The sequence below is a fragment of the Hakea prostrata genome, chromosome 6, assembly GCF_041222555.1.
Source record: "Hakea prostrata isolate BN-2017 chromosome 6, UWA_Hpros_2, whole genome shotgun sequence".
In the NCBI taxonomy this organism is placed as follows: domain Eukaryota; kingdom Viridiplantae; phylum Streptophyta; class Magnoliopsida; order Proteales; family Proteaceae; genus Hakea; species Hakea prostrata.
Genome location: NC_142605.1, coordinates 18889465 through 18961553, shown reverse-complemented (window position 1 = coordinate 18961553; position 72089 = coordinate 18889465). Strand labels below are relative to the sequence as shown.

At 35.7% G+C, this 72089-nt stretch overlaps 2 protein-coding genes and 1 non-coding gene across 3 annotated transcripts; 2 read left to right on the top strand and 1 right to left on the bottom strand.

The window, feature by feature from the left end:
• The first annotated feature begins 22108 nt into the window (after nucleotides 1-22108).
• On the top strand, nucleotides 22109-25382 carry LOC149012450 (transcription factor HHO3-like). Its single transcript, XM_089160113.1, has 5 exons — nucleotides 22109-22480; nucleotides 22672-22931; nucleotides 23024-23330; nucleotides 23431-23507; nucleotides 24275-25382. Exons 1-5 carry the CDS (start codon nucleotides 22348-22350, stop codon nucleotides 24635-24637), a joined length of 1140 nt encoding a protein of 379 aa, XP_089016239.1. The 5' UTR covers nucleotides 22109-22347; the 3' UTR covers nucleotides 24638-25382.
• On the top strand, nucleotides 24791-36333 carry LOC149012448 (uncharacterized). Its single transcript, XM_089157607.1, has 3 exons — nucleotides 24791-24860; nucleotides 30463-30524; nucleotides 33991-36333. Exons 1-3 carry the CDS (start codon nucleotides 24791-24793, stop codon nucleotides 36331-36333), a joined length of 2475 nt encoding a protein of 824 aa, XP_089013733.1.
• Nucleotides 34476-34577, bottom strand: LOC149012449 (small nucleolar RNA R71). Its single transcript, XR_016174190.1, has one exon. It is a non-coding gene; the product is annotated as a small nucleolar RNA R71 (small nucleolar RNA).
• Nucleotides 36334-72089: the final 35756 nt, after the last annotated feature.

The following is a 72089-nucleotide window of genomic DNA, read 5'->3' as shown; positions in this document are numbered from 1 at the left end:
GAGAAGAAGATGGATTCGATTAGAAGCAGGCCTGGTTACATCGTCTTTATGCTGGTGGTTGCTGCCTCCATGATGGTGGTGAGCAGTCATACTCCAAAAACAATTGTCGTAGGAGGTTCCCAAGGCTGGCATTTTGGGTTCAACTATAGTGACTGGGCACGTCAAAATGATCCCTTCTTCCTAAATGACACTCTTGGTTTGTGTTTTAACTCATATATTAATTGGGTTTTGTTCATGATAATTACTCTAAGAATCATCTTTGATTATTGTTTAATTTTATACAGGTGTTCAAATACGATCTACCAAACGGCACCGAGTGCACAATGTCTTCCTCTTTGAAAGATTGGGGGAGTTATCGGACATGCAACGTGACCGGAGCAACCATGGTTGGGAACTGTGACGGCCGGAGCTGGGGAGGGCTTAAAGTTTGTGATCCGGGAAAAGAAGCATCACCATTTTGCTTGTGGTGTTGGAAATGGATTCCATTGTGATGTCGGTAAAATGAAGTTTACCTTCTTCCCCTTTATATAATAGAATTCAGGGTTGGTCCAAGCTTGCTCATTTGTCTATGGAGATTGAAGCTTCAGGCTTGGCCAGAGAAGATGCTCTCTTTGTTCTATTCCTTTTCTGTCCGTAATTATCTCTTAGTGTGTTTTCTCTTTCCTGTTTTTCGGGTGAATTTTAATGTATTTCTCTTGTTACTATTTTTTTTCTTCGCGTAGAAGGTAGTTTGTATTAAATAAAAAAGAGAAAAATAAAAAAATTACAACTAGTTGTTGGCCTTATAATTTGTGTCCCCCCTCGTAATCTGGTGTACTCTTTTTGTTTTTGGGTAATTGGGTCTTCTATTCGTTGCGGGCGACATTGAAAGATGAACATAATTCCATCAATCCCTGACTGAAAATCGGTCATTCTTTCGGGCCCGAAACCAAAAGGGCCTTCCTTGCTAAGAGGTCTGCTACCATATTGGAACTCTTAGGAATGTAAGCAGGAATACATTGTTCAAATTTACCAAAAAGAAACTTGATATCGAAAATCAATAGATTCAAGTTCGATGGTGGTCGCTACAATATAATCCGGTTTATTCTAGCATATTTTAATACCTCATTGAACAAATTACCGTCTCAAGTCATGAATATTATTATATTTTTATTAAAATCTATTCAATATTATGTTTAAAAATTAGGTGAAGAGAATTCGGCATATCTTCTTCTTCTTCTTCTTCTTTTCTTTCTTTCTTTTTATTTTTTATAACAAAGATACAATTATGAATTATATTAGACTCCCAAGTTGAGGGCTAAGGCCAACAAAGAAGAGTTACAATGTAAGCTGGTGGGAACATCGACCAAGACATACGTAACTTAGAGACTCTAGAGCCCCTGGCAGGAAAATTTGCTTGGGCATTAAGAGACCTTCTAATATAGCAAAATCTAACAAAAGAAAGAGATTCTACAAAATGTCATGGACAATGCCGTAGCTTGGCCAATCAAGAGATTGCATCTAGTTATTTAAAGCCTTCACGGCAGGAAAACGGTCTTAGTAGCAGACCCCCAATGTAATATGAAGATCCAAAATATAAAAAAGAGCATCCTTGATCGCCTAAAGTTCTATGACAAGGGCTGAAAGACCAATACAGAACCTTCTCCCGGCGTGCTTTGATGAGGTGTTCCAAACAACATCTACAAACACACTAAAACTAATGTAATTGGGCAGTTATTCCTCCTGAGTGCACTAAAATGTTCTAAAGAAGCCTACACATTGGATCCTTCTTGGGCCAAGAAAACATCGCTAAGTGACCTATCACAGAATTCCAAAGAGTCAAATAAAGAAAACATTTTACCATTGAACATAATATTTTTACGATTAAGCCAAATAACCCAACATAAAACACTGCACAACGTGTTCACATAACCCCTCTGATTCATAGAAAATAATTTGGTTTCCAAAAAATCCAACCAAATGTGCAGGGAGTTCCAAGCAAATACAAATGAATCAATCCTTAAAAGTAATGTTCTCCAGATTTTTTTAGCAAAGTCATCGAAAAACAAAGTTTGGTTAACAATTTCAACCAAAGATATACCTTGCGATAGGTATAGAAAACACACAGGGGATTGACTACCATCTCTTTCAAACAGTGCTTTTAGAGTTGAAATACCCTCATAAGTAGCTCTCCACAGGAAATATTTGATCTTGGATAATGTATTAATGTTCCACAGCCTACCCCAATTGATGTTTGAGCTAAACAGGGGATACTTGATAGCCAATTAAGGAAAATTTTGACTAAATAATATGCAGATTTAACTTGAAATTAACCAGTAGTTGATTCCATCCAAACCCATAGTCCTCAACCTCCAAATTTGTTATCGAGATTGAAAGAATGGTTGTTTTCTCATCAGGGGTGAATAAGGAATCTAACAAGTAAGATTTCCAACATTTGCATCTCCAGTCAATTAGATCACCTACAAGAAGTGGCCCCATTGCAATAGGAGGTTTTAAAGGATATGGAGACAAAGGAGGTGGTATTCAAGGGTCCCCATAAATTCTAGTTGTAAGGCCACTACCTATACCCTTTAAAATTCTATTACTAAGGACATCTCTCTCGACAAGAATGCCCTTCCAACCCCACAAGGCCCTCTTTGGAACCTAGGCATCTAAGAAATGGGTATCTTTAAAGCATTTCCAAGTTAGGGTTTTAGCCCAAAGGGTTTTTGGTTGAATTAGCAACTTTCATCCTTGTTTCGCCAACACGGCTTTGTTAAAAGAATGGAAATCCCTGAACCCGATACCCCTTGCTTCTTTGAGCAATATAATTTATCCCACTTTATCCAATTGATTCCAGAATTCCCATTTGTTTTCTGTTTTTCCAACCTCCTAATCAATCTGGTTAAGTTGTTGCTCATTTCTTTTGGAAGGAGAAAGTTAGACATTGTGTATGTGGGTAGAGTAGATGCAAATGCCTTTATAAGAATTTCTTTCCCTGCTTAAGAAAGTACTTTTTCTTTTCAACCCTCAAGTTTTAATTGAAGTCTGTCATACACGTATGAGAATACTTGACTCATTGATTTTCCAATACTTGATGGAAAACCAAGATAGATCCCAAGTGATGAAACTTCTTTAATTTATTTCCAGGGTTTGAGAAATTTGTCTCCTGATTTGGTTTGGGAACTTTCTTACTAAACGTGATGGAGAATTTAGAGATGATTGATCTGCAAAAAAATGATGATTGATCTCTAAGGATGATCACCTACTTTGATGCAAGAAAGATGAGGTATACGAAAGGCTGAAGACAATCTCCAAGAGGACTTTGTGACAAAGAATGGAGATATAAGGGATCAACAGACACCCTTGCTTTAGCCCTCTAAAAGGTGTCATCTTGCTTGTTAGCTGCATGTTGATCTTAATGTGATATTCGACTGTGGAGAGCCAATGCAATATCCAATAGATCCATTTTCCGTCGAATTCAAGCATACCCAAAGTATCTCCAATGAAGCACCTTTCCATTTTATCATATGCTTTGCACAAGTCAAGTTTTATTGCCATACAACTTTCAAATTGGATTGTTTCAAGAAGTAGAGGCATTAGGGAGTAGGTATATTGTCCGAAATAGATCTCCCAAGAAGAAACGACACCACGGCCCAGGAACGGGAGGACCACAACCAAGGACAAGAGAGGCCATGCCCCCACAACACGAACACAACAGAACAAAAAACAAGGAAAGAAACAAAACAGAAAGAAAGACAAAAAAGGGCGGAAGGCAAACAAAAGCAAACAAAGGGGGGAAGGGACAACCACCCAAGCGGAGGGGAAAGCAAAACAGCAAGAAAAAGGGAAACCAAGAAAGAGACAAGACCAAGGCCACAAAACACGGGGAAGGGGACAGCTAGGGTCTCATACAAAGAGCTCCCACGGAGAGAACCCGGCGCCGCGGGGGAACGGGGAAAAACCTCCGGCCAAGAAACGACGCCACCGGAGGGGGGGAAAAGCCGCCCAGGAGGGCCAGAACTGGGGAAGTAACAAACAGCACAAAGGAAGAGGAAGAACGAGGAGACAAAAGAAAATACACAGAACAAAAAAGAAGTGAAGGAACAAGAGCGGAAGAGCCAACAGAAGCTGGTCTCTAAGGTAGACAGCTTAAGTCAAGCCCGCCGCACCCCACAACGGGAAGCCGGGGAAGAGGAAGCACAAAACAGGAAGGGGAAGGACCGCCTCACACACCAGGCAGGCGCAGCGAAGAGCCAAGAAGCAAGGGCAGGAGAAGCCACCGGGACGGTATCCACACGAGGGAACCGAGACAAACCAGGCATCCACAGAAGGAGGCCAGGAGGACGGGGCGGGAGCCAAGCACCAAGCAACCACCAAAAAGGCCCGGGACCGAGAGGAGCCCCACGGATGACAGGCGAGCGCCAAACCATCACACCACGGGGGGCAAGCGAGGGACGACAAGGAGAACGAGCCACACCACAGACACAGAGCATCCAAAACCGAGAGAGGGAAGGAAGGAGAAACCAACACCCCCGGCAGGAAGGGGGAACCCCAACCCAAGAAGAAGAAAAAGAAAAGCAAAGAACAAAAGACCAAACAGAAGAAAGAACAAAAACAAAGCAAACAAAAGAAGAGAACACAACAAGAAAAGAAAAAAACCAACACAAGACAAAAGAGAAAGAAAGGGACAGAAAAAGAAGCAAAAAGACAGAGGAAAACCACACCGGAAAGGAGAGAAGAGAAACCAAGAAAGCCAAAGAAGGAAGGCCCAAAAAACACAAAAAAGAAAAAGAAGGGAAGAGAAAGAAAAAAAAAAAAGAGGAGAAAAAGAGACAAAAAGACGAGAAAGGGAGGGAGGCCAAAGAGGGGGACAAAACGAGCAACAACAAAGAGAGGAAAAAACAAGGAAAACCAACCAAGCAAAAAAGCCCCAAGAGACAAGAAGGAAAAAAGGAGAGGGAAGAGAGAGAGAAAGCAGAAAGAGAGGAAAAAGAAAGAGAAAAGGAAGAAAAGAAAAAAAAAGAGGAAAAAGGAGAGAAAGGAAAAGGAAAAAGAGGAGAGAAAAAAGAAAGAAGAAGAAAGAGAGAGAGAGAAGGGGGAAGAAAAAAAAAAAGAAAAGAAAGGAAAAAGAGAGAGGGAAGAAAACAGAGAAGAAAAAGAAAAAAAAAAGAGAGAAAAAAAAGAGGAGGGAAAAAAAAAAAAAAAAAAAAAAAAAAAAAAAAGAGAAAAAAAAAAAAAAAAAAAAGAAAAAAAAGGGCAAAAAGAAGAGAAGAGAGGAAAAAAAAAGAAGGAAGAAGGGGAGGGGGGGGGGGGGAGGGGTACGAAAACACTTTGAGTCTCTTTGGTGATTGATTTGAGCAAAGGTTTTAACTTTATAAAAATTTTGCAATAATTTTGTAGGGAGACGTGGGAAATCACGAGTCCATCTATATGCTATGTTCAATCCTTGATTCTTTTCGCTACTTACTTTCGAATGCTATAACAATTAAAGCTTTCAAAACAAACCCTCATCCCGAAGGGTGATGTGGAAAATAATTTTGGTAATTTTGCTTGACTTCTTGGCTGATTTGTTTGATTTCTCCCTTCCAAATGCTCTAAGTGGCATGGGTTAATAAATATAAGAAAATAAATAAAAGTTGTCTTGAAAGAGTTGTATCAAATTAATTAGTTGTAAGATGTGTTAGCTTTGTTTTGCGTGAAATACTCGAGTCCATCCACTATACAGGTGGAAGTCAGGTTAATAGGTTAAAGCATTAGCTGAATGCCTGAATATAGTTTCAGGTTAATGGGTTAAAGCATTAGTTGAATATGGTTTCTCTCTATTTACATCTCATGGATGGTATGAGATTGACCCTAGTGATACAAATGTCATTGTTAGACAAGTTTCAATGTCTAACACTCTTAACCTTTTTAGTCCCGTTGTTTTATATTCTATATAAGATAATGAAAACCCATCTAAATTCTCACACCACCTTTGATACACAAAAAGACTCCCTAAACTTTTCTGTAGAGTTTGAATTGAGAAGAAGATGGATTCGATTAGAAGCGGGGCTGGTTACATCGTCTTTATGCTGGTGGTTGCTGCCTCCATGATGGTGGTGACAGCTCATACTCCAAAAACAATTGTCGTAGGAGGTTCCCAAGGCTGGCATTTTGGGTTCAACTATAGTGACTTGGGCACGTCAAAATGATCCCTTCTTCCTAAATGACACTCTTGGTTTGTGTTTTAACTCATATATTAATTGGGTTTTGTTCATGATAATTACTCTAAGAATCATCTTTGATTATTGTTTAATTTTATACAGTGTTCAAATACGATCTACCAAACGGCACCAGAGTGCACAGTGTCTTCCTGCTGAAAGATTGGGGGAGTTATCAGACATGCAACGTGACCGGAGCAACCATGGTTGGGAACGTGACGGCCGGAGCTGGGGAGGGCTTAAAGTTTGTGATCCAGGAAAAGAAGCATCACCATTTTGCTTGTGGTGTTGGAAATGGATTCCATTGTGATGTCGGTAAAATGAAGTTTACCTTCTTCCCCTTTATATAATAGAATTCAGGGTTGGTCCAAGCTTGCTCATTTGTCTATGGAGATTGAAGCTTCGGGTGCGTGGGGTGGGTCGTGCTGTTCTATTCCTTTTCTGTCCGTAATTATCTCTTAGTGTGTTTTCTCTTTCCTATTTTTCGGGTGAATTTTAATGTATTTCTCTTGTTACTATTTTTCTTTCTTCGCGTAGAAGGTAGTTTGTATTAAATAAAAAAGAGAAAAATAAAAAAATTACAATTAGTTGTTGGCCTTATAATTTGTGTCCCCCCTTGTAATCTGGTGTACTCTTTTTGTTTTTGGGTAATTGGGTCTTCTATTCGTTGCGGGCAACATTGAAAGATGAACATAATTCCATCAATCCCGACTAAAAATCGGTCATTCTTTCGGGCCCGAAACCAAAAGGGCCTTCCTTGCTAAGAGGTCTGCTACCATATTGGAACTCTTAGGAATGTAAGCAGGAATACATTGTTCAAATTTACCAAAAAGAAACTTGATATCGAAAATCAATAGATTCAAGTTCGATGGTGGTCGCTACAATATAATCCGGTTTATTCTAGCATATTTTAATACCTCATTGAACAAATTACCGTCTCAAGTCATGAATATTATTATATTTTTATTAAAATCTATTCAATATTATGTTTAAAAATTAGGTGAAGAGAATTCGGCATATCTTCTTCTTCTTCTTCTTTTCTTTCTTTCTTTTTATTTTTTATAACAAAGATACAATTATGAATTATATTAGACTCCCAAGTTGAGGGCTAAGGCTAACAAAGAAGACTTACAATGCAAGCTGGTGGGAACATCGACCAAGACATACGTAACTGAGAGACTCTAGATTCCCTGGCAGGAAAATTTGCTTGGGCATTAAGAGACCTTCTAATATAGCAAAATCTAACAAAAGAAAGAGATTCTACAAAATGTCATGGACAATGCCGTAGCTTGGCCAATCAAGAGATTGCATCTAGTTATTTAAGGCCTTCACGGCAGGAAAACAGTCTTAGTAGCAGACCCCCAATGTAATATGAAGATCCAAAATATAAAAAAGAGCATCCTTGATCGCCTAAAGTTCTATGACAAGGGCTGAAAGACCAATACAGAACCTTCTCCCGGCGTGCTTTGATGAGGTGTTCCAAACAACATCTACAAACACACTAAAACTAATGTAATTGGGCAGTTATTCCTCCTGAGCGCACTAAAATGTTCTAAAGAAGCCTACACATTGGATCCTTCTTGAGCCAAGAAAACATCGCTAAGTGACCTATCACAGAATTCCAAAGAGTCAAATAAAGAAAACATTTTGCCATTGAACATAATATTTTTACGATTAAGCCAAATAACCCAACATAAAACACTACACAACGTGTTCACATAACCCCTCTGATTCATAGAAAATAGTTTGGTTTCCAAAAAATCCAACCAAATGTGCAGGGAGTTCCAAGCAAATACAAATGAATCAATCCTTAAAAGTAATGTTCTTTAGATTTGTTTAGCAAAGTCATCGAAAAACAAAGTTTGGTTAACAATTTCAACCAAAGATATACCTTGCGATAGGTATAGAAAACACACAGGGGATTGACTACTATCTCTTTCAAACAGTGCTTTTAGAGTTGAAATACCCTCATAAGTAGCTCTCCACAGGAAATATTTGATCTTGGATAATGTATTATTGTTCCACAGCCTACCCCAATTGATGTTTGAGCTAAACAGGGGACACTTGATAGCCAATTAGGGAAAATTTTGACTAAATAATATGCAGATTTAACTTGAAATTAACCAGTAGTTGATTCCATCCAAACCCATAGTCCTCAACCTCCAAATTTGTTATCGAGATTGAAAGAATGGTTGTTTTCTCATCAGGGGTGAATAAGGAATCTAACAAGTAAGATTTCCAACATTTGCATCTCCAGTCAATTAGATCACCTACAAGAAGTGGCCCCATTGCAATAGGAGGTTTTAAAGGATATGGAGACAAAGGAGGTGGTATTCAAGGGTCCCCATAAATTCTAGTTGTAAGGCCACTACCTATACCCTTTAAAATTCTATTACTAAGGACATCTCTCTCAACAAGAATGCCCTTCCAACCCCACAAGGCCCTCTTTGGAACCTAGGCATCTAAGAAATGGGTATCTTTAAAGCATTTCCAATTTAGGGTTTTAGCCCAAAGGGTTTTTGGTTGAATTAGCAACTTTCATCCTTGTTTCGCCAACACGGCTTTGTTAAAAGAATGGAAATCCCTGAACCCGATACCCCTTGCTTCTTTGAGCAATATAATTTATCCCACTTTATCCAATTGATTCCAGAATTCCCATTGTTTTTCCACTAAACCTCCTAATCAATCTGGTTAAGTTGTTGCTCATTTCTTTTGGAAGGAGAAAGTTAGACATTGTGTATGTGGGTAGAGTAGATGCAAATGCCTTTATAAGAATTTCTTTCCCTGCTTAAGAAAGTAATTTTTCTTTTCAACCCTCAAGTTTTAATTGAAGTCTGTCATACACGTATGAGAATACTTGACTCATTGATTTTCCAATACTTGATGGAAAACCAAGATAGATCCCAAGTGATGAAACTTCTTTAATTTATTTCCAGGGTTTGAGAAATTTGTCTCCTGATTTGGTTTGGGAACTTTCTTACTAAAACGTGATGGAGAATTTAGAGATGATTGATCTGCAAAAAATGATGATTGATCTCTAGGGATGATCACCTACTTTGATGCCAGAAAGATGAGGTATCCCAATGGCTGAAGACAATCTCCAAGAGGACTTTGCAACAAAGAATGGAGATATAAGGGATCAACAGGCACCCTTGCCTTAGCCCTCTAAAAGGTTTCATCATGCTTGTTAGTTGCATGTTGATCTTAATGTGATATTCGATTGTGGAGAGGCATTGCAATATCCATTGGACTCATTTCCGTCGAATTCTAGCATACCCAAAGTATCTCCAATGAAGCACCATTCCATTTTATCATATGCTTTGCACAAGTCAAGTGTTATTGCCATACAACATTCAAATTGGATTATTTCATGAAGTAGAGGCATTAGAGGACTAGGTATATTGTTCGAAATAGATCTCCCAAGGACGAAAACACTATATATCTAGCTAATCAACTTACTGTCACTTTGATCACCAATCACATTTGAGAGGTAAGTACCCTTCCTAAATGTGCGGTGGAGGGATGTGAGGGGAGCATAATCTTCTACCTCTTCAAGTAAAGGATCCATACTTGGCATCGGAGGGGGTTAGAATTCAGATGTAAGGTAACCAAGTCGACTAAGACACTTACACGATCAAGGCTACACATGTTGTCAAGGCATTTTGATGCGAAAAAATTCACCTAAGTTGCACGTTGACAACTATGAAGAAATTCACCTACGTTGCACGTTGACGACTATAACAACAGGAAACAATGGTAAAATCATAGTAGGAACATCCTCCAAGGCTGCGTTTGTTTGCTGGAATAAAAGTGGGGTGGGGAAAATCTTCAAAAAAACAAACTTTTCAATTAAATCCTAAAAATGTAGTTTGTTTGGTTGCTTGGGGTGAGAAAGTTGGAGAGGTGGCAATCCAACTTTTCCACTCCAACCATTTTCAAAGCCCCACAAAATGTGTGGGACTTTATGGAAAAGTGAAAAGTGGGACCCACAATTAACATTTTTTCACATAATCCCTGTTATTTATGAAATTATTATGCTCTTTACTTCTAACAGTGTCAATTTACTGTTATGGTTGGATGTTTAATGTTTCTTTTGCCCTTGTAGAATTAAGAACCTAAGTAACAAAATTTTCCTCATTTAGAGAAAAAAAAACACCGCATGAAGTACCAATTTTATCTCATGTATTTTGTCATTTTGGATTCCACAAAGTCAAATCCTTTCTTTCTTCTTTTGGTTGAGAAGTTAGATGACGATATGTAAATTTCCTTGCCTTCGATCTGTTTTTTGTTGTTGGGAAGCCAAGGGGAGGAGGAAGGCCACTTGCCTTCAATCTCTCTTTCAATATCTAAATACCTTAGTTGTTATAATGAAGATTATGGCTTGGAATGTTCGAGGCATTAATGGGAATTTCACACAGCACTGTCAAGCAAAAATCTTTAAGAAACACAGGCCTAATCTTGTTCTCATGTGCAAAACCAAATGCAGGGATCATAAATTGTTTGTTCTTGGTAGAAGTAAGCTTTTTAATGGTTTTTCTATTGTTCAAAGTGAGGACAGCCGAGGTTCTAAAGGATTGAGGGGAGGGTAGTGGTTTTAGCATCATGTGGACTTCAAGCTCAGCTTATTTTTTTCCTACTCGTCAGTCATTATACTTCGCTATGAGTTGAGTGATGGCCCTTTGGTTGTGATATTCATTTATGCTCCACCCCAATACCATGATCGGAAAAAATTTTGGTCCATCCTTGCATCCTTGCTACAGTCTCTACAGGACCCCTTCATAATGATGGGGGATTTTAATGAGCTGCTGGAAGCTAAAGATAAGTTGGGGGAACTTTTAAACCATCGGGTGCGCTAGCTGCTTTGAGGGGACTCATACAGGATGAGAACCTTCAGGAGATTCACACGCCTAGGTGTCCGTACACATGGACCAATAGACAGAATCCGCCTAATTTGGTAAGAGAGAAGTTAGATTGGATCTTTTTCTCTCCGGAATGGACAGGTAGGTTCCCTAATCCAATGGTGTCTAAGTTACCAATGACTGGATCAGACTACAATCCGATGGAATTACAACTTATTGGAGGTAAGAACTTCTTGAAAATGATAACATAAAACGTAAATAACAAAAACTAAAAGACAATGCCAAATTGGATCTCAATTATGGGTTTTATCTAGGGAGAGGAAAGAGTTGGGTTCAGGTAGTTGAGAGAAAAATGAAGAACGACCTTCCCCCCCCCCCCCCCACCCCCAACAACCTTCTTCTCAAATGAGGTAAGAGAAGAAGACGAGTTTTTATTCTTTATTTTGGTAAGAAAAAAAATAGTTTGGCACTTTAAGTTTAGGGTTAATTTTTCTTAATTATTAAAAGTAATGATGTATTTTAATATAAAGTGTAAATCAGTAAAGTCTTTGGGTTATTTTAGGGTTTTTGAATAGATCAAAGATATTACATCATCACTTAACTAACAGATCTTAACAGCAAGGCAGCAATAGTAATTATGTAAAGTCTAAGGTTGGATTTTTAAATTTAAAAAGTATAAGAAATAATATAGTAATTATACTATAGTACAAGAGGGCAATGGTAATTTTTTTTATTTATTCCTACCATAGCAATTACTAAAGGTAATAGTTTATGTTTGTTTTATATTATATATTTTATTGTATTTAGGGATGCTCGGATATAATATAATATTTTATTATTTTTTTAACAAAATAAATAACACGTTTAATTAAAAATATTATATATTATTCAACCCAAGTTATTGGAATTCAACCTAGCTAGCATGAGGGAATTGACAAAATTTAAAGGAGGAAAAACAACATCCCCTTGCCCACATTGTGAAATGGTAAAATTGATCTGTTTTGTTGTTAAATGCACAAATTAATGCTTTAAGATTTACCTCAGTGATGCATTTTTTTTAATAAAAAATTATTATCTAAATCGAATAAGGTTTCTCTAATATTAATAAAGGCATTGAAATCATTTGGAGATCTATTTATGGAATGACCCTGTACCAGTTAGAGTTGACAATATAAGTCAGCAGTGCAAGGCATCAATATAGATGGGATTATTTTTTTATTTAATTTTATAAGAAAACTTTCTATCACTAGGTAACGATGCATTTAATTAGACAAATTTCTTTTTCTGCATTGGGATATTATCAGATGGTTTACTGCTAATGACAATGTTGAAGGTGGTCTTTTAGTCGAATCTTAAGTTCTTAATCTTCACCAAGAAGGCAAGAACCATGCTGAAGATATAAGTCCAAATTGTTTTCCATAATCTATATTTTGTTTCATTCGGAAATGTCAAATCTAAATCATGTACATTTTCCGTAATCAAGTACTTATTCTTGATATAACGTTTTGTTGACTTTAAACCAAAAAGAAAGGATAAAAAAAATATAGTTAATTAAACATTATTATTGTGTCTGTCTAAAAGATTGGATTTTGACCCGAAAGGAATAGGAGTAAATTATTTCAAACACCCATAAACAACCTTTGTCTTGCTATCAAGCTTACAAGTCTTTCTAATTATAACTGTTGGATGTGCAAATTGATGTTTTAAGATTGACCTTAATGATGCAATTTATTAATAGAAAATATTTTAAAAAATATCATTGTATAAACAAAGTAAAAAAAAAAAAATTATCGTATTTCTTTGAGCAAATGATGTGGAAAAGCAAATCAATGAGGTGTGACAAAATGATTTTCCAATGAATAAATTATATATAGTAATGTAGACCCTCAGAATCTACAATCAATTATATTACATCTATCACTCTTGAAAAGAAATCATCGTTTAGCTTTAAGACTTGACAGTAACAAAGAATATGTAATTAATTTCTTTTTAGAGCTAGTATATGTATTTGATTACAAATCTAAGAGGTATATATATGTAATTTTTTATCATTTGAAATAAAGTTGTCTCAGCAAGTAATGTAGAGTAGTACATCAATGAGGTGTGCAAAGTGACTTAGCCAGAGAGAATCACATGACCCTACACCAGTTGCAGTGATCTACTTGTATAAACCTGCCCAAATTAAGTGATAATAAAAACATCTGCACGGCATCAAGATAGATGATTTTCCTTTTTTATTTCATAAGAAAAGACAATAACTATACGTACGTACTACTCCTATATCTACATGTGAATCCACTCTTCATATATACAATGTTCTTAATTAATAATACTCTCTTTGTTATTGATGTTCCAGTGATAAATGGGATTGTGTTCACCTTAAGGGAAAAGCATATACTCTAAGGATATCTGATCAGTCAAACTGAGTTTAATTTTGTAAAATGCATGTTGACAATTAGTTTGAAAAATAGCATTTGGAATATCCGAATGAGTAGAAGAATGGCACTGAAAAATTGAGAAATTCATCCAATGCTTACATGTTGTGGTTGACCTAATCAATTAAATTGCAATAATTGCCATGAGGTAGTCTATTTGATTCCATATTTATTCCATAATCTTTGTAGCTTGAAAGTGATAGATTCTTGGTATAAGCTTGAAATTGATAGTTTAGGCTTAAACATGTTTATTTTAATTAAAAACCACTTTATTTAAGAATTTTTTTTAATAAAATTATTTTGTTTTATTTGTTGGCCTGCATTGGTGAAGTGTGTACGATATGACTTAAAAGCTAGACTAGAACTGTTGTCCAATTCTCACTTCTCAATTCCCATGCATGAAGTCTCTGATTCCAGCTTCCTGCTTTTACACCATTTCCAAACCAAATTTCTTGGTTTCTCTTATTTCTTGTATTCCAAGACTTCACTTATTCCATGGAATTTTTTTATTAATCAAATAAAATTTATGGGTTTCTGTTGACCAAGCAAAAAAAAATCCTTGCTTGGTATTTAAAAAATAAGTACTTTTTAAGCGTAGGGTTCATTCTAAAAAAGAAACACAGGGCGTCATGAAGGATGAGAATGTAAGAAAACCGATGAATTGGTTAGCAGGTGGCCGTGAATGTTTATATCTGATGGAGTGATTATGACAATTAGGAGAGTATATATTTTATTGAGTTGACGAGATATGGATTGCAATGGTTGACAAAGCAGAGATGATAAACGACAATTGTATCTAGTGCACAAGGCTTCTACCATGTTCGATCAATAGCTAATGTCAAATGGGTATGACTTTCAATGGTTGACAATGCCAATGCCAATTATATAGAGATGATATATGGCATAGTGCATTAGTATCTTATTCCTCTAAGGTTGAGAATATATAATCATAATGTATTTAGTTTATATTTGTTCTTCTAGCTATAAAGATTATATAATTTAAGATTACATAAGTTGTGATCACTTGATTATAGTAAAGCAACCTTGTAGTTACATCATATGATGCTATAATGATAGAAATGTGGAGAGACATGAGAGGTAATGAGGCTCCATGCATGTTATTTCAAGAGAGTCTGTTTCATGATACTTGAATCAATGAGTAAGTGGACAATAATAGAAAAGATTTCTATTATTCAATTTTCTTTTCAGATGGATCAGAGAGCTTATTTCTATGTATTAAAGATAAAATTATGATAAACACTAAAAAAATTGTGTACAATAGCTTAAATGCATGGTAAAACATAAGTGATGTGTCTCTCATACTGGGAGAAATTGTCGTTTCCAGTGCAGCAAATCCCCTTAGTGCACCCACTTGATGACTTATCACACAGTGCATTTTGCAGATTGAATCATTATATTAGCATTTGAATCACTTTCCTTATAAAATTAAAGCTTCACCAAATTTCTCTTTCGTTCGATCTGTTCTTTTATGATGATAATGGTGATGATGTTAAGTAGTAGGTGGTGCACAGGCAATGGTAAATTAAACTTTTACGACTGTGACATGATCAGAGAGAGAGATGATGATGGTAAGAGATTTAATTGAACTGATGTTAAATGCAGATGGATTGCAAATGGTGATGATCGAATGTTCAGTCAAGGTGATCATGTTAATTGGCATGAAATACAAATGTTGACAATGCCAATGAAAGATGATAAAAGATATATCAATAAGCTGATATTAAATGGGCATGACTTTTAAGTGGTTCACAATGCATTCTAAAGAGATGATAAAGGGCACATCTAGTGCATGAGTTTATTTCCTTTGAATAAATAAAAAATACAACATATGAGAGGACCAGTTGATGAGTTTTCATTTTTTTGGTGCAAACCAGTTGATGAGTTGTAGAGTTATAATAGAACTTTTTCTTGTATTATATTAGTTTTACCAACGCTAATATATAATGATAACTTATTTATAACATTTAATACGGAGATCTAGAGAGACATGAGAGGTAATGGGGCTCAATGCATGTTTTGTGTCAAGTTCAACACATCTCTTAGCGTACATATTTGACTTATCACAGTTGTACTCTGCAAAAGGACGACCGATCAAACCCAGAATTTCTCTGAACTTATTATTTCTATATAAAATACTACTACTATTGTGGCAAAAGCACATTGACCATATTTCTTTAAGAGATATTAAAAAGAGTATAAATTCATATCTTAGAAGTAATAATAATAATAATAATAAACTTTAATCAATGTTACAAGTCTTATGAGGATGCCAGCATACAAACTTGAAACAAAACTGACAGAAAATCAGTTTTTTTCTTTCAAAAGAATTCAAATAATAATTATTTAGAGAAGCATAAAACTAAAAATGCTCATGCAACTGTTGTAATAGGATATCATGGTCACATTTTACTTCTTGGCTTCGTGAATTTTGTAACATTAAACCTCTGACTTATAATCGACCCTTTATTAAATAAATTCTCCTTTTATAAAAAATTAATAATAATAATAAATAAATAAATATAATAATCCAACCTAGCAAAATCACGCTAAAACAACGTTTCCTTTTTATTTTTATTTATTAATTCGAATTTAATTATATTAAAAAGGCTGCATTTAATTGTGTCCATACGTAACCAACCATACGTGGCATTGGTAGACACGCACATTAAGAAGATTCTTTGATGATTCTGCCCTTTCCATTGTAGATCAAAATTGCTGAGAGAAGTTGATAGAAATCGTGGTTTTCGAATTGGGAATTTTTTGGGTAGAATTTAATATATGAAATTGATACAGTAGTTTCCTACCCGGTCGGGTCAGACCCGGCCGGGGCTACGCATATCATACAGTCGGGACAAGAACCAACCAGCGTGTTCATAGCGTAACGTACGCTGGACCAATATGGCAACCATTATCGATTGAGAATGTCAACTCAGTCACTGATTGAGCAGGACCAATGACATAGAGGCATAATCCCAGGAGAAACAACAGCCTCCGCCAAGCAAACTTACCAAATACATAAATGGTAACACTTATAGTATAAGAAGAAGGATATACCCCTCCGGTAAGCATCAAATACATTCTGAGCATAGTCTTTTGTAATCCTTGCACGGGACCTTAATCTGTTCACTGTAGGGAATTGCATGGAAATGAATTACAAAGCATTCACATCCATGAATCATTGCATGACAGCAAATAAAAAATCCCCAAGTAAAGCTTGGGATAAAAATTTAACAAAATGCATATTAGATATGGAATTTTGGTTGAAAAGTCGATGACAAAATGAAATTGGTTGAGCTCTTTTACGGAATAAATAATAATAAATAAAAAAAAGACAAACAAATAAAGAGAAGAAGATGATGGGGAGACTGTCGAGAGAGACGCAACATACTTAGGAGTCTCTTCCCCTCACAATAACACAGTGAATTACAACCTATCAGAGGGAAAAACTTCCTAAAATTGATAACGTCAAATTAGAAAATAAAACTAAATAAATAAAAGTGATATTTAGCAGTCTTTCCCCTCACGATAGTAACCCTAGAAATTACAACCTATGGGAAATAGGAATTTCCTAAAATTGATAGCATCAAATTGGAAAGTAGATAACTAAAACTGAAAGACAAGGCTAAGTTGGATCTCGATTTTGGGTTATATCTAGGGAGAAGAAAGAGTTGGATTTAGGGAGTTGAGAGGAAGATGAAGAAAAACCTCTCCCCCCCCCCCCCCCCTCCTTCCTTCTTCCAAGATGAGGTAAGAAAGAAGACGAGTTTTTATTTTTTTATTTGGTAAGAGAAGAAGAAAGTTTAGCACTTTAAATTTAGGGTTAATTTGTCTTAATTATTAAAAATAATAATGTGTTTTAACATAAAGTGTAAGTCAATAATATAAAATCTTTGGGTTATTTTGGGGTTTTTGAATAAATCAAAGATATCGCGTCATCATTTAACGAACAAAACTTAATGCAAGGCAACATTAGTAATTATAGGAAAAGTCTAATGTTGTATTTATAATTTTGAAAAATAGAAAGGATAAGATAGTAATTATACTACAGTATAGGAAAGCAATAATAACTTTTTTGATTTTTTTATTTCTACCATGCAATACTGAAAGTAATAGTTAATGTTTGTTTTATATTCTATTTTTTATTGCATTTAGGGATGCTCAGGTATATATAATCTTTTATTAATTTTTAATAAAAATAAATAAATAACACGTTTAATTAAAATTATTATATATTATTCAACCCAAATTATTGGAATTCAACCTAGGTAGCATGAGGGAATTGACAATTTTTAGAGGAAAAACAACATCCCTTCGTCCATGTGAAATGGTAAATTGATCTGTTTTGTTGCTAAATGCACAAATTAATGCTTTAAGATTACTCTAGTGATGCATTTTTCTTAGTAAAAAATTATTATCTAAATCAAATAAATTTTCTCTAATACTTATTTAAGTAAGAGGTTTTTAACTGTTGGAACAATTTCCAACATAAGAAGGCATTGAGATCATTTTTTTTTTTTTTGGTAGAGCATTGAGATCATTTGGACGTCTATATTTTTACATAATGGAATGACCCAAATAAAGCTTGGGATAAAAATTTAACAAAATGCATACTAAAATATGGAATTTTACATCATGCAAGGCTATCACTTAGATGGTGGACTTGGCAGATTTGCAGCGAAGATTGACTTAAGGAAAGCTTATGATTCAGTCCAATGGAGCTTCCTTTTCACTATGTTGATGCAGCTCAATTTCCATCCCACCTTTATTCATTGGGTGGTGCAATGTGTTATTAATCCTTCATTTGTCATTGCCATTGAGGGAATCCAGTCCCCTCGCTTTTATGCTAATCAGGGTCTCAGACAGGGTTGTCCGATGTCTCCGATCTTCTTCAACCTAGTGCTACAATATTTTACTTACTCCCTTGTTGTAGCCGCTTCTGCAAGGTCCTTTGAGTATCATCCCTTATGTCATGGTCCGTCATCACTTCAGTTTGCTTTGCAGATGATATTTTCGTTTTTGGGCAAGCTTCTAGAAGTAATTCGGTGTTGTTGCATAATATATTTACCAATTTCTCAAATAATTCTGGCCTCACCATTAACCAAGGCAAGTCTTTGATATTTTTTGTTGGGGTGCCAGTGGAAGATAGATCCTTCTTTTGTGATGTCTTGGGCTTCAATATTGGGACCCTATCAATTACTTACTTGTGAGTGCCTTTGACTTCTAAGAGGCCGTCTCCATCTGATTATGCTGGATTGATCACCAAGGTGGAGGGGAGGTTAAATTCTTGACGAAATTTAACTCTATCTTTTGCAGGAAGACTTACCCTCATCCGTTCAGTCATTTTGGGGATCATTAGATATTGGTTGTCTATTTTCCAATTGCGGCGGAGTGTTACTAATTATCTCAACAAGGCTATGGCTAGGTTTCTTTGGCGGGGCTCAGCAGATCATGGTTCTTTCAAAGTCTCTTGGAGATCCATTTGTAGGCCAAAGGATGAGGGTGGCCTTGGTTTATGGAGTATGGAGGATTGGAATAGGGTCTGCATGATGCGGCAACTGTGGAGACTGGTGAGTGATAAATCTTCAGCTTGGTCCAAGTTTGTTCATCATAGATGGCTGCGCAAAAACTCCATTTGGTCTCTCCCTGTCCCTTCTAAATGCTCAGGTTCTTTCAAAGCTATCTTGAGTCTTCGTGACTATGCTAATAGATGTATTACCAATTTGATTCATGATGGGAGAAACACTTTGCTTTGGCATGATCCTTGGTTACCAGGTGCTCCCCTTAAAATCAATGATAAGGACCTAATTACTGCTCTTGGACGGGATTCTAAAGCCACTGTGTCATCGATTCGTAGTAACTGTGAGGGTTGGCTTGCAAGGACTGAGGATAGCCTCATTCTTAGTAGATGGGGTGAGATTGAGAAGACCCGTATTCATCGAAGTGTACCTTGTGACACTGCTATATGGAGGCTTCATCCTTCTGGTAAATGTACTTTGAAATAAGCTCTTCTTCAAGTTAGAGAGCCCGCTTTGAAGATCAATTGGTCAAAGGTGGTTTGGGGTAAAAAACATCATCCTCGTTTCTCATTTATAACTTGGCTTGCTATTCTCAATCGGCTTCCCACAAAGAAGCGTTTGGCCTCTTCGGGAGTTTTGATGGATGTTACCTGCCCCTTATTCAATTCAGGTGAGGAAGTCATTGATCAATCATCTCTTATTTAGTTGCTCTTTTTCAGTTGATCTTTGGAAATGCATCCTTCATCTCAATGGGTTTTCTACACATGCTGCTATGCCATGGGGTGAGACGGTGCAATGGGTAGCGGAACACTTTGCTAAGAACTCTCTAATGAGTGTTGTTCGTTGCTCTAGTTTTAATATTTTAGTCTACTCCATTTGGCAAGAACGCAATAATAGAGTGTTTGGGAGGGGGCAGAACACTATCTCTCAGTTGTTCTGCAGAATCACTCGTATGGTACAATATAGGTTCTCAGATGATGCGCTTTTGGTGGAAGATACCTCTTTTCATCGTGACTTTTTTGGGAAGTGGGGTCTTTTTGTTTCTTATGTTCTCTGATTGCCATCGTTTCATCATTGGAATCCTCCAGACAATGGTTGGGTAGTCCTTAATACCGATGGATCGGTTAAAAATAATATGAGTGGTTATGGTGTTCTATGCCGTAACCATGTTTGTGATGGTGTTTTTGCTATAGCGGGTGGTGTTGAGGTGCAGGATATTACTTCTTGTGAGCTCATGAGGATGGATAGTGGCCTTAGGAAGGTTGTATCTCAAGGATATAGTAAAGTGGTGCTTTATTCAGACTCGAAGTATTGCGTGGACATGGTCAAGAAAGTGGTGAATACTCACTGGAACGTCCTTTTTTTACTTGAAGAGATTTGGGATTCCATAGGGAAGCTGCAACAATGTAAGGTGGTTCATCAAGTTAGAGAGACGAATAGAGGTGCTGATTTTTTGGCAAGTCTGATAAATGATAACAAGGAAGTGATTTTTGATCCGGGAGGGTTCCCTGAACGTCTCAAAGCCATTTTGGCTGAGGAGGCTGGTGGGAGAGTTTTTATGAGACTATAATTTGCTTTGTAATATCATTATATTATTCCTTTTATATATATTTATATATTCTCTTTAGTTTCAAAAAAAGAAATATGGAATTTTATCAGGTTTATTTTTAACAAAAAAATGGATCATTCATTTCTTTCTGGATAAATGACACCTGTCCATTAGTCACATTCAAAAGTTTAAAGTAAATTAAAAATAAAAATAAAAATATATCTTCTGAATCTTACCTTAATCTTTAGATGTGATTGATGAATATGTGTCCTTCATCTAGAAGGAAGTGGATGGTCGATGATAAAATTCCACTAGATCATTGAGCTTGAAGTAGGATTTAAAAATCCAAATCAAATCCAATAGTGATTAGCAAAAAGCAAAAACTATGGGCTTGATTTGGGTCTATCTGTTCAAACTGCCAATTCCATTTTTGGGGTGGGTAGAGTTTGTAGGATTAGAATTATAATCACTTGGGATTTCAGATTGGAATTTCAATTTTGATCAGGAAAATAGATGGAGAAGGAAAGTATAGTTTCATATTCATATTAGAAAATTAGCCAACCCCAAATAATTCTGATTCTTTCTATCAAATTTTAAAAAATATATTATAAATCTATAAATCAAACTAAGAATTACTAGTTATTGCTGACTAAGTTATGCATCGATGATCTCAAAAACAGGAGTTTTAGTTTGCTATCATCACACTGCAATGAAAACTCGACACATGGAGGGGTTTTAATCCAAAGACGATATATTATGATCACAATTTATATTGTCACAATTACGTCGCCGCATGAATATTCGCATGACAACAAATAAAAAATGCCTAAATAGAGCATGAGATAAAAATTTAACAAAATGCACATTGGATTCTTGAGCCTGAGATAGGGTTTCAAAAATCCAAATTAAATTCAATAGTGACTTCCAATTAAAACCCATGGGCTTGATTTGGATCTATCTGTTCAAACTGCCAATTCAATTTTGGGGTGGGTAGAGTTTGTAGGATTAGAATCAGAATCAACTGAGATTTCAGATTCCAAATTTCTATTTTAAATCAAGAAAATAGATGGAGAAGGAAAGCATAGTTTTGATTTCAGATTAGGAATTTAGCCAACCCCAAATAATTCTGATTTTTTCCAATCAATTTTAGAAAAATATTACAAATCTATAAGTCAAATTAAAAATAAATAAATAAATTTCCAAAATTTTTGAAATTATGTGTTGAAATTAATTACAAGCTTCTGCCTTTCTAGACTAATTCTCAGAAGCGATACCGTTGGAATGTTAGAGGTCTTATCTTGAAGGAAAAGCAGAGGAAGGTGTCTTCGATCTTATCTCCCTGCTTTTATTGCTCTCTCTTTCTCTCTCTAGAGCTGTGTTTCTCTCTCTCTTACGTCAGCGGCAGAACACACCCTTATTATTCTACCCTATCGATGAAGGAATCAACTCTATCGAATATTCAACCCCACTTCAATGTTTCACGTCATATACGCGACGCACCGCCATCGACTCCCTTGTTAACACCCTTTCTTTCTTTCTTTCCTTCCTTCCTTCGATCCCTTTCCTCTCTTCTCCTCTTTCTCTCTCTCTCTCTTCCCATCTATCTCCCTTTAAAAAATTGATCTCTCTTTCGAAGTTTATTCTCTTCTGATTCCATATACTAAGATCCCACCTGTACAAAGATCCCACCTTTCCCCTTTCTCCTTGTCGTCCTGTTCATCGCTCTTCCTCTTTAAATATTTTGTTCGATCGATCCAAAAAAGCCCTGTTCAGACCTTCAAAAGCATGCTAAAAATGGAAGGTTTCCCAGAGCGAATGCAGAGATGTCGAGAATATGTAGAATCCCTCGAAGAAGAACGTCGTAAGATTCAAGTCTTTCATCGCGAACTTCCCCTCTGCCTGCAACTTGTCACCCAAGGTATTTCATTTCATTTCATTTCATCTCATCTCATCTCATCTGGAAATACTTATTTCCCCTCTGAATTTGTCTAACGAAATTTCAGCCAAATTTTATCCATTTTAATGGAAAAGTCTGAAACTTGTTTTGAATTAATTAATTTAATGGTAGCTTATTCTGTTGTTGGGTTTTTTTCTTTTTTGTGATTTCAGCCATAGATGCTTGCCGGCAGCAACTTGGAACCGCCGTTGCGGCAGAGTATTTTCCAGGAAGATCTGAGTGTTCGGAACAGACATCAAGCGAAGGACCCATGTTAGAGGAATTTATTCCTTTAAAACGAAGCTCCTGTGAAGAAGAAGAATCTCAAAACAAACCCAAATGCGAAGATATAAATGCTAAAGATAAACCCCTTCCGGACTGGTTAAGATCTGTTCAACTCTGGAACACAAACTCAGATCCACAACCTAAACAGGTTTGTATTGAATAACCCTCCTGATATTCTTGTGTTTTGAGGGCTAAAAAAATTGAGTCTTTTTTCTAAAGTAGGGAAGAATTTGTTTGCAGGATCAAACACAAAGCATTTCATTGATTGAACCAAAGAAAACTGCGGGTGCATTTCATGCTTTCCAGAGGGAGAATCATAAAGGGGTCACTACACCATCACCATCAATTTCTACAATTCCATCTTCTGCCCCAACCAGTTGCACAACTACTGCTACTGATAATACAGTAATTAATGGAGGTGATAGTTGTAAGAAAGAAGAAAAAGAAGACAAAGAAGGAGCTTCAAACAGGAAACCCAGAAGATGTTGGTCGCCAGAGCTTCATCGTCGGTTCTTACAAGCTCTTCAACAACTTGGTGGTTCTCATGGTATGAATTAAAATTAATTCTCTATAAAAAAAAAATCAAATTCAATTTTTGCTTTTGTTTCTGAGTATAAAATAATCCTCTGAGTTTGATTCTTTAACAGCTGCAACACCTAAACAAATTAGAGAGTTGATGAAGGTGGATGGGCTCACAAACGACGAAGTCAAAAGTCATTTGCAGGTTCGTAAATTTGTGGAATAATTTCTATCTGTTTTTCCCGTTTGGTTTACAAAATTAGTTGAAATTGGGGGTTAGGTAGATAGAAACGTAGCCGTGGAGAATCCTGGCGAGATGCCATGGGCCGTGGGCGTCGGCGGAGTTTCCTAATTAATAATTTTTTTTAATTGTAGAGATTCCTTTTTTGGATTCTCTTTTTCTCTCTCCCTATCTGCTTCAATTAAACGACAAGAAAGAGTGGGGACCACTTATGTCAAATATCATTTAGTCCTTTTCTATTGGATGCGAATCTTTCCATACAAGTTTTATCTCAAATGACCTGGTGGTATCCTAGGTTGGAGAATCCCAAAGAGGAATCGGATTTCAGTCCCTTTTGTTGGTAATGGCATTTTGATGTTTGTTGAGGGTAAAGTAGGAAATGAATTTTGGGACGCTCTAGAACATGTCATCATTTATCAAAAACCTTAGAACTGTTCCTCAACTAAAATACAGCGATTTCTCTCGGACCTTCTGGACTACTACATGAATTCTTTCAAATCCCATGTAACTTTCAACTGGTCTAAGGTGTAATTTTTTTCATTCTCCAAACTCTTGAGACATGAAGATCCTCTGCATGCGGGTAGGGCGTGCATCTGTGTCCGAATTTTTATACGACTTGTCCGGACGCAGAGGATCTGGATCCCACAAAAGGGACATTTTGTTGACATTATTAAACCCATTTATATGTGGTTTTAATAAATTCATGTAAATGATTTTATTCGTTGTTGCAGAAATATCGTCTCCATACAAGACGACCTCGTTCAGCGGGAATTTCTAATGGCAGCAACAACACCCAGCAGACTCAGTTTGTGGTGGTGGGAGGCATCTGGGTTCCTCCACCGGAATACGGTGCAATGCCGGGGACGACACGAGAGTTGGGTGGAGTTGCTGCCGCAGCAGCTAATGGAGTATACTCTCCAGTAGCTACACCGTTGGCTTCTCTGCCTGCAGCAACAATGAAACAATCACAGCGATCCCGGTCGACGACGACGACGTCGGAAGAGTTGGGTAGCCAAACGGCCGACGAAAAGTGTCATTCAAATTCACCTGCAGCGTCGTCTTCCACCCACACTACTACTGCTTCGCCAACTTGATAGCTCGCTAGCTAGCTGGTTCTTTTTCTTCCTTCATTTTTGCATGTATAGAACGAACCAACCAAGACTGTACGTACAATGTCATGACAAGTTTTGTAATGTTTATCGTCCAACCTTTGTTTTGTATCTTGACAAACAAAACATGAAAGAAAGATGGCATGGCATGGCATGGCATCACTGCAGCAGCAGTGCCTGCCTGTCTCTAGGGTTTCATGTTTAAACTGTAGTTTTACAAATTTTAATGATAAATTCCTGCATCAATACTCCCACGTGTGTATCTTTCTTTCCCAATATAAGTGGGGGTAGATATGTCTTCTCATATTATGTGAAGAGAGATAGACTCGTGGGAGTACTGGCATACTGCATTTCCAATTGCCTTCTTTTTCCAATCTGTTCATATGACTATGTATTAGATCCTCTCTGTGTAGTCTCTCGATCGTCGGATGGGTGACAGGTGGATGAAAATAAACCACATCTTTTGAAATTGAATTGATTTTGTTTGGATCATTTTTTAAATGAATTGATTCCATTTTAGCATTGAAAATTAACTATCCACAAATTAAAAAAAAAATACACAGGTACAATTCCGTATCTTGACAACCACCCAAGAAATATTCTTTATTAAGTTTACAAAGAAAAGTATTTATTATAATTTTTTAATAAATCTTTTGTATGAACCTCAAACACATATGGACCTCTTCGAATATTCCAGATATTCCCACCTACCCAAATGGCCATATATGCCAATAATGCAAACTACTATCCATGTGAGCAGATTCTACCATTTTTTTTTTTAAAAGTGATCTTCAAAGCAAGGAACACAAGGAGAATATTCTGATTCTAAACCCTAAAAACCATCCCCTCTCAATTTAATATAATAGATAAGAAAATGCTTTCCTTCTTAGGTAGTGATTAATTAAAATAATGGATATGTTGCCAATAATTAGATAAATAAATATTTCCCATGATGGCTGATTAGAAATTTTCTCAAACCGCCCATGGTTGATGTTGATGAATCTGATTTATTAAATTGTTGTGAAAGTTTCAAAGGGATCTCATAACTAAAAAAAGCAAAAATAATCAAAGTGATTGAGAATATGATAATAATAATTTGGATTGGATGGTTATAATCATTTGATAAGGGCCTTTGATGGGGAACGGAAAAAAACCCGCGCCACAAAGGGGATTTTCGCGGGGGGGGGGGGCCCCAAACAAACACACTAACAAAAAAAACCCCCCCCCCCCCCAAACAAAAAAAAAAAAAAAAAAAAAAAAAAAAAAAAAAAAAAAAAAAAAAAAAAAAAAAAAAAAAAACAAAAAAAAAAAAAAAATTAAAACAAAAAAAAACAAAAAAAAATAAGATAATGTTTTAAACCTGTTTAAGAATCTTAACATGTAGGGACAGTATTTAATTAATTGTTTCCACTAAGCTGGATTTGGTATTTTAGTGTTTGTTTAATTCCTTCAAGAGTATGAAATAAGGCATAGACATGAAACGTGGATTTTTGGTTGGATTTGAAGAAATAATAATTAATAATACAAGTGACCTTTCGTTGGGTTGAAAGGCCAATGGAAGCTTCTACCTCCACCAATCCACCCCAACCCCACCCCTTGCCAAAGAAGAAAACTAGAAACTTTCCCAACTTTGACATAGGTGGAACCACATATAAATCACTACTCTATTGGCTTTATGAATTAGACATCTTTGAAGGAAAAGAAAAAAGGTGCAATAAGCCGACAAAATCTGAAATAACCTTATATTTCTTAGTGAAGAGATCATGACTTATGTATTCGACTCTCTTTAGAAGAATATGTAATAATCTCAAACTCCGTAATTAATAATATATTAGATGTTATTTATGAGTTACATTTTATATGAGAGAATTTGTAAGGTCAATATATAGTTCTCAGAGACACCGTGATAAGCACGGCTATTAAGAGAAAATGATAATTAAAGACCGATCTGGATCCTTTACTCACATGAAGAGGAGATATTCCAACATAAATAGTTGGATTCTTGACATGTGTCAATCTCAATGCAAGACCTTCTTTTTGGTAATAATGGTGATTGATGACGTTAAGTTCTATTTAACTAATTTATTAAAAATATAAACCTCGGGGGATCGCTCATTTGGTTAAAAAACAAACACCTCAAAGTAAGACGTGAAAGTTTGAAACTCCTCAAAGCCAAGGGCGAAGCTCTGTCTTATATTATGTAGCACCCCATTCCTGATATAAAACATCATCTTCTTTATGTTTGGACATATGATAAAAATCAAACTATGTAGATTGAAAATTTTCTTTTCCAAGTGTGTAAGAAGATCCAAACTCATTAAGAATATCTTTGAAATATCGGGAAAAAAACAATTAATGGAGTTGCACAAACCTTTTTCATCTCAACAATCCAAAATGGCTTCTATCCAAAAATAAAAAAAGTATAAAAGTTAAAAAATAAAATCTAAAATGGCCACTAATAACTTGAATAGTCAAGTAGCAGTGACTTTAGCTCTACCATTGAATGTATGGATCAAATCTTTGAAAGTTTCTCATCATGAAATCTAGAACATGTATTTATTTATTTATGTTTGAAAACTTAGTATATGTATAATATTAGAGGGTGGGAATTATTATATACACTATAAAGAGAGTCAAACCCATGACTTCTTCATTGAGAGGTGCCGATCATCACCGACTGAGTATCTCTTCAATGATCAATCTAGATCATGTATTAATCCAAAAATGTTCTAGACTCTTCAAAAACCAATCACAAGGAATTCAATGCATTGGAAATGAAATCTACTCTTACTCATTGTTGGTCTGATGGTGGATTCTATATGGTTAGTTCGGGAAGCATTTGAACGTCCTTATACAAGAGCATGATCTAAACTCCTCAATTATGAGGAGAGACTTGATGAAAAACCATTAGTATTGGGAAAAAAGGAAATTAATCATAATTGATTCTATCTAACTAGCTTAGATCAAATCACACTTGTTCGAAAGTTATATTGGTCGACTGGTAAGACTCAGACCTTTTAGTGAAGAAGCAATGGATTTGACCCTTGTAGATAGCTTATGTAATACTCTCATCCGCTATATACAAATCGCGTATTTCAAATAAATAAATACTTCTCATTTAGTAGGGTGTGCAAGGCATCAAGATGGATTATAATGTTAAATTTATGTATCTAAACGCAAAGCATGGGTGTGTGCAAGGCATCAAATGTAAGACTTATTCATATTACTGACTCAGACATATGAATGAGATGGATTATGCATGGATAGTATCGTTTCTCCTTATTTGTAAATTTATTTAAAAAGGTGAGGAAAAAGAAGAGAAAAAAAACCCTAAACTTGGAGATACTCAAGATCACAGTTCTAACAAAACAACAGAGGTAATTACCAATTTGATATAATTTTGAGGGTGTCTATGCTTTTGGTTTATTATCTTAGGATGTCCCAAAATTTTTCAAATTCATTATAATTAACCCATTATTCCTTCAACTTCCAAACCCTACCCACTTCTACTAAAATCTGGGCATCGGACCCATTACCCTTTAGAACCTTTGAAGAAGTATCATTTTAGTGTTAATCGGTTGTATCAATGATATTCAATAGATATTAGGGTTTGGAGCACGAGCATATGGATGAGATAGATTATAGTTAAGCGCTTATGTATCTGGACGCACTGGATGACCAAGTAGTGTTCTTCTGATCCCTAATGTATTTTGCAGAAATCACCATCTCTTGACTAATGAAAACCCAACTCCGCTTTAGGTATCAATATAAGATAATCCATATTTAGTTGGTTATCTCGATCATATTTAATAGATATCAGCGCTTGGATCACTTTAATAAGAGGTTTCTCTCTTGGTTTTCTGATATTTTAGTTGTCTAATTAACAGGAGATTTTCTCTCTCCTGCTTTTCTAGTTATAAATAAATAAATAAATAATTACATAATTAGTTACTTTTAAGTCTTCCTTTACAAATAACCACTGATTGTTTAGTTAACAAAACTAGTCAAAACTGAGTTTGGGTTTATATAACTAACCAAACTGAGAAGATAGGGTTGCAGAAAGAGATGACAATTGATTAATATGTCAAGATAGTTAATTTTAGGGGTAAAAATGATCTGATTTTTTTTCTCGGGTACATTTGACTAATTTGTTAATTGAAACATTGAGTGACTATTAAAAATGCTAGATTACAATTTCACTCTTATGCATCTAGATGGAAGTAATGACTACCATATGCTGTTCTTTCTTCTGTAAACACTCAATTTCTTAACCTTGAAAGCCCAACCCTCTTCTGGTTAAAGAAGAGGGCTGGCCCCATTATATCTAGTACCCTATTACGTTCGAGTCTTGATTCTCTATTCAAATAGGTTATGTCACTATTTAAAGTTGTATCATCTTCCTCAATGTATAGTAAATGTATAGTAGAGGAGTATAAGGAGAGCAAAATCCTCTATCCGAGTATAAGGAAAGCAAATAAGTCCTTTACCTTTGTGGGTACACGATCCCAATACTTACATAGAAGCGTTAGATATTAATATCTAACTATACATGTTTAATTGGTCATATCAATCATATCTAATATAAAGGAACAGAAGGAAAAGATAACCCAAAAAAAAAAAGTGAAAGGTAATAGAATTTAACTCCTGATCTTCTTGAATGTTTGCATTCTACTCACAAGACAGCTTACTTGTGCATACTCTGATATCCTACCTTAATCACGATCTGAAATACCTTCTAAAAAGCATACAATCTATTAACAAGACAAACCAATCGAAGTATCCAAATGTTTTTGTTTCACCATTCTTTCCAATCAAGATTTGAAGAGACACTTGACAATTAATTTATTAATTTCGATCTACTTTGGATTTTTAAACAAAGTTGTGAAGACTAGGCTTGCTTACTCCTTTTACTTTATAATATCAATTATCTTTTTATTAAACTTTGACGCGAGATATGGATGGATATCAATGGTTAGGTATAACCTAAGAAAAGAAAAAAGAAAGACTTAGTAAAAGTTCTATTATATACTTACAAAAACTCTAGCATGCGTGATCAAGAGGCCGTATATTTTTGGACATATCAGAAAGTGATAAGGGTATGTAGTACATTATTAGTACATATAGAAAGGTAGGTGATATTGGTCAAGTGGTCCAGTGACATTTAGTAGATTTTGTATACTCAATGAGGAGGCATGCCAATTGCTTCAGCTTTTGTATATGAGTGATTGAGTGAAAAAGGGTGTGGGTTCTACCAAAAAAAGAAAAAGAAAAAGAAAAAGGGTGTGGGAAGGGAACCATTCTACTTCTTTTTATCAAACAAAGGATCTCATTTGTCAAATGGGAGTTTTTCATCTTTTAAAATTAACCTTTTAATCCTTCATGACCAGTTATAGAGTATAAGAGATAGTTTTTCTACACAACCTTTTCTAACTATTATTTTTTTTTATTGAGTGAAAAAAAAAAAATAAAGATGGTAGAGTCAAATTCATAACCTCCTAAAAAACAAATATTTCACTAATAATGAATAGACCAAGAAAGAGGAAGGGAAAGACTGTCTTAAGTGCACAAAATAAAGATATTAAAATATGTATTTGATTCAATTATCTTTAATTTTTCTCTCTTAGCGTCTAAATAAAAATATAAAGACAGTAGAGTTAGACCCTTTATTTACTAGGAACCAATACTTTCTTGACAATTAAGCGTCAAGAAAGAGGAAGAAAAGAAGTCAAACTCATAGCTTCATGATTTTGATTAATAAAAGACTTGCTTCTATTGTTGAAGTTATTTACTTGATTGCTTTCACATTACAGATTCTCTTTATATACAGCAGAGAAAGAGTTTTAACTCTATTGGAGACTACAGTGGTTACAAGGTAGGTGAGATGAAGTAGAACTGATCGAGAGAGGTTTGAATCAGGTGAAACTCAATAGTTGAGATAAGGTGAAACTCAAGAAGACTGGGTAAGGTTGGATTTAGAGACCAAGTGCTTCACGTTTCATTGAGTTGGTTAATACCCTCTCTCAAACTGATGGGACTATCTGTCACATTGAGTTTGGCCTGTAACTTCTTGAACCGTGATGCAATTAAGCCTTTGGTGAATAAGTCTGCAATTTGATCATGAGTGGAGACATACTACACCTGCAAATCCTTGCGAGTCACACGGTCCCGAATAAAATGATAATCCACTTCAATGTGCTTTGTCCGTGCATGAAAAACAGGATTGGCTGCAAGACTGGTAGCACCTATATTATCACACCAAATGAGTGGTGCATTGCAGATGAAGATGCATAAATCTTTAAGAAGTTGGCGAATCCAAGATAATTTAGCAGCAGTGGCAAGGGCACGATACTCAGACTCTGTACTTGAGCTTGAAACGACAGATTGTTTCTTTGCTACCCAAGATATTAGGTTTGGCCCTAAGTAAATACAGTAGCTAGTGACAGATCATTTATCATCAACATCGCCTGCCCAATCGACATAAGCAGTAATGGGGAAGGATGAGCCCTTGGTGATTAGAAGTCCTTGATTGATAGTCCCTTTAAGATAGCGTAGTATCCGTTTAACAGCCTCCCAATGAGGAATGCGTGGAGAGTGCATATGTTGGCATACTTGATTAACCGAGTAAGTAATATCTGGCCGTGTGAGACTCAAATACTGTAGAGCACGAACTATGCTTCTCTAAAAAGTAACATCATCATAGGGATCACCATCATGGGCAGATAACTTGGAACTAGCAGTAGTAGGAGAAGCTATTGGTTTTGCTTCAGTCATTTTTGTTCTTGTTAATATATTTGAAATATATTTTGACTGAGAGATGAAGAGGTAGAGGTACGTGTTGCATGAACTCCCAAAAAATAATGGATGTTGCCAAGATTCTTCATAGCAAATTCAGTCCCTAAGTTGTGGAGGAGAGATGCTATATATGCAGATGAGTTAGCTGTGAGTATTATATCATCAACATAGAGGAGAAGGTACATCCGAAAATTGGTTTGATTGTTGACAAACAAGGATGAGTCTATTGTAGATGCATAAAATCCTAGCCCCAAGAGAAATGTGGTGAACCGTTGGAATCAAGCACATGGTGCTTGTTTGAGACCATAAATCGCCTTGTGTAAGCAGCATACATGATTGGGGTATTGTGAATCAATGAATCATTGTGGTTGCATCATAAATACCTCTTCATCTAAGACACCATGGAGAAAAACATTTGTAACATCCAGTTGATTAATTTTCCAATTGTTGCTCACTGCAATTGATAAGACGGTGCGAACAATGGTTGGTTTGACAACAAGGCTGAAAGTATCATCATAATCAACACTAGCTTATTGATGAAAACCCTTTGCCACTAGGCGTGCCTTGAATCGATCAATGGTGCCATCAGATTTTTGTTTGACACGATATATCCATTTGCACCCTACCACATTATATGTTGGCTTTCGTGGGGGAGGGGACGCCGCCCCTTTTTAAAGAAGGGGGGAATTTTTTTTGTTTTTTTTTTGATTTTTTTTTTTTTTTTTTTTTTTTTTTTAAAAAATTTTTGTTTTTTTTTTTTTTTTTTTTTTTTTTTTTTTTTTTTAATTTTTTTTTTTTTTTTATTTTTTTTTTTTTTTTTTTTTTTTTTTTTTTTTTTTTTTTTTTTTTTTTTTTTTTTGTTTTTTGTTTTTGTTGGGGGGGGATAAGTTGATTTCATACATATTATTTTATATGATTAATTTATTATATTTCCATGTATTTACAATTGTTTTATATCAATTTACCCTAATATGATATGAAAATGAATATGTTGCACCCTTTCCTTTAATTTCTATAATTTTGGTGATTTTATATATTTCCTAACAAATTTTAATCAAGATTTATTACTTTTACGTGTAGGAAATTATCAATCAAATCTGGGTATTATTGCAAGAGTCCTACTTCAAGTCAAAAACATAAAGAGAATGAGTCCTTGCATGCTTCTACGTTTTATTTCCTATTTAGGATTTGATCAAAGAAGGGAAAAGAGGAAGAAGAATCCAATTCAAATAAGAAGGAGAGAAGAATCCCGATTTTGAGTGTCTCTGTCCAGTTTTGATCAAGATCTTCATCGGATGGTCATATGGTGTCCGATCGAGCTGATTTTTGGAGGAGAGCTTCAAGACTTCTTGGTCTTCAAATCCAACGGTGGGATTATGCATTGGAGACCTCTAAGTTAGTCCGATTCATACGTCAAGACACTCCTTGGTTAAGTCAGACAAGAACTCTGAGTTTGATTCAAACTCTGAGTTTAATTAATCTATAAAAGGAGAGCAAACTCCAGGAAGAGGGGGAGGACGTTTTTGGAGCTTTGGAGGAGCGGAGAGATCGAACCAGGAGACGTTGGTTTGCTTTGGAGATCTGAATCTTGGGAATAAGTTTTTCTTGATCTTCTTTCAATGTTCTTGAACTCCTCTGTAATGTTTTTAGTTTCTAGTATGAACTAATTTAGTTTTTCTAGGGATCAGATGTAGCCTATCTTTGAATTCCCACTCTTGACTTCATCAATATAATTTTGAATATTGTTTCCTTTGATTGAGTTTTTACTTCTATTCTTCATGCTTTTGATTAATTGGCCACTAATCAACTGATTTGTTAATCATAATGAACTGAGAGGGGATTTATGTGTTTAGTTCATTGGAGTAAAAGCCATGAATTACATGTAGGATAGAGATATACTTACATGGTTTGTGTAGTTGTTACATGGGAATCCACAGAATTTAATGATTTCTCAGTTGTTGTAACCCACATAGAAATATAGTGGGTTAGCAATTGAGGGAATTTCTATTAGTACTCGAGAGAGACTAATAGATAGGAAAGGGAATCTCGACTATCAATCAGGAAAATATTTCTCAAATTATAAAGAGGGAGAAAAGGGTGGGAATGCTTAGTTATGGTGAAATCTGACCCCTAGGTCTTTAGCAATTAATAATCTCAATTTAACTTTCAATTTGCAATATAGTCTAGAATAATTATCTTCCTTATTATTTGTTCAAATAAAATTGGTATAATTAATTTGGTACTTAATCTATAGTCTTCGAGGGATCGATCTTTTATCATTATATTACTTGTTACGACAACGTACACTTGCGTTGTACTTTTTCACAACAAGTTTTTGGCGCCGTTGCCGGGGACTATTAGATTAATATCAATATCAATTATTGCTAGTTTTAATTTGAATTCTTTTATTTTTCATTTTATTCTTTTCTATTATTTTATTTTATTTTATTTTTTAGTTGTGAATTGGAGTTTTTTCAGGTCCTACTGATTTTGCATGAGAAGGAGAGGAAACGATAATTTACATCCTTTTGATCCTGAAATTGAAGCAACTTGTCGAAGGAACTCAAAAGCAAAGAAAGATAGAACAAATTCATCTTCCACTTCTAGAGCAATGGGATCATGAAAATAATCCACCACCGCTTGAAGTTGAAGCACCAAGGCGCAAGACTTTGGGAGAGTATGTTGCGCCAACTGTGAGAGATAATAGGACAGCTATAAGGCGTCCACCTGTAGCAGCTAACAATTTTGAAATCAAGCCTGCTATCATTACAATGGTGCAAAATAATCAATTTTCTGGATTGCCTAGTGAAGACCCAAATCTTCACATTGATGGGTTCTTGGACATTTGCGACACATTTAAGAGCAATGGCGTTACTGATGATGCCATAAGATTGAGATTGTTCCCTTTCTCATTAAGGGACAACGCTAAGAGTTGGTTGCATTCTCTACAACCAGGATCCATCACTACTTGGGATCAAATGGCTCAAAAATTTTTGGTAAAATTCTTTCCACCATCTAAGACTGCTAGTTTATTAACAGATATTTCTATTTTTTTGCAGTATGATTCGGAAACACTATTTGACGCATGGGAAAGATTCAAGGACTTGCTAAGGAAATGTCCACACCACGGAATAGAGCAATGGAGGCAAATTCAGATTTTTTATGATGGTCTATCTAATTCCACAAGAACATTAGTAGATGCTGCAGCAGGAGGATCAATCATGAACAAGGATCCAACAGAAATTTTTGATCTTTTGGATGTTATGGCCTCAAATGCATATCAAAGGCCAAGGGATAGAGTTGCCCCAAGAAGAGTTTTGCAGAGGAATGAAATTGATCCCATGACTGCCGTGGCTGTCCAACTTGAAGCATTAACAAAGCAAGTAGGGTTGTTAGCAACTCAAGGCACCAAACCTCCAACTGTGATATGCAACTATTGTGAGGGAACACATTATAGCAATGAATGTCAAATGGCTAATCCTTTTGAGCAAAATCAGTTAGAGCAAGCAAAATATGTGGGGAACTTTAATCGACAGAGCAATCCATATTCCAACACATACAATCCAGGGTGGAGAAACCATCCAAATTTTGGATGGAAAAACAATCAAGATACTGAAAGACAACCTGAAAATCAACAAGCTCAATCATTTCAGAAGAAGACTCCATTGGAAGATGCTATTGAAAAAATGGCTACAGTTTCTTCACAATTTATGCAGAAGCAAGAGACCACCAATCAGAATCTTTTTGCATCCATTAAAAATTTGGAAGTACAAATGGGGCAAATCGCCCATGGGATGAATCAAAGGCAAAAAGGATCACTGCCTAGTAATACTGAGACAAATCCTAGAGAGTATGCAAATGCTATTGAGCTTCGAAGTGGAAAAGTATTAGAGGAACCTTTCAAGAAAGCTGTAGTAATTGAACCCTCTTCAAAAGCGGTTCATGATGAGCAAAAAGATGCAGAGGAATACGTTAAGGAGGAGGAGAAGCCAAAATCCAAATTGTTTCCAGACAATCCACCACCTTATAATCCACCCATTCCATATCCTCAGCGGTTCAGGAAGCAGAAACTAGATAAACAATTTTCTAAATTTCTTGATGTATTTAAAAAATTGCATATTAATATTCCTTTTGCAGATGCTTTGGAACAAATGCCGAGTTATGTCAAGTTTATAAGAGACATTCTTGCTAACAAGAGGAAACTTAAAGATTATGAGACTGTGGCATTGACAGAGGAATGCAGTGCTATTCTGCAGCTGAAGCTTCCACCTAAGCTAAAAGATCCAAGGAGTTTCACAATACCATGCACTATAGGAAATATTCATTTTAATAAGGCTTTATGTGATATTGGTGCTAGTATTAATTTGATGCCTCTATCTATTTTCAGGAAACTAGGCCTTGGAGAAGCTAAACCTACCACAGTATCACTTCAAATGGCAGATAGGTCGATTAAATATCCAAGGGGAATCATTGAAGACGTCTTGGTTAAAGTGGACAAGTTTATATTTCCAGCGGATTTCTTAGTATTGGATATAGAAGAAGATCAAGACATACCCATTATTCTTGGTAGGCCATTCTTGGCGACTGGGAGGACCTTGATTGATCTTCAAACAGGTGAACTTACTATGAGAGTACAAGATGAAAAGATCACATTCAATGTATTCAAGGCCATCAAGTTTCCAAATGAAGCAAATAACTGCTTCAGAATTGACTCTATTGAGAGGTGCACAAAGGAGGTATTTCAAATAAGCTATCCAGTTGATCCAGTTGAGGTTTATTTGGTAGGTGTGACAAATGCAGAAAATAAAGGAATTTCCGAATGTGAGATGCAGTTAGAAGCTTTATCACCTATATATGTTGACAAATTTCCTACTGAGGACCATGGCTAGTAACTTAATCACTACTTTGGAAGTGGCTTCAACCCCCAGAAGTCACTCTTATCTTTGACCTAAAGTTGGGGGTAGTTCGGCTGCGAACTATGATGCAAGCGCTGTTTGGGAGGCAACCCAAAGTTTTTCCTTACTACTTTGATTTTTCAATTGTTAATTTTTTTAGATTCGATGTTTTTTTGTTTCTTTTTCCATAAAATTTTTTTTAGGATGCAAAGAAGAGCGCGGATTTGGACTACATCACTCTTAAAGCTATGAATCAAGGGAGTCTCCTTCACCTTACTTCACATCTTATTACATATCTTTCCCATTGCATGCATTTAATATTTTCATTTTTTCGCTGCATTGAGGACAATGCTCATTTTAAAGTTGGGGGTGGATGCTAAGATTCCTGTCTATGGGTTGAGACTCACTATGTTGAAATTTCTTTTCAAAAGCAGAATTTTTCAAATCATTTCAAAACTTTTTATCAGTGGTTGAAGCTTACTTGTCTAATTAGTAGAGTAAAATAGAAGGAAGTTATGACATTAAATCTCTAGATCTTATTTAGTATTTCATGTTTTAGTTGTGTTCATCTATAATTCTTTGAAATGATGAGTTTGCTAAATATCAGATGAGTATGTGAATCACTTTAACCTTGACTATGCGACCCACCCTTTGAGCACTAAACCTTGCTATTGAGTTATTGCATTTAAGGATTTTCAAATGAGATTGCAATTTTCTTGTTCAGTCAACATATTAGAATCCACCAAGATTTCCTCTTGAGGCAAAATTCATGAGTGCCACTTGTTTAGGGATATGATAGAGGCCATTCTTCTTTCATTTAAAATTTTGAAAATATATATATTCTCTTTTAATCTGTTCCACTTCTACTATACAATATTTCACTTCATGGAGATGTATATGGTTTATATGTTAGATCTCATTGGTGACTCTCCCAAGTCGTGTAATCCCTTGAATGGACCGAAGGTGATATGGATTGTTAAAAGCATGGTGAGGGTTAAAAGCATTGTGAGTAGATCTTCTTTGTAGTTGCGGGTCTCCGTAGTTAATGCCACTGAGTGAGCCTTTTGGATTCTCACTGGGTTAACATTGCACAATTGGAGCTTAGGGACAAAGGCCACCGCAACGCTTAGATAGATAGTTATTTGAGAGCCATGTTACGGGTGTAGGATATGTCTTGGACTGCTTCTTGGGAGATGTGTTATCACCTTGAAAAAAAGAAGGGAAAAAAAAAAAGTATGAAATTGCTAATTTTTGGCAAAAGGAAGAAAAGAAAAGAAAATTGGTACTTCAATGTTATCATCTCCATATATGTATTTCAGCTCTAGTCTACATTTCTTCCACCTTCACAAGTCCTCTTGACCTTGGATAAGTGATTGCTCTTCATTAGTGGAGAGAGGGATGATAGGCTGGACATATAAGAATTGACCTTGAAACTAGGGAGTTGTCGGTTGAATTTGGGATCTCAAACATGCATGCACTTGATTGGTTAAGGTATACACACACACACGGGTCAAACTTTTGATTTTGTGATCAATCTACTCATCTCTTATTTAGCCTATTTTATACATTCTTTGAATTATGGTTGAACTTGACTAAGATTGAATATTTAATCAAAATGAGAGTTTGTCTGATCCTGATATTTGCTCGAGGACTAGCAAATGTTAAAGTTGGGGGTAATTTGATAAGTTGATTTCATACATATTATTTTATATGATTAATTTATTATATTTCCATGTATTTACAATTGTTTTATATCAATTTACCCTAATATGATATGAAAATGAATATGTTGCACCCTTTCCTTTAATTTCTATAATTTTGGTGATTTTATATATTTCCTAACAAATTTTAATCAAGATTTATTACTTTTACGTGTAGGAAATTATCAATCAAATCTGGGTATTATTGCAAGAGTCCTACTTCAAGTCAAAAACATAAAGAGAATGAGTCCTTGCATGCTTCTACGTTTTATTTCCTATTTAGGATTTGATCAAAGAAGGGAAAAGAGGAAGAAGAATCCAATTCAAATAAGAAGGAGAGAAGAATCCCGATTTTGAGTGTCTCTGTCCAGTTTTGATCAAGATCTTCATCGGATGGTCATATGGTGTCCGATCGAGCTGATTTTTGGAGGAGAGCTTCAAGACTTCTTGGTCTTCAAATCCAACGGTGGGATTATGCATTGGAGACCTCTAAGTTAGTCCGATTCATACGTCAAGACACTCCTTGGTTAAGTCAGACAAGAACTCTGAGTTTGATTCAAACTCTGAGTTTAATTAATCGGGTTCAAAAGCAATGGTGGATGAGGGAATGGTGTTAGAAGATGGAATGTGGGTAGAACTAGGTGCATTTGTAAAGTTGGGAGGTACTGCATGATTGGTTGTATTTGTGGGTGGGGTAGGAGGTAGGGAGGTTGGTATAGTTGGTGGTGAAGAATTAACAACAAAGGGACCTACAAAGGGTGAGTGGGGTTGGAGCAAAGAGATGGGAATTGAAGTGGTGCCAAGTTGAACCCGATTAAGCCCAAGTTCTCTAGTAGCCAATGTTAGGGGTTGTTGCTTGGAGCGAAATGGGAATGTCTGCTCATCAAATACAACATGTCGTGAAGTATAAATTTTGCCATTAGTGGGGTTATAGCACCGATAACCATGATGATTTAAGTTGTACCCAATAAAAATGCATTGTGCACTTCGATAGTCCAATTTATCACTGTAATATGGCCGCAAATATGGATATGAAGCACATCCAAACACCCACTAAAATTGGTAGTCAGGAAACCTTGCAAAAAGAATTTCATAAGGAGTACACATTTTTGTAGTGCAAGATGGGAGCCGATTGAATTGGTAAATAGCAGTTTAAAAAGCATCGACCCATAATTCTTTAGGAGCGCCTACAAAAGAGAGTAAAGCCAATCCAGTTTCGACTACATGCCGATGTTTGTGCTCAACTTGACCCACCTGTTGAGGAGTATGAGGACAAGAAAGTCGATGTAAAATTCCATGATACTGAAGATAATGACGCAGAGTGATATTTACAAACTCAGTTCCACAATCGATTTGAATATTCTTTATGAATGCATTAAATTGCGTTTCAACCATTTTCGCAAAAGTCAAGAAAATTGAAGAAACTTCATTCTTAGAAAATAAAGGAAAGAGCAATGTATATTTAGAAAAATGATCAACAATGAGTAAATAATAATGATAACCATAGGCAGAAATAACCGGAGTAGGACCCCAAACATCCATAAATATTAAATCAAAAGGTTTCTGACTAACAAAATTTGAACTAGAAAATGGTAAGTGCTTGCCACATTGACAAGAAGAACAAATTTTAGTAAGTGAAGCCGAAGTGCAAGGAAGTCGATGATGGCGGAGAACATGACGAAGTATTGGTGGTGCAGGATGGCCTAGACGATGATGCCAAATATTGGAGGAAACTCGTTCACCAAAGCAGAAAACGGGCTTGGAGATTGACTGTGGTTGCTTTGAGTGAGAACTGGGTAAGCGAACATTATAGAGACCATTATGCGTTGGCCCTTGAAGTAGAACCTTCCCTGTGCTCAAATCCTTTACAAGAAAACAAGAAGGATAGAATTCAAAAAAACAGTTGTTATCCTTACTAAATTGAGACACAGATAAAAGATTTTTGGAAATGGTTGGAACATGCAAAATATTATGCAGCTTTAAAGAATTAGGTAACTAATGAGAACCAGTGTGTAAAATTTTCAAACCTGTGCCATCACCAACCATTATTGTATCGGAACCAGAGTAGTCAGAATGGAGACTTAAATTGGATAAGTTATTGGTGATATGATGAGTAGCGCCAGAATCTGGGTACCATGTCGAAACTTCAGCATTGTAGGCAACAAGTTGCTTAGAGGGTTGACGACCTTGATATGCAAGGTTCAACCTATTGTAACAATCAATAGCAATATGTCCTGGAGTGTTGCATATTTGGCATACAATTCGACCACTAGGTTGATTAGGTGGTCTACTTCCTAGGGAGTGTGTGCGCCCCCTGCCACAGTTATTACGACCACGATTGAATGAAGGTGCAGCCTGTATCTCATTGGGGCGACTGTTTGAATGATAAGAGTGCTGACCTTGAGGATGCTGCGAGACAGATTTGTTGGTAAGAAGAGCCATAGTTGAGGGCTTAGAGATTGGACGAAACTGGGCCTGATGTAACTCATGGCTGTTGAGAAGATTGAGAAATTCATTTGAGGATACAGGATCTGTTCGAGTCATGATGGTAGTAACGAAGGATTCAAAACCAACACCAAGTCCGCCAAGAACTTATAAAACAAGGTCCCTGTCGGGAACAACGTGGGAGGTAGCAACAAGAGAGCCTGTGATGCTCTTCATACGGCCGAAATAATCTACTACAGAAAGGGATCCTTTATAGAGTGTTTGTAACTGATAGAGCAATTGCATGATTCGAACGTGTGACTGAGATGAAAATAATCGTTCAAGGGCATTCCAAACAGCAGCAGATGTCTGAAGGCCAACAACTTGTGCCAAAGCACAGGTTCTGTCAATGTTGCATTGATCCAGCTGAGAAGAAGTTGATCACCAAGAGCCCATTCATCATAAGCTGGGTTTCTTGTTTGGACAGCAGGATCAGAAGAAAGAGGAATCATCTCTGTTGGGCGGGCAATCGATCCGTCGAGATATCCATACATCTTTGTAGCACGAAGTATAGGTAAAAATTGGGAACGCCATAAGAGATAGTTTTGGCGATCAAGTTTGATGGAAACCAAATTGGTGATGTTGGATAGAGGATTTAAGGGAGACTGAAGAGTTGCAGTAGATTGGCAGCCATGGAGAACAGCGGAAGTGGAAGAAGTCGACATGGAGAAGAAACAGAGAAAGAAAAAAAATTAGCCCAGGTGGCTCGGATACCATAAAAGACTTGCTTCTGTTGTTGAAGTTATTTACTTGATTGCTTTCACGTTACATGTTCTCTTTATATACAGCAGAGAAAGAGTTTTATCTCTATTGGAGACTACAGTGGTTACAAGGTAGGTGAGATGAAGTAGAACTGATCAAGAGAGGTTTGAGTTAGGTGAAACTCAATAGTTGAGATAAGGTGAAACTCAAGAAGACTGGGTAAGGTTGGATTTAGAGACCAAGTGCTTCACGTTTCATTGAATTGGTTAATAATTAATCTTAGTTGGTGATGAAAAATCTTTGCCAATGCAGAGCTGTTCTAGTGGTGAAACCAACACCTCTTAGTGAAGAAGTCGTGGATTCGACTCTTGCTGAGGCATATTAATATCTCCATCCCCCGGCTTTAATAAAGCCCCTTTGTACCAAAAAAAAAAAAAAAGTGACGAAAAATCTTTGTGCATGATGATCCAGTGTGGAAAATCTCAAATTCACTGTCTGAATATGTTTTTCCTCATGAATTGATGATTTGTTCAATATTATAGCAAAGTTCGTTTCGTTGAAGGATGTGATGTGGCACTCTTCTCTAGATAGTTAATAGATCTTAGTGAAAGAAAAGTAACAAATTGATCTCGGAGGTTTTCACTTAAGCAGAGTTCACGGGGTATTTTTCCAGTCTAATCTTACTCAAATAATTTTTGCTTTCAACCGATGAGTTGATCTTAGTTATTGACGAGAAAATTGCTAGTAATTAATATTTGTCAATTGGTATGAATCTTGTATTGCTTGTTATAAAAAAAAAAAAAAAAAAAGTAGGAGAAAGAAAATTTCATATGAAAACGAACTATATATATCTTCTTTTGAATACAACTAAAGGGTGGAAATAAAAAATATATTTTTTTTTCGCTAAAAGGATCATTATATTAAGCGAAGAAAAAATATTAAAAATACATCAATTAATACCTTATAAGGAACCAACCTCCCTTACCCGCAACAATTGTTGCCCCCAATACGCCCTTCCTCACTGGTTCCTACTTAGATTAGAAAACCACTAACTCATAAAAAAATAAAAATCGAATCAATGGCTTCCTAAGAGCCTTCACCCTAATAAAAAGTCACGATGATGCAACAGATTGTTTTCATTTTACTGCTTCTCATCAATCAAGATTTGATGAGACAATTTGCTTTGATTATCTGATATCATCCCAGTTTGATTCTAAAATCAGATTTCTAAAGACTTTGCCTTGTTTAATCCATTTACCTTTTATTGTCAAACTATAACTGTTGGCTTTGGCATGGATTTGTGTGAAAAAACTGAAAAAGAAAATCCAAAAACAAGTTTCAGATAACGTTTTTCCATTTACATAAATGTATTTTCTGTATTTTTAATATAGTGATATGAAATTACCCAAAAAAAAAATAATATAGTGATATGGAGAGATATTCTTAGAAACTCGAGCATGCGTCAAATTGTATGTACGATAGGTAATCTAGGTCAAATGTGATTAATATTTCCCTTATTAGAAGATTTTGTATAATGAGTGACCATGCATGACTAATGCTTCAGCTTTTGTAAATAAGAGAAAAGGGGTCTGTGATACCATTCTATTTCTTTTTAGGGATAATTATTGTTGCCTCCTGTACTATATCTAAATTACTAAAAGGACCATGAAATTACTGTTGCCTCTTGTGCTATAGCTAAATTACTAAAAGGACCATGAAATTACTATTGTCTTCCTCAGTTCTAACCATGCTAAGAAACTGTTACAGTTGCATGTTTAATGTATATTTTATCCTTCTAAATTAAGAAGTCAAAACACAATACTGTCATCATATAGGAAAAAAAAAAAAAAAAATTTCAAATACCAATTTAGAGTTGTATCGTTATTATTTTGAATTCCGAAAAAAGACTTCCTAAATTATATTTTTCCGCTAAGAAAAAAATTCCTAAAATTAATAACGCCAAATTAGATAGTAAATAAATAAAAACTTAATGGAAGTAAGAACCTCTTAAAATTGATAACATCAAATTGAAAAGTAAATAACAAAAACTAAAAAATAACACCAAGTTGAAAAGTAAATATAAAAAAAACTAAAAAATTAAGGAACTACTAAATTAGGGTTAATTTTTTTTCCTAATTATTAAGGTAATAATATAATTTAATATAAAGTATAAATAAGTAGAATAAAATCTTAAGGTTATTTTGGGATTTTTAAATAAATAAAAATTACCACGTCATCACTTAATTAACTAAGTTTAACAGTAGAAGGACAATAGGAATTACAAGTAAGTCTAAGGTTAAATTAATAATTTTAAAAAATATAAGGAATAAAGTAGTAATTAAACTATAGTACAGAGGGCAATAGTAATTATCCATTTTTTTCAACAAACAAAGGGTCTTTTTTGTCATGGGAGTTTTTCAACTTTAAAAATTAATATTATAATCTTCCATGACCAATAATTGAGTATGGGAGTTAGTTTTCCTACACAAACTTCCCTAATTATTATTATTATCTTTTATTGATAGAAAAAAAAAATTAAAGATGACAGAGTCAAACCCATAACTTCGGAAAAGACTGTCTTAAGTGCAAACAATAAAGAAAATAAATTATGGATTTGATTTTTTTTTGTCTTTAATTTTTTTGTTTTCCTCTCTACTATATAAAAAAAAATATAAAGATAGTAAAGTCATAGCCCTTTACTTATGAAGAATCAATATTTTATTGACAATTAAATGTCAAGAAAGAGGAAGAAAAGAAGTCAAACTCATAGTTTCATGATTTTGATTAATCTTAGTGAAAAATCTTTGAACATGATGATCCAACATAGAAAAGCACAGAGAATCTTGAGTGGAGTTTCTTTTTGTATTCTATACGGATGATTCGACCTGCATAGATCATGATTGAGAACTGTTTGATCATCTTTCTCCAAATAATAAACTAAACATAATCAACTTAAATTCAAAACAACTATAATGAATCTTTTAATTAATTCATAGATGGAAAGTTCACAGTCTGAAAATTTTTTTCCTCATGAATTGATGATTTGTTCAATATTATAGCAAGGTTGGTTTCTTTGAAGGATGTGATGTAACACTCTTCTCTAGATAGTTAACTAGTCTTAGTGAAAGAAAAATAGTAAATTTGATTTCGAAGGTTTTCACATAAGCAAAGTTCGTGGGATATTTTTCCAGCGTAATCTTACTCAAATAATTTTTGCTTACAAGCGATGAGTTGATCTTAGTTACTGATGAGAAGATTGCTAGTAATTAATATCTGTCAATCGTTCATGTGGTTTGAATCTTGTATTGCTTGAAGTATTGTCATAAAAATAAAATAAAAAGTAGGAGATAGAGAATTTCATATGAAAATAAACTATAGATATCTTATTTTGGATATAACTAAAGGGTGGAAATTGAAACTCATAGATAGTGTTATGGGAAGATATTCTTAGAAACTCAAGCAAGTGACAAACCGTACGTACGGTAAGTGATCTAGGTCAACTAGTGATTATATAATTTTTCCCTTATTAGTAGATTTTGTGTAATATATGAGTGACCATGCATGACAAATGCTTCAGCTTTTGTATATGAGAGAAAAAGGGTCTATGATACTATTCTATTTCTTTTTAACGATCACAATATCTCATTTGTCATGAGAGTCTTTCATCTTTTAAAATTACCATTTTAATCTTCCATGACCAATTATGGAGGATAGTTGTTAGTTTTCCTACAGAAACTTCCCTAGTTATTTTATTTTATTTTATTTTTCTTATTAATTAAAAAAAACAAAAAAAATTAAAGACAAAGTCAAACCCATAACCTTGGAAAAGACTATCTTTAAATACAAACCATTAAAGATAATAAAGATAGTAAAGTCAGACCCTTTACTTAGTGAGAGTTAATATTTTATTGACAATTAAGTGTCAAGAAAGAGGAAGCAAAAAAGTCAAACTCACAGCTTCATGATTTTGATTAATCTTACTTACTGATGAAAAATCTTTGAACATGAAGATCCAACATGGAAAAGCACAGAGAATCTTGAGTGAAGTTTCTTTTTGTATTCTATGTGGATGATCGATCTACAAGGACTATGATTGTGAATTGTTTGATCATCTTTCTTCGTGGAAGAAGCAAAATATAATCAACTTAAATTTGAGACAACTATGATAAATCCTTTGAATAATCCATAGATGGAAAGTTCACAGTCTGAATTTTGTTTCCCCTCATGAATTGAGTGTTCAATATTATAGTAAAATTGGTTTCTTTGAAGGACATGATGTAGCACTCTTCTCTAGATAGTTAATTGATCTTGGTAGGGAAAAAAATAACAAATTTAATTTCAAATTACATAAGTAAAGTTTGTGGGATGTTTTTTTCAGCATAATCATACACAAATAATTTTTGCTTACAACGATGAGTTGATCTTAGTTACTCATGAGAAAATTGCTAGTAACTAATATCTGTCAATTGTTCATGTGGTATGAATCTTGTATTGTTTGAGGTTTTGTCATAAAGAAGAAGAAGAAAAAAGTAGGAGAAAGAGAAATCCATATGAAAACAAACTATAGATATCTTCTTTTGAAAACAACTAAAGAGGGGAAATCGAGAAAATAAATAAGAAAGAAATGAGAATCGAATCAATGGCTTCCTGAGAGCCTTCACTCTAATAAAAAATCAAAACAATGCAAAAGATTGTTTGTGTTTTACTACTTCTCATCAATCAAGATTTGTTGAGACAATTTGCGTTGATTACTTGATATCACCTAATTTGATTTTAGAATCAGATTTCTAAAGACTTTGCCTTATTTAATCCATTTATGTTTTATTGTCAAACTATAACTACTGGCTTTAGATGATTTTTCTGATTTTGTGTTAAAAAATGAAAAAGACAATCCAAATGAATTTCAGATAATGTTCTTTCATTTATATAAATGTATTTTAAGCACTTTTAATAGTGTGATATGGAGATATATTCTTAAAAACTCAAGCATGCATCAAACCGTATGTACGGTAGATAATCTAGGTCAATTGATGATTAATTTTTCCAAAAAGAAATTATTTGCAGATTTTGTATAGTGAATGACCATGCATGACAAATGCTTCAGCTTTTGTATATAAGAGAAGAGAGGTCTATGATATCATTCTATTTCTTTTTAATGAACAAAGCATCTCATTTGTCATGGGAGTTTTTCATCTTTTAATTTTAACATTTTATTCTTCCATGACCAATTATGGAGTATAGTAGAGAGTTTTCCTACACAACCTTCCTTAATTATTATTATTATTATTTTTTCTTATTGATAGAAAAAAAAAAATTAAAAATGGTAAAGTCATACTCATAACCTTTTAAAAGACTATCTTAAATGCAAACAATAAAGATAATAAATTATGAATTTGATTGTTGTCTTTACTTACTAGGGACCAATACTTTATTGTCAGTTAAGTGTCAAGAAAGAAGAAGAAAATAATTCAAACCCTTAGCTTTGTGATTTTGATTAATCTTAGTTATTGATGAGAAATCTTGAGCCAAGGAATGAGTCATCTGATTAATCCATAGATGGAAAGTTCATTGTCTAAATATTTTTTCCTCATGAATTGATGATTTGTTCAATTTTATAGCAAAATTGGTTTCTTTGAAGGGTGTGATGTAGCACTCTTCTCTAGCTAATTAATTAATTTTAGTGAAAGAAAAGAAGCAAATTTGATTTTGAAGGTTTTCACACAACTGGAATTCGTGGGATATTTACCAAGCGTAATCTTACTCAAATATTTTTTGCTAATCTTACTCAAATATTTTTTGCTTACGAACGATGAGTTGATCTTAGTTACTGACGAGAAAATTGCTTGTAATTAACATTTGTCAATTGTAATGTGGTATAAATCTTGAATTGTTTAGGTGATAGAGAATTTCATATGAAATAAACAAACTATAGATATTTCTTTTGAATACAACTAAATGGTGGATATCAAGAAAGTATCTAACAAAAAAAACAAAAATTGAGAAAGTAAATAAGAAAGATATGAGAATCAAATCAATGGCTTCCTGAGAGCCTTTACTCTAATAAAAATCACAACAACACAACAATGTGCTTTGATTTTATAATATTATCCTAATTTGGTTTTAGAATCAAATTTCTAAAGACTTTGCCTTGTTTAATTCATTTAATTTGTATTGTCAAACTATAAAAATAAAATAACTGCATGTTGCATGAAAGGACTTTTAATATAGTGATATGGAGAGATATGGAGAGATATTGTTAGAAACAAAATGCATGCATTGAACCGTGTGTACGGCAAGTAAACTAGGTCAACTGGTGATTAATTTTTCTCTTATTATTGAATAGATTTTGATTTGCAATATTAAAAACCTAAATCAAATCAAATCAAACCAAATTGAAAGAACCTAAACCAAGATCAAAGCGAACCAAATCATTCTACTTTGGATGTTTTCAGTCTAGGTAATTATGTTTACACGTAGTCATACTTTGAGATCTGAGGTTAATATTTTTCAAAAGCGTTTCTTAACTACTATTTTGGAAGAAACCAATGGAAATAGACATAAATCAAATTCAACCCAATAACTAGAAACTAAAACCAAACCAAACCGAACCCAAGCTTATTACAAATTTGCATAAGCAAAGCGTGTATGAATATGTTCGTCATGGAAAAATCAATTTTTAATGAAGGGTTACCTACCTCAGCTTGTGTTGTCAACTATGTTATGTATTTGGTTTGTTGTTGTCCTTCTAGTATTTCTAAATGTGTACGAAAATGAGCGTATAATGTGTATTTGTTGTGTCATTGTCCTTCTAGTACTTTAAATGTGTACGAAAATGAGCGTATGATATGTATTTGTTGTGTCATTGTCCTTCTAGTACTTTTAAATAGGTACAAAAATGAGCATATATATATATTATGTCATTGTCTATCTAGTACTTCTAATTAAATGTGTACGAAAATGAGCATATGTTGTGTATTTATTGTGTCATTGTCCTTCTAGTACTTTAAATGTACATGAAAATGAGCATATGATGTGTATTTGTTATGTCATTGTCCTTCTAGTACTTTAAATTTGTACGAAGATGAGTGTATAATGCGTATTTGTTGCGTCATCGTCCTTCTAGTACTTCTAAATAGGTACAAAAATGAGCGTAAACTTTAAATATATATATATATATATATATATATATATATATATATATATATATATATATATATACATATATATATTATTTATTTATTTATTTATTTATTCATTTATTTTTTTTTCCGATATAGAAAGAATCTTTGTAGATTTCAGTTAAAATCTCGAAATAAACTATTCAAAAGAATTTTAAATTAGAATGAATAGAAAATCAATTACAACTGTTTCTCTTCATTGTTTTGAATGTGATTTTAGACATTTACTAAACCTACAAGAAGCCAAATCCAAAAATAAAAAAAAAAAAAAAAAAAAAGAAAGAAAGAAAGAAAAAAAAAAAGAAAAGAAAAGAAAGAAAGAAGAAGAAGATGAGAGAGAGAGTAAACAAAAACAAATAATAGGACGCAAGAAGGAAGTGATATAGAAATTCGATCATCTTTTTTTTGGAAACCAAACCATATTAGTTTAATCCAAAATTCTTTCTTTAATTTTATTTGGCCATTTTAAAGATTCATCTATAATTTCATTTTTGTCTAATATAGTTTGGTATTTTTGTAAAAAAATAATATAGGGATAATTAATCTTGCCTCTTGTACTATAGTTTAATTATTAAACGATCCTTCTGCTTGTGAAGTTATCATTGCCCCCTCAGTTCTAACGGTATTAAAAGACCGTTATGGTTGAATGTTCAATGTCTATTTTACCCTTTTAGAGTTAGAAAGCCAAAAAATAATATTATCCTTATTAAAAAAAATAAAATACCAATATTACACTAATATTCTTATCATTTTGGACTCCATAAAAAAGATGGACAAAATATAAATGCAAGTTCTCTACACATCTTTACTTTGTTAGGCTTCTTTCCCCATGCAACCCCCCTCCCTCACTCCCCAAAACAAATTGGATGAAAGAATTTAAACACCCTAGATTGTTTCCCAAGCCAATCGGGATAGGTTTTTTTCATAATCATGGATTAATATTCAACTAATTGGAGGTTAAATCTTAAAATGGATAATGCAGGTGAAGAGTATTTTGGGATTTTAATAGGTTATATTAAGTCAACAGGTAATCGGGTCTTTAAAATTGATAGGAGTAAAACTGTAAAAGTATTATTTTCCTAACACTTTTTTTGGTAAACTACTCTTTTTTTTTTTTTCTGTAAAAGGTTGCCGTGTATTAGAAAGAAAAGAAAAGATGAGCATCGAAATAGTCTTCCGTGGAGGTCATCTTTTAAATCGAGACAACCTCCGTAAAGAATCGAGTTAGAAATTTCCGACTAAGGAAGGCAAGAAAGTAATGAACAATAATAATACGAATAGTGATAGCTCGATGTCACGGACATCCCTTTCTCTTGTGCTCCCTTACCTTTTATAGATTTTCTACTGGATGAGTTTGAGTGAGACTCAAACCCTAGTTAGTTTGTGATCTCCGACTCTTAGTCATTGAGTCCTACTCAACATACTCATCCCTGAGTAGTTGAGTACTGATCGCGGTGGTTTATTCCAAGTTAGAGCATTTGGTCTAGAAATCTTATATTGCACCTTGATCTTCCCGTAGACCATTGTCATTCAACCTATGTACTTATTCAGAATCTCAACCTTGACTTAGTACGGTTTAAAACATCGGTGAGTCTCGACTTCCGAAAATGCGTTTCCCTCTATCCAAAGACTAGAGAAAGCACAAAGCTCGAAAAGTTTACCCACAAATCCTGGTTGTTGAATGAGAAGTGCCGATCAACTCTTCGCCCAACTAGATCTATCACTTGGCTTAAAACCATGTAATCGAAGAATCGAATTTAAGCTTTGAATATTTATGCAAAAAAATAATGTCATGTGTCTCGTCTTATGTCAGAGAGAACACATCTTTTTTTGGTAAACTTATTTCCAAACACTTGATATGCTAAAGTAACTAAAGTGAACTTGTCTTTTTTTTTTTTGGGTGAAAAATCCTTTCATTCAAACAAACTAGGAAAAAAATTCAAAAGGCTAAACAAGAACTGCTTGTCAATAGGTCCATTTGAAATCTTCAAGAGCTAGAGAATGGGCACATTCATTTCCATCTCAAGAAGTAAAACAAAACTTACAAAAGATAAAGCTGTCTTTCAAAGTCATTACATCTTCAAGAGGGGGGGGGCCCTATTGTTGAAGGCCTAAACAATCTGTAAAGATGTTAACCTTAGTCCAAAGGTTTTCCTTGGCCAAGCATAGAGCCTCCCATTGCTAGTGTCTCACTAGCAAATACAAATGCCAGTGAAATGGGTGTAGGGCACGCTACCTGTAGTTCACCCACATGCCATGCTGCAAATCCAGCTTCACCTTCCCCTGATTCTGGACATCCTATAGCATCATAATAAATGAAACACACTGCATGGCTTGTGTGGATGCTACAGGTTCCTGGTTAGCATTAGAGTTACTCTTTTTAGCTCCCCCGCTACAAGCCTAGAATTCACGAAATGCCTTCTCCTCTTTGACTACAATCTCCAACGGTGTCTTCGTTTCTCCATTGAACTGTACATCATTTCTACGTAACCAAAGGTGACAGCATACAAAGGAGAACTAATAGAGAATTTCTTTGCTACATTGCTTAGACGTAAAATGGAGAGTGTTCCATGCCTCCAAAGTTCTTGGTAATGATGACTCAGTAGCTGTTTGTAGCAAAAACTCCAGACCACTACCCACCCAAACTGCTCTAGAGAAATGACATTGAAAAAGAACATGGCTACTTGTTTCCTATTTTTGTCCACACCATTTGTATAATGGCTTCACCTTGATTTGCCTTCTCAAGAAATTTTCTGCTGAAGCTATAAACTCTGCACAAACTCTCCACATAAAATTGTGAATTTTAGGTAACGTGTTGAATTTCCAAAGCCTCTTCCATTCCCCTTCTTGATTCCCTCCCACCTATGTTGCCTTGAAGATGAAGGTCTATTTGCCATTTGAGCATCTCTACGATAGAGGAGAAGATGATATACTGATCGAGTGGAGAGACTTCATTCTTAGCTGCACTCCAAACCATCTTGTCCTCACAAGCATTCAAGGGTAGGATAATCTTCTTAATGGCTGCCACTTCATTTGGGCTGAATAGCTCTTGCAATAATGGTATTCTCCAAAGTTTTAGTCACTCAATCAATAATCTCCTCGACACCACACCGTGTAGGCTTGGGCGTTGAGATTCTAAAATGCGAAGAGAAGGAACCCAGTTGGCACCCCAAATTGGAATTTTGTTTCCCCTTCCCACTTGCCAAATTAGGCCATCCTCTAACACACTTCGGCCCATGAGGATACTCCTCCAAGCCCATGATGGAAAATTCCCTAGTTTAGCTTCCATAAACGAACACTTAGGAAAGTATATGTCTTTCTTAAATTGTGCCCACAATGATTATGGGTTGGCCCACAATCTCCATGCCATCTTACTTAGAAGAGCTCTATTGTGTAGTTGAAGGTCACGTAGACCTAGGCCACCATCCTCTTTAGATCTACAAAATCTAGTCCACAATACCCAATGAATTATATGTTCTTCATCCTTCTACCCCCAAATGCAATTTGCCATAGCTTCTACACTTCATCATGATGAGAAGTGGGGAGAGAAAAGTGTAAAGCACTATAGGTAGACAAAGCACTTGCTACAAATTTGACCAAAGTGACCCTCCCTTCTATAGAGAAAAGAGAATTTTTCCACCATTTAATTCTATTACAGGTTTTCTGAGTTACCTCTTTGAAGACCTCCTTTTTTTTTCACATCGAATTCTATGGGAAGGCCCAAATATTTCCCCAATCCCTCACCATACTTCACCTTCAACACTTTGGAAAACCAAGCTTTGAATTTCCTTGGAGTATTAGAGTTGAAAGTCAAGTTGGACTTTTGGAAATTTAAAGTTTGACCACTTGCTTGACAGTAGTAATCTAAAACACTGCTTGAGCATGCAAATTTTGTTCAAACTAACCTCCGAGAAAAAGATGCAGTCATCGAAAAAGAGAAGATGTGAGATGACTTGGGTTCGATTCTTGATGTTGATTCCTTTTGTTAAATGTTCTGCTTCAACTCTCTGGATGATGGCCGAAAATACCTCTGAAACAAAGGATGAATAGATATGGAGAGAGGGGGTCCCCTTATCTAGTGCCCCTAGTGGGCATAAATGATCCTCTATCAGATCCATTCACCAACAAGGAGTAGGATACTAAAGTTATACACCCCATAACCAAATCAATCCACTTCTGGGAGAACCCCAATTTAAGAAGTGTAGCACTAATGAAAGGCTATTCTAATTGATCATATACTTTTTTCATATCAATTCTTAAGTGCTCGAATATTATTTTTTCCTCTTTCTTACAAGGCTTAATGTAATGAAAAAGCTCATGGCCACAATTATATTATCATAAATTAATCTATCAGGTACAAAAGTAGACTAAGATGGAGAAATAATACCTTTTAGGGTGTCCTTCAGTCTATAGGCCATGATCTTAGAAATCAATTTAATGACAACATAGCACAAACTAATAGGCTTGAAATGCTCAGCTTGCTCCAAATTTGGTTTCTTTGGGATTAAATAGATGAATGTATAGTTAAGTTTTGGACCAAGCACTAGTCTTGAAGTAATCCACCACCACTTCCATAATTTCATGTTTAGTTATCTGCAAAAATTCTGAAAAAAATGTTGGCGGGAAGCCATCTGAACTTGACGCCTTAAGTGGACCCATCTCTTTAAGTGTTGCAGTTACCTCTTCCTCTGATTGGGATGGCCTCCAAAGCTTCATTGGTCTCTCGTGAAACAACCCTGTCAACGCATGCAAGAGCCCTCCCCAAGGCCTCTTGGATTACTCCCTCTAAAGTGACAACTTCTTCAAAGTGATGTAGCAGTTCACTAGACACCTCCTCACAGGACTGGGGCCATTCCCCATTGGCCAATTTTAGCTTTAGGATTCTATTGTTTTGCCTTCTCTATATAGTAGTCGCATGAAAAAAAGTTGAGTTTCGGTCACCTTCACGAGGCCTCTAGATCTGAGATTTTTTACGCCATTAAATTTCTTCCATCTCCAGTTCTGCCTCAAGAGCTAACTACACCTCTCTGTCCATTTGAGTTAGTACCTAGTCAAATGGCAGAGCTTGCATATCTAGCAATTCTTGTTTCAATCTGGCAATCTTCTTTTGTATATGCCCAAATGATTCCCAATTCCAATGTTTTAACTCCATTTTGCATCTCTCCATTTTCTTGTCTAGAACCGAGCTTGGTGTACCAACCTACCTTGCCTCCCAGGCACGTTTAACAACCTCTTAACATTGTTAGTGTCGAAGCCAAGCGGCTTCAAATCTAAATGGTCTAGGTCCTTTTGTTGTTCCACCCTCCACGTATCCATCACAATAGGATTATGATCCAATGCAAGAGCTTCCTTTACAAATACAATTGCATTTTCAAAGTGGGTCCTCCACGCTGCATTCACCATTGCTGTATCCAACCGAACTTTAATGATTTCTTCTCCCCTCCTGCAATTACTCCTTGAGTAAACTGATCCGTTGGCTCCAAGATCCATAAGTTTACAACCATCCATCATCCCTCGAAAGGCAACCATATCCCTCTTGCCCTCCTTATTGCCTCCTAGTTTTTCAAACAGGGAATTGAAGTCTCCAGTGCAGCACCATTCATCTGCCCTTCCCCCCCCCCCATTGAGATCAATTTGTCCCCAAAACCTCTTGCCTCTTCTCCTTCGCAGGTTCCCCGTACATACAAGTAAATTAAAGATTTCCCATTCTGCAACTTCACTTTACAATCGATCAGATTCTTATCAGTATCAAGTACTGGCACTATAATAGAATTTTTCCAGAATAGAACAAGCCCCCCTAATTTTCTAGCAGCTTCTATGAAACACATCTTGAATGGACTTCACTACTAATCAATGCATGGCTAATTTAATGATTCAGAATCATAAGATGGTAGGATCAATAAGTACAAAACCACAAGTATCAATTTTTTCACATCCTGTGTAAAGATGGGTGTTTTTTTCTTTCACAAAGTGATTGGTTTTACAGAATATATGCAATGGATTGTCTTCGTAGAATATTTGCCCAATAAATAGTAGCCTCTACCCGATTTATTGAAAGAAGGAAGGTTTTCATAAATTTACCCAAAAAAAAAAAAAAAAAAAAAAAGTAAAAAGCAGCAGTTGCGAATACCCTTGACTTATTAATTGAACATCAACCCGAAACAACAATTATAATATGCAGCGACGGACAAAATATAACAATGGATCATGCAGTCCAAGGCAAAATCCTTATTTTCCAAGGCTTCTTTCCCCATGCACCTCTCAAAAGATTGGATGAAAGAACTTGAGCACCCTAGATTTTTTGCTAAAAGGTCATTTGTTAAAGGCAAAAAGAAAAAATTATTACAGTCATACAAGAATACATAGGTTGAGAGGAACCCCAAACACTCAATCCCGCAACAATAGTTGCCCCAAATACACTCAATCTCACAGGAACCTTAAGATTTAAACTTGTGCTCACTCATTATTTAAAACAATATGGAGGACGCCCAGAGGCATCCCTATCTAATTCACCCTTAATCATGGCTGACTAAAGTGACTAAATATCAAAATACTTCTAGTCTTGTTGCTAAACCAGCCAAGAAATCAGCTGCAGTGTTCATCTTTCTGTAGTGATGAGAGATTTTCCCACTGAGTTGAGTTCAAGAATGCCTCAAGACCTCTCCATCTTTGAAGAACACACCATGGAATGCATTATTGCTGTACAAAAAATACAACTACAGCGGAGTCACATTCCACCCAAAGACGAGGAAATTTCAGAGTGCAAGCCCACTCTAAGCCATGTAAAAGAGCTTCAAATTCTACTTCAAAATTTGACTTGACACCCAAAAAACCGTAAAAGACCACAACACCCTTGCCGTATGATCACTAAAAACTCATCCTGCCCTTGCCCTTCCCGGGTTGCCCAATAAGCTGCCATCAATATTTAGCTTTACCCAACCATGCGAAGGAGGGTTCTAGAAAATCTCTTGGGGAGTAGAGATGTTGCTAGTTTGAAAATTCAGACCCAAAGAATGAGATTTTATGAGCATACCTAAAGTCATTTGCCAGCCAATAAGAGTGTAGGTATGTTGCCCCATGTCCCTAAAAACTTGAAACATTATCCAGTCTAGTGAAGCTGAGATTTCTCAAAGCGTTTCAAATTTCGCACCAGCCATATTTAATATGGAATCAAAATACAACCATTCAACCATGCAATTCCGAACTCACATTTTTTGGACTTATTTAGCCATCACCCCATAGCCTCTTGGATTGAATCCCTATCCTCTAGGATAATGTCAAAGGAAGAAGCCAATTGTGACCAACATTGACGTACAAATGGACAAAATAAGAAAAGATGAGTTAGATCTACATTTGTCATTCCACATAAGTCGCAACATGAAGCTAATCTCACTCCTTTGGAAGTAATATTGGATCTATAATCCTCGATGTAATGGTAGTAGAGTAGAGTGAACTCAGTTATGAAGATCTGAGAATTGAATTTAAGAGTTAAAGTCAAAGTTAATTTACCATTGTACTTGGGTGGATACTCCTCCAATCCCCGTACTTGGGTGATACTCCTCCAATCCCCATGCAACTTTGATTTCTCCCAGCTCCCTAAAATACGGGAGATTTAACGAACCAAGAAAACTTGGGTTATACATTAGATGGTCTGAGACTAGGAAAATAACCATTTATTAGAAAAGCCAAGGAATCAAGGACTCCCTAGTTGGCACTCATAGGAAAACACCAAATTGAGATAAAATGAAACTTGAGTTAAAAAAGCAATGGCAAACAGTTTTCACAAACATTGAGGCCTCAGGCTTTTTCGCAAGAAGATGAACATCAGACACCATAAAACAATGTCAGACATTCAGACATCATATGAAACCCATTAGAATTGCGTTCATCCACTAGCTGTGTTGGCGAACTTAATTCCATGGAATCTCCCACAGCAGCTTGCACGAGATAAATAAGGGTGTTGAAAACCCTAATCAAGTCTCACATGGACTCTCCCACGGTAGTTTGCATGAGATCAACAAGGGAGTTGGAAACCCTAAACGAGTCCCACATGGAGTCTCACACAGCAGCTTGCATGAGAAAAATAAGGGATCTTTCTCGTCAAGCAACCCATCTCAAGATGGTTCAGTCGAACAAGGCAACCTGATCTTAAGAGTTCTATCTCAAATACAAAAGCCTCCGCTACCCTAGTTGAATACTCTAAGAGCTTCTCTATTGAAAAATAAGTTATGTGGCATGTTGCTCACCCAGGAAATTCGGTTGAAAGATGAGCAGGGTTTCTCCTGATTTACCCCCATTAGCCAATTTGGCTATTTGAGCATCTCCCACTGCTTCTAGAATCGCCTCCTTTCTTCCCAAACGGAGGCCGTTCAGCTGGCCATGGACTGACATGGTAGGTGATGGGCGCTACCACATCAATATCAGCAGTCTCCCTCTAATGATTCTAACCAGGGAAATTTAAATAATGTATACATGGATCTTACGGTTTTGGACATAGTGAACTTTGTTAGATTTGTAATCCCAAAGGTCTTAAAACATTGGACTGTCGTCAATGTTTCAATCATGCTTTTCATAGTGGATCTAATATTTCTGTTGCAGCAAAATTTTCAGCATATGGGCCTTCTACCATTGCAGACTCTAGTTGGTACCCTGATTCAAGGGCCCATGCATCACATAACTTCGGATTTTGATTCCCTTCATGCTCCTTAACCTTATCAAGGCAATGATCAAGTCCAGATTGATGATGGTGCTAACCTGCAAATTTCTCGCATTGGCAATTCTCCTCTTTCTCCATCTAGTTCATTACTTGTTCATGATGTTTGATATGTACCTAGCATTACAAAAATTTCACTATCTATTTCTCAGTGTATAAAGGATAACAATTTTGTTTTTGAATTTCATCCTAACATCTGTTATTTGAAGGATCGCATCGCGGGGAATTGTCTTCTATAAGGTAGGAACACTAATGAACTCTACTAGTTTAATGTTTTCCCACCAAAGCAGGCTTTTATAGGAGAAAAGACCTATCTCTATCTCAGTAGCACTCATGGATGGGCCACGTTAATTTTAAAGTTGTTCAACATTTGATTCTAGTTTTGATTTAGGTTTCACTAGAGAAAATGATTATTTGGTTTGTAATGCTTGCCAACAAGGGAAGAGTCATATTTTTTAAGACTATTTTTAAGCACCCTTTTGACTTGATTTATTCGGACGTTTGGGGGACTTCACCATAGTTTCAATTGAGGGTTACTGGTATTATGTGATTTTCGTTGATGCATTTAGTAAATTTATTTGGTTATATACTTTAACTCTTAAGTCTAAGGTGCTTGGTGTGTTTTTAAAAGATTCAAGAAGTCGGTTGAAAACCTATTTGGTAGAAAACTAAAGAGGTTTTGTAGTGATTGGGGTGAAGAGCTTTGCTCTATTTCCACCTTCCTAAGTGATTTAGGGGTTGACCACCGATTGCCTTACCCTCACACCCATGAGCAAAGTGGGACTATCAAACGAAGGCACAGACACAGTTGAAACTCGATTGACTTTACTAGCCCATTCCCACACCCTACGAAAATATTGGAACCATGTTTAGAGATGGTGGTTTTTTTGTAATTAATAGGATGCCTACTAGGGTTTTTGGGCAATGTCTCTCCTTTATTTAAACTTTTTGGTGAAAACCTAGATTTTGTAGCCCTGTGTGTCTTTGGATGTGCATGTTATCCTCTCCTTAGACCTTTCAATAGACAAAAACTTGATTTTCGTTCTAGTGTCCATATTTTCTTGGGTTATAGTTCTCGTCACCATGGGTATAAGTTTTTTCATAAAGACACTGGGAAATTAATTATGTCTCGCCATCTAGTATTTCATGAGCAGTGATTTCCCTTTTGTGAGGCAACCCTCCTCATTGTTGTCTCTTCTTGGCCCTCCCCCTATCCTTCCTCCCTTGGACAATCCTCTCTTCCCTACCCCACCCAGCTCAACCTCTAAAATCCCATCTCTATCAAACTCTCCCACCAGTTTGGACTCCTTTGCTAGTCCATCTCCTTCTACCCTAGACAAACCCGATTTGCCACCTCTACCCTCTTCTAAATCTTCTCCAAACTCCTCCCCTAGTACAACTCTTCCCACTATAGACCTCGTTGTAGATCTCCTAGTTTCCAACTAACCCACAAATTCCCATCTTATGATCACTCACAATAAAGGAGGCACTAGGAGACCTAAACTTTATCTTGCCACCTCTAGCTCTCCTGACCTCATTCACATTGAGCCCACAAATTTCACCATTACCAATAAGTCCCCACACTGGTGAAAAGCTATGGATGAGGAGTACAATGCCCAAATAAAAAATGGAACTTGGTCTCTTGTTCCCCCTCCTCAATCAGAAAACATCATTGGCTGTAAATGGGTTTTTCAAATCAAAAGAAAGGCCACCGAATCAATTGAGAGGTATAGTCACTTGGTTGCGAAAGGGTGTCAACCAACAAGAAGGGTTTAACCATAATGAAACATTTAGTCCAATGGTTAAACCGACTACCATCTGGTTGTCTCTCTATTGCTATATCTAAATCTTAGCCAATTCACAAGTTAGATGTCTAGATGCATTCTTGCTTGGCATCTTACAAGAGATTGTGTACATGAAACAACCCCTAGGATTTATTGACTCTCACCATCAAAATCATGTTCGTAGGTCGCATTCTCTCTCTATGGGCTCAAGCAGGCTCTGCGTACATAGTTTGACATGCTAAGTACCTTTCTTTTGGAGTATGGTTTCCAAGGGTTCAAAACTGACACTTTTTTGTTTATCTACACAAGGGTCCTTGGGACTATTTACATACTAATCTATGTGGATGACATCATCCTCACTGGTAGCAATGAAAATTTCTTAATACCTTTTCACAGCATATCGGGTCTACTTTTGCAATCAAGGATATTGGGTCACTTCACTTCCTTTTAAGAATGTCTGTAATTCAGAATCTTGATGGTTTACATCTCAGTCAGTATTAATACATATCAAATTCACTAGCCAAGGCGAACATGACAAATTGTAAACTGGTTTAGACACCTATCTCTGCTTCATGCTAGCTCAATCGGTTCATGGGTGAACCTCTCTCTGATCCTACCTAGTATGGGAGTATCGTGGGTACTCTCCAGTATAGGCCTGATATTCAGTTTGCAGTCAACAAAGTTTGTCAATTCATGCATAACCCAACCATTGATCACTGGTCCACTTTCAAACAGATTCTTCAATATCTATAAGGCACAATTACAAAAAGGTTACTCATCCATCACATTTCAGACTTCAAGTTGTTAGATGCTGATTGGGCAGGGCCCCTAGATGATCGTAAGTCTGGGGGTTATGTTATTTTCTTGGGCCATAATTTAGTCTCCTAGACCTCCAAGAAACAGGCTATAGTGGTCTGGTCCAATACAGAATCTGAATACAAAGTTGTTGCTAACATTGAGGCTTAGTTGACCTAGCTTCAGTCCTTGCTCCAAGAATTGCACATCTTATCCACTCCTCTAGTCTTGTGGTGTGGCAATGTGGGGGCCACCTATATTATTGCTAACCCGTTTTTCCATACTCACATGAAACATGTAGAGATTGACTACCACTTTGTTCGTGACAAGGCAACCAAGACCCAAAGAGTTCTATCTCAACTACAAAAGCCTACAGTAGTTTGCATGAGATCAGTAAGGGAGTTGGAAAACCTAAACGAGCCAAAAGGACCCCACAAAGCAGCCGCAAGAGAAAAAAGCACTTTCACATCAATGGCTCCCCATCTCAAGATGGTTCAGTCGAAAAAGGCAACCCTGATCCAAAGAGTTCTATCTCTACAAAAGCCCCTCCTACCCTAGGAATGTGGCATTCTCAAGAGTTGTACCCTAGTTGAATACTTTAAGAGCTTCTCTATCTATATCTTGCACATTCAGTTGAACAAAATCAATAATAAGAAAACGCAGCTGCAGCTCTTCATCGTGGATGTAGGTTGATCTCTACAACCGAACCATGTTAAACCTCTTCTTCTTGTTCTTTATTTTCAGTTTACTTCCACATAAAATATGAGTTCATATTAAGCTGAGTATCTTAAACTGCATGCAAGAATAGCCACCAGTGTAAAAATAAATAAATAAAAAATAAAAAAATCATCTCATGACTGGTGAAACCAGTTCAAACAAAATAAGAATTCAATAAATAATGCACTAAGCTTCTGTATCTGTGGGAAATGGGGGCAGTAGGCTCTAAGACAAATTAAGTAGGTTTGATCAAACCTAACAAACTCATCAAAGATAGGGAATCACGATTTCTCCATAAGCAACCCCACATCTCAAGATGGTTCAGTCGAACAAGGCAACCCTGATCCAAAGAGTTCTATCTCAATGGACAAGGTGAAGCCTACCCTAGGCATGTGGCATTCTCAACGAGTTGAACAGTTCATTGAAACAAAAGCAGCAACCACATATGGCCAAGAAAGATTGGTAAATTGAAGCAGTAGCACTTTTAGATATATTTTCAAGCATGGAACCCCAAAAGATATGAAACCTGACCTGTATATTTAGAAAGAACTGAGTTTAAAGTTCCATAAACACAAGGAATGTAATCCATTTCATATACCAAGCCTTCATTTCATTATGATCAACATTGACATTGAGATAATTCAACATGGCTTAGTCCATAGATAGACAATAGAATGTGCATGAACTTCAGAAATTATTCTGTTAAATTGAATTTGTTTACTAGGTCCAAGATACATTCAAATTAGTGCATAACAACTTTTGAATTGAGTGTCACAACAAGATTCATCTATTTTTTCACTCTGTTGTATGCATATCATGCAGATTTAATTTAACATTTTGTAATAGATTTTAACATAATCAATCGTCCAACCTTTATGTGTCTGCAGAACAGACAAGTCTTTCATTTCCTTTTGGACAAGGTGAAGTTCCACACAGTGTGCGAACTAACAGAAGTAGCATTTCATTGAAACAAAAGACTTCAAGCAACCACATATTGAAAAGTAAGATTTAACTGGTATAATTATCCTTGAATTAGTAATAGCGTCATTAATTGTATGATTGTAATCTTTTTTTCGCCTTTAATAAAAATGAACTTTTAGCAAAAAAAATATATATATATATATTTTATGTTGCTCTAATAATGCCTAAAAACAATTTGCATTCTTATTTCTAAATAAAACCGTATACTAGATCTGTTATACAGTCCATCTCCTATTTATTATAATCTATCTTTGCTTGTTTTTATTCAATTGTGTTGTGCATGCCAGAGCAAGGAGTTGATCATACGATTTGGCATAAATATGTCTATAATTGTAATTGTAACCATAATTTTTTCACTAAAAGGTCATTTGTATTAAAAGTTAGAAATGGTACAACATAAACAACAGATCATGCCATACAAAGGAACCAAGTAACTCTCAACACTACAAAATAAAAATTGGTGTTAGCGCCAGTTTTATCCGCCACTAATAGTACCTAATACTTCCACCAATTAATTGGTGGTGATTTTTTAAACCGCCACATATCCGCCACCAATTCCACCGCAGCCATTTAATGGTGGCGGTTTTTTAACTAATACGGGTGTGAAGTGTAAATTAGTGGCATTTTTTGTAGATCTGCCGTAATATACTTCCCATTAGTGGAGGTTTTATGTTTATTGCCACCAATGAGATTATTTTTTATAAATAATTACTTGAATGTAATTAGTGGCGGATTATAAAAAACCACCATCAGTAAGGTTAATATTTTTTGAAAAATTTCCTCTATATTTGCTATTATTACATTTATTCCTAAAAGACAATACAAATACATGAATACGATAAAATCCAAAAAAGCTGAAAGTATTCAAAGAAATTTGAAAAAATTAATGCCAAATAATAATAATCACGAAATACATAGTTAATCAAGTCAACTTGTGTACAAAAATACAAAAGCTACATGTAGCACTCAACTTGATATTACATTGTTAATCTAAACACCAATAAGAGAAGGAGGGGGAAAAAAGACACAAATATTGCACTTGGGCAATCTAAATGTTGCACTCCTTTCTTCCCAACCAGCAAATAAGAAGGAAGAAATAGAATCATCAAAACCTGCTAAGATCTTCCACCTCAATTGCACCCTTTATACCCATCCTCACTGGTTCCTCAGACCTCACTCACAATAGAAAACAGAAAACTGGGGTGGGAGGTACCACCACCAGCTAAGCATTTACTACAGTGTAAAAAAAAACACTCAAACCGAAATCTCGGTCTACTAGACGTATCCTAATCTATTTCACCAAGTAGAGAAGGAGAGCATGGAGTATCCACCTCTGAAGTCTCCAATCTTGCTGATAAGTGAGCTAAGTGATCTGCAACCTTGTTGGTTTCTCTATAACAATGTGTAACCTTCCAATCAATGCTGCCCATGTACCCATTGAGACCCCTCCACCTCTGTAATATCCACCATGGGGGGATTTCTGTTGGATGAGCACCACTGCTGCAGAAAAGTCCGTTTCAATCCACGGTTGCTGAATATGCATGTTTTTTGCCCATTCTAACCCAAGTACATAACAGCCTTACCTCAGCCTCAAATTTTATTTGAACTCCCAAAAAGAAACGGTATGATTTTATCCCCTTAGCATCCTGAGATCGAAAGAGTCCGGCAGCCCTTGCTTTTCCTGGGTTTTCCTAGGGAGCTTCCATCTGTGTTCAGTTTGACCAAACCATGGAAAGGGGGAGACCAAAAGATTTCTGCAGGTGGAGGGTAACCCAAAACTTTTAACTTAAGACCCAAGGTGCAAGGTCTTAGCTAGAGTGAAATTTCTGCTTGTAACTCCCCTACTGTTGTCAACTTTATAAGTATGTGTTCCAGGCTAATACATCACCTGTCTAACAACCCATTTTGAAGGGCGAATCACGTCATCATATCTGAACTTGTTTTGCCTGCCAGAGGTAGTACAATAAAAAGGCACCCAGCAAGGTATTTGACCCTTCCTAACATTAGGAGCATAGCTCCATTGATACTAGCCCGATTGACTCGATTCTTTTTTTCACTGCCTCTACACTTAAAAGAGCTTTATTTTATGTGAATTAAGGACACTTGATCTAATTCCCTCTATAGCCTTTCCTAATATGGGTTGGAACTCAGTTGGTGTGCTGTCAGTGGGGAATTTGTTTCTCCAGTGTCATTGAGTCCCTGGGTCCAGACCCTGTATCACACCAAGGGATTAGGAATTTAGGTAGGGCCATTACACAGAATATAATCTAATTTTAGATTTTTTGTTAGCTAAGCCAATATTCTAAGAGAATCCATTAAATTCCCAAATTTGTAGCACTCATAAACATCTTAGGGTACAGCTTATTAACTATTATGGATGGAACAATGTTTCATATTCTTGTAATCTACCAAAGAAATAGTGCACTTAACATGTTACCATCTGATCTTATGACAACAACAAATGCCAATATGGGCTTCATCATGTTGTCTGACCTTTATCTGGAGCAGATTTTGGGATTTCAAAATCTACTACTCAATACAATGAATATATTAGACTATTTCAAGCGTTGTCTCGTATTAAAATTTTGGATTTCAAAATCTACCACTCGATACATTGTATTTATTAAACTTTTTAAATTGAGGATAAAGATGCGAATTAAAAACAGTGAAGATTGAGTTTGAAAAACTAGAAAAAACATGTTTATAAACTTTACATCTTTGTACAAAACTTTACTTTGTTTGTACCAAATTACCACTAATAAATAATTTGTATGCACAACTGTCACAAAATTTAAGAACAAAAATTTTCCGTATGGCATCACTAAAATTTAAATGAAAATGAAAGAAACTTTTATCGGTGGTACACTAAGTGGGGTGAAACTCTAAACACCCCCCTTAAGTGAAAAAGAATTATTGGTGACTTATTGTTAGAGAATAGTCCTCATTTTGTTTTAACACAAAATTTAAAATTGAAATGGTCATTTTGCCCTTTCGTGTAATGTTGTGACCATAATGCCCCTATCATTGTGTCATTTCATACATGCCAAATCCTTAGGTGGGTGAAGGAATTCCCCCTTCACCATATTCGTCTTAGACCTCACTAGAAAATGCCCATTACTGCTAGAAACCACCCCACCCCCACCGGAAATCACCCACCACCAAATTTATTTCCTGCTTTACCCACTGCCCCCACTAGAAATGACGCACCAAAAATAAGGGTTTGTTCTTTGGAATTATGGTTTCTTCAAGCAGATGGATGGGCAACACCGCACACTTGCAATTGCTTCGGAATTTATTTTCAGAAACAAGGGAGTCTCTCTCTTCTTCAAGAAGATGGATGGGCAACTTGTACTTGATTGCTTCTTGCATTTGTTTCTTCCTCATCATCCTTCAGATTCCTCTATTCAGGTGCGTCGTCTTCCTCATCTAGTCTACAAGACATATAACAAAATCAGATTCTGTGGTGGAATCTGTATCTATTTCCTCATGGAATTTTCTACAATCTATGTATTATATATATTTGGTTAGTATACTTCATGTTCTCGTTTCCTTCAAATTTTTGAAATTTCAACATTTATGATGGGGGCATTATGGTCATAGCAGTGCCCAAACAACCAAAATGGCCGTGGCCTAATTCCGAAGAACAAACACCTAATTTCTGGTGGGTGATTTCGAGGGGGGGTGTTGGGGTGAAGGAGAAAATAGATTTGAAATATCTAGTGATTTCAAATCTATGGGGAGTTATAATTTATAAGGGAAGGTTAGATGTTGTGGTTGTGGAATGAAATGGTGGGCGATTCATCCAAAAAACTATTTGATTCACGTGATTTTTGGCTGGAATGACACAAATGTATAGGGACTTTTTGGAAATATCTAGAGTGCATGTCAGGGCCAAATAATCGTTTAATTTCATATTTTGAATTAGTTAATCAGAATCCGATGTTGAAATCTCTGGATTCATGGTAACCAACAGTTTAGGAATTGGGTCAAATTGGGTCACCAGTAATATTTTTTTCATTTAAGGGTGGTGTGCCTAAAGTTTCACTCCCACTAAAGTGGGCCACTGGTAAAAAATCTGAAATCGAAAATATTAGGGATCATTACATGCTCTTGAGTGAGTCTCCTATGTATTGAAAAATAAATTGGGAAGGACAAAATCTCCAATGAATTGAAAGTATAAACAATTGATATCCGTAATTTATAAAAAAAAATGACAAGAGTATATATTAATAATAATTTATCAATTTTATTCTTTTTATTCACAAAAAGTCTATCCTAATCCAACCTATCAAAAAATCATAATTTCTCACAATTTCTTTTATGGAAAATAATATCTACTTTGTCTTCGCAAAATGCAAGCTAAGTGTTGTTAAAACAACAATAAGCAAGCATTTTAATTATGAGTGATAGTCATGTAACTTTGCATGTATTCTTGGCATAAAATGTTGTTATAAGTACCAATTAAATCTAATATTATCTCCCTAGACATTTTTTTTCTTCCTTTCTTTGTTTCACCTTTTCATTTTAAATATAAGATTTGAGAATAATATGAAAATGACCTTAATGACAAAATTTCTAATGCAAAGACTGAGACATTGGAGAAAACCAATTTGGTAAGTATATATTGAACATAAAACTTTTAGATTATTTTTTATTTTCAAATCATAAAATTATGTTGATCATAGGCCCTTCAGACATTTTTATGTTTAAATCATAAAAAAATTTACAAAAAAAATAAAATGCACAATTTGTATTTCTAAAGGAAGACATATATGTAGGTATTTACTTAGTGTTTGAGATGTTCATTGACTAAGGGAACAAATATAACATGATTTGCTCTTGTTCACTTGAATCAATTACAAAATAGATGCATTTGAGTATATCATATCCCTTAAGAAACTCAATAAAGTTTATTTCCTATTGCTGGTGGATGATTATAAACAAACATCTACATGCTCAAGAAATTTAATCATACCAATAAGCATTGCTACTACTTTGGTACAAAGTACAAAACATATGCCTACTCTGTAAATTCACAATATAAATCCCCAAACATTTGTAAGTCTTCATTTCCCCTTACATCTATTATATTCTACGCTCCTTAGAAATGTACATTTCAGTATATAGTATGCAATATTGTGGACATTATTCTCTATCTGAAGTGACCTACTCCATCTCAAATAGGGCTAATGTAGGGCGAGGGGTCAATGGCCTTCCCCAAATTTTTGGAATTTCTGGTTTTCCCTTCCCAGTTAAAAAAATTTCCCCTTTGGTCCTCTTTTTATGTATGGAACAGTAGCAGTTCCCCCCCCCCCCCCCCAAAAAAAATTAAACTTTCGACTCCTTGAATTTTTTTTTTAAATTTCCCCTTTGGCCCTCTTTCCATGTGTAACATATCAGTATTTGGTCTAAGATCTCATTTCGGACTAACTATTGGTCATGTACAATCCTTAACTTATTCAGAAACAATCTTAGAAAGTTACAAATAAAAGCAAGATCATACATATTACACATAAGAACTCAAGCACACCCTACCATGTGCATTTGCATGTATAATATTCCTAGTATACAAATATAACAGAACTTATTTTTCATTATGTTCAAATCAGATCGGTGCAGTAGAAGCGTGATGGGCCCATAACTAATACGGTCCTGGTCATAAATCAAGCTTTGATAGAGTGGCTTCTAAAATTTCTAAGGTGCAGACATTGGAGCGGTGATTGATGTTTATGTTGAAGCCTTTGGCATCTAATTTCACCCTTGTATTACCTTTGAATATGTTTGACCCTATTTACAAACATTGTGTATTGTGCATACCCTGTCCATCCTAGCAGCTAAATTATCCTCAATTCCAAAATAACATACTTAAAACCCAAATTATATTTAATTATTAAAATCCCAACATACCCTTCTTTTTTTATTTTTATCAAACAACTAAAAAAAAAGAGGAACTGCTTTATATCAAATGCAAATCAAAAGGGTATGTTGGGCTTTTAATAATTAAAGATAATTTGAATTTTAACTATGGTGATTTGGTTTTTAACAATTATTTTAATTGAGAGTAATTTAGTATTTTAATTGTTAGGGTGATTACGATAATTTAGGGTTTAAGTTAAAAAAAAATTAGCCAAGGGTAGTTTAGGGTTTTAGAAAAATATTTAAGGTTTAAAGTTAAATTTAACCGAGAAAGTTAACAGAGGGGAGGTGTTTGATATAAAACTAGGTAAGAGTGGAGGTAACTGATATTATCCAAGTAAGAGGGGGTGTAAGTGCTATTTGTCTAGCTAAGAGGGGAGGTAAGTGATATTTACCCTTAAAAAATGATAAAATCTGTAAAAATCATAAAAATGTTTTTTCTTCGTCACAATGACTACACCATTCTCCAATGCTGAATATTAAGAAGGTCCAAACACATGGAATTGAATTACTTGGGATTTCCTTCAACTTTTGGTAAGTAAAAGAGGGGACCTTTTAACTACACTAGAGAAGTTTGGTAAAGAAAGTTGAGGGATGGCAAGAGAAGTTTCTTTGAGCAGTGGGCAGAGATAAGTTCATCAAAGCAGTGGCAACCAACAGCTTCTATGTATGCAATGTCCACCTTCAAGCTTCCAAAGAATGTCCACTCAAAGTTGAACAAAACCATAAGGAATTTTTGGTGGAAGAATCCACATACCATGGGTCAAGTGGTTGCAGTGTTAGCTGTAAGAACTAAAAAGAGGGAGGCCTTGACTTTAAGGATTTTAGTTGCTTCAATCAAGCGCTTCTCTCAAAACAAAGCTGGATAATACTACATCAATAAGAGAGCCTCTATGTAAGAACCATTAAAAGCCAAAAATTTTCAAGATTGAAATTTTATGGACGCATAACAAATCCCCTAGCTCAAGGGGATGGAGAAGTATTCTATGTATATGGTAGAGAACTACTCAGGAAAGAAACAAAAGGGCATGAAGAAATGTGTGGGTAGGCCAAAGTACTTCTATCTAAGGGAACCGTGGATCTTCTCTCTCCCCACTGATTTCCCTAATCACCCCACCTTGTTGGATCCCGTATAACTGGCTCTTGAATTGATTGGTTGGGGCTTTAACAAGTGGCAAAGCAATTCTGAGGCTGCCCATCTTGTCAAATTAGACTAGACACTTGGTCTTGGGCTCCATCAAAGTAAGGAAAATTCATAGTGAAATCAGCTTATCAGTCTATATTGCATGGCTTAACCAATACATCTAGTTCCCCTCTTCATCTATACCAAATCCCTATTGGAAAGACATCCAGAAGCTGCAAAATTGCAAACTTAATCAAAACTCAAGTGTTTCCTTTGGAAATGTGGAAATAAAACCTTGGTGAAAGAAAGCTTATTCTCAAGACAAATTACCCCTTCTCTAATGTATCCCTTCCCCTTCACATGGGAGAATTTGTAACCTTTGCCTTGATATTTTCTGAACACAAGAATGTGTTGGAACGCTTCTCCTCTAAGGTTAGATGTAGATGATTTCCAGGGGAAAACATACAAGAATGGCTCCTCTTTGTACACTATTAAATATAAAGAAGCATGTGCTAATTAAGGAAGCAATCAACTCCTTTCTTAGCGTATTATGTGGCAAATTTGAAATGATGCTGAAGCACAAAAAAATTTGTGCCCCCAAAAAAAGTTGCAACATGAAGCTGATGCGTAATGGAATGCCATACAGCCCATTTTGGCTGCACAACACCAAGTAGTGACATGAGAAGCATTCAAGGAAGTCTTTTGTTAGAATTATTTCTCAGCGTCAGTTAAGGATTCTAAGGAAGTTGAATTATGGCACTCCAACAAGGGTTTCTCTCTGTCTTAGATTATCAGCAAAATTTTGAAAAGCTCTTCTACTTCGCCCCTATGTTCATGAAAGGCTGATGTTGAAAAATCTAAGAAGTTTTTCAAGGGCTTGAGGCCCACCATTCGAACATATAAGAAGCCAAGGGAACTAGCCTACTACAGCTTTTAGAACAACTCAGTGTCCCCAAGTGGGGAAGGTTGTTCAATTTGACAGCAACAAAGACGGACCAAAATCATGATGTGGTGACATGTACACTTTCTATTGCTTCAGTTCCTTTTTTTTTTTTATTTATTGTTTGACACTGGAGCATCACACTTATTCATTGCATCATCATTTGTGTGGCGTGCCCTTTTACTACCTAGAAAAATGAGTCATGAGTTGGTGTTTAGTAATCTTACTCAATCCGTAGTAAAACTTAATGAAGTGGTCAAACCTTGTCCTATGACTGTGAAAGGAAAAGACCTAGATGCCCATCTTGTGAAGTTGGACATGAAAGATTTTGATGCAATCTTAGGCATGGATTGGTTGACAACTCACAAGGCACTCATCTCATGTTCCAAGAAGAAAGTTCAATTTTATCCCATTGGTGCACCTATCTTTGAACTCTAAGGTGATTTGGGAAAGCACAGTGAGGAGACTATAGTGGTAGCACTCCAAGTCAGGGAGTTAATTGGTGGTGCTAAACTATGTTCTTCTGTAGAAGACAATAAATAAGAAAAGTCCATTGAAGACCTTGAGGTGTTGAAGAACTTCAAGGATGTCTTTCCTGATGAACTATCCAGAATACCCCCAAAAAGAGAACTGGAGTTTGCTATCGAATTGATACTAGGAGCTGCTCCTGTGTCTAAATCTCCATATAGAATGGCACCCATGGAGTTAAAAGAGCTACAAGACCAACTAAATGAGTTGCTAGGAAAGGGTTTCATCCAATCTAGTCTGTCTCCTTGGGGAGCTCCAGTGTTGTTCATAAAGAAGAAGGATGGAAGCATGAGGCTATGTATTGACTACAAAGAGTTAACAAGCTCACCATCAAGAATAGGTATCCAAAATTGATTTGATGTTGGGATATCATCAATTGAGAGTGAAAGCAAGCGACATATGCAAAACACAGCTTTTAGGATTTAGTATGGTCATTACAAATTCAAGGTGATGCCATTCGGTCTCACCAATGCACCCGCTGCTTTCATGGACTTGATGAACCGAATATTTCACAATATCTTAGATAAATTTGTGATAGTTTTCATTGATGACATCTTAATATATTCTAAGGATGAGAAGGAGCATGCAGAACATTTAAGGTTCACTTTGCAAAGATTGTGAGAAAAGAGGTTGTTTGCAAAGTTTTTGAAATGGAGTTTGGCTATCTCAAGAAATGTTTTTGGGTCATGTTGTGTCTGCTAAAGGAATACAAGTAGACTCAGATAATGTCAAGGCAGTGGAAAATTAGGACCAACCCAAGTCGGTCACTAAGATTCGAAGCTTCTTAGGACTTATAGGTTATTATAAGAGATTCATTGAAAACTTCTCCAGATTGTGTGCCCCAATGACAAGGTTGACAAGAAAGGGTGTGAAGTTTCTATGGAATGAATCTTCTGAAAAGAACTTCCAAGAGTTGAAGAAGAGGTTGACCAATGCACCGGTCTTGACAGTGCTCGATAACTCCGGAGGCTTGACAGTTTACACCGACGCATCGTAGATAGGTCTTGGTTGTGTCTTGATGCAACATGGAAAGGTGGTTGCTTATGCATCAAGACAACTTAAGGAATATGAGCACAATTATCCCACTTATGACCTTAGGTTGGCGGTTGTAGTATTTTCTTTGAAGATATGGCAACATTACCTCTATGGAGACAGAATAGTCATCTACTTGGACCACAAAAGCTTGAAGTACTTCTTCACCCAGAAGGAGTTGAATACAAGACAACGTTAGTGGCTGGAGTTACTGTAGGACTATGATTGCAATATCCAATACCACTCGGGTAACATAAATGTAGTTGTCAATGCTTTGAGTAGAAAGAGCACCTGAGAAGGGATTGACCTTAATGCACTCAGCAAGCCTTTGTTGAACTCCATCATGGAGTTGGAGTTATAAATTATGTCGAAAGGTTCCAATGTGATCCTTGTTGCCTTGACAATGAAATTGACATTAAGGGATAGGATCATCACCTCACAACCTTTGGACCTAGTCTTGAAGGAGAAGATTGAGAAGATTTCTTCAAATCCCCAAGAGGTAATTGATTTTTCCCTGTCTACTAATAATGTTCTGGTGTACAGGGGGAGATTGTGTGTGCCATCGAATGAAAAACTTAAGAAGGAAATCTTGGATGAGGGACATCACTCCGTTTTCACTGTACATCCTGGCAGCATCGAGATGTACAAGAACTTAAAACAACATTATTAGTGGATTGGATTGAAAAATGGTGTTGAGGATTTTGTGGCCAAGTGTGGAACTTGCCAAAGGGTAAAAGCCGTTCAACAACCATCTGTAGGTCTTTTGCAACCACTCCCTGTGCCAAGTTGGAAGTGGGAAGACATTACTATGGATTTTGTCGTAGGCTTACCACGGACTAATAAGAGTAAAACAATACCGTGTGGATAATCATGGATAGATTGATGAAATCGACACACTTCATCCCCATGAAGATTACTTTCACCATGGATAAGTTGGCAAAACTGTATGTGGAGAATGCGGTGAGACTACATGGTGTGCCAGTTAGCATTGTGTCGGATCGAGATCCGAGATTTACCTCAACATTTTAGAAGAATCTGTAGGAAACTTTGGGATCCAGCTAAATCTGAGCACCAGTCATCATTCTTAGACTGATGGACAATCGGAGAGAACGATACAAATTTTGGAGGATATGCTTCGAGCTTGTGTAGTTGAGATG

Bases quoted from the DNA above. Each gene is read 5' to 3' on its own strand.
- LOC149012450 (XM_089160113.1), top strand. From the start codon at position 22,348: ATGCTAAAAATGGAAGGTTTCCCAGAGCGAATGCAGAGATGTCGAGAA. The intron at 23,331-23,430 runs GTATGAATTAAA...ATTCTTTAACAG, and splicing joins ACAACTTGGTGGTTCTCATG to CTGCAACACCTAAACAAATT. The intron at 23,508-24,274 runs GTTCGTAAATTT...TCGTTGTTGCAG, and splicing joins AAGTCAAAAGTCATTTGCAG to AAATATCGTCTCCATACAAG.
- LOC149012448 (XM_089157607.1), top strand. From the start codon at position 24,791: ATGGCATGGCATGGCATGGCATCACTGCAGCAGCAGTGCCTGCCTGTC. The intron at 24,861-30,462 runs GTAGTTTTACAA...TTCACATTACAG, and splicing joins TAGGGTTTCATGTTTAAACT to ATTCTCTTTATATACAGCAG. The intron at 30,525-33,990 runs GTAGGTGAGATG...CTGAAATTGAAG, and splicing joins GAGACTACAGTGGTTACAAG to CAACTTGTCGAAGGAACTCA.